General features: G+C 46.4%; 5 protein-coding genes across 5 annotated transcripts; 3 read left to right on the top strand and 2 right to left on the bottom strand.

The window, feature by feature from the left end:
- Positions 1 to 1,178: 1,178 nt before the first annotated feature.
- Positions 1,179 to 4,356, bottom strand: LOC109783680 (calmodulin-binding receptor-like cytoplasmic kinase 2). The gene is made up of 6 exons (XM_020342278.4): positions 3,964 to 4,356; positions 3,248 to 3,510; positions 2,991 to 3,159; positions 2,804 to 2,893; positions 1,942 to 2,234; positions 1,179 to 1,788 (listed from the first exon to the last, which is right to left on the bottom strand). The coding sequence occupies exons 1-6, from the start codon at positions 4,214 to 4,216 to the stop codon at positions 1,570 to 1,572; spliced, it is 1,287 nt and encodes a 428-aa protein (XP_020197867.1). The 5' UTR covers positions 4,217 to 4,356; the 3' UTR covers positions 1,179 to 1,569.
- Positions 4,357 to 14,632: 10,276 nt separating this feature from the next.
- Positions 14,633 to 27,531, top strand: LOC109783679 (mitogen-activated protein kinase kinase 1). Its single transcript, XM_020342276.4, has 9 exons — positions 14,633 to 15,064; positions 15,154 to 15,279; positions 15,630 to 15,717; positions 17,175 to 17,312; positions 17,829 to 18,053; positions 18,174 to 18,356; positions 18,466 to 18,686; positions 27,041 to 27,086; positions 27,201 to 27,531. The coding sequence occupies exons 2-9, from the start codon at positions 15,206 to 15,208 to the stop codon at positions 27,291 to 27,293; spliced, it is 1,068 nt and encodes a 355-aa protein (XP_020197865.1). The 5' UTR covers positions 14,633 to 15,064; positions 15,154 to 15,205; the 3' UTR covers positions 27,294 to 27,531.
- Positions 27,532 to 28,946: 1,415 nt separating this feature from the next.
- Positions 28,947 to 30,873, top strand: LOC109783664 (uncharacterized). Its single transcript, XM_020342258.4, has one exon. The coding sequence runs from the start codon at positions 29,089 to 29,091 to the stop codon at positions 30,514 to 30,516; it is 1,428 nt and encodes a 475-aa protein (XP_020197847.1). The 5' UTR covers positions 28,947 to 29,088; the 3' UTR covers positions 30,517 to 30,873.
- A 5,525-nt stretch (positions 30,874 to 36,398) lies between these two features.
- On the top strand, positions 36,399 to 38,227 carry LOC109783663 (protein STAR1). The gene is made up of 3 exons (XM_020342257.4): positions 36,399 to 37,043; positions 37,192 to 37,512; positions 37,656 to 38,227. Exons 1-3 carry the CDS (start codon positions 37,016 to 37,018, stop codon positions 38,093 to 38,095), a joined length of 789 nt encoding a protein of 262 aa, XP_020197846.1. The 5' UTR covers positions 36,399 to 37,015; the 3' UTR covers positions 38,096 to 38,227.
- Positions 38,228 to 41,848: 3,621 nt separating this feature from the next.
- LOC109783653 (auxin-responsive protein SAUR50-like) lies at positions 41,849 to 43,055 on the bottom strand. The gene has a single exon (XM_045227262.2). It carries the CDS (start codon positions 42,888 to 42,890, stop codon positions 42,393 to 42,395), a length of 498 nt encoding a protein of 165 aa, XP_045083197.1. The 5' UTR covers positions 42,891 to 43,055; the 3' UTR covers positions 41,849 to 42,392.
- Positions 43,056 to 71,146: the final 28,091 nt, after the last annotated feature.

Raw genomic sequence — 71,146 nt, 5'->3', positions numbered from 1 at the left:
AAGACAGACAAACGCCCCCATCACGACACCCCTACAATCCGCTTGCACATGAAATTCAACTTCACAAGTGAGCCCCCGCATATCGAAGGTAACTAGAGGAAACAACATCGGCAAAGGCCACGGACCTAAGCACACCCGTGATGACATGTCCAAACACTGAGAGCTATCCATGAAGCAATTGTCGACGCCTTTCCTATAGCGCCACTCTTCTTACTTCTACACTTGTTTGATTTCTCCTTCAAGACGACAGGACGAGAGCTAGCACCACCACTTTTCTTATCCCTGTTGGCCTTCTCCTTGAGGAGACACCCAATTGTCTTGCCGGATCCAGGGTTAGCAACGTCCAAGGTAGCGAGGGAATCACAAATCTCTTTCGCTATGAGAGCCCTAGGCACACGAGCCATCGCTCTGGGTGCGACAACCACATCACCTGCAGGAACCATGTGCCCAATGGACTCGGATGAGCAAGACATTGCAACGTCTGAATCTCCCTTCTCCTCGAAGTCGAGCATATGGCTGGGCTCAAGGGGTGGTAATGGCGGTAATGCTACAACTGAGATCTCAAGGGGGTCCACCTTCAGTTACTCGACGGACAGAGGCGGAGTCGATTCCCCACACAGCTCCAGAAGCTTGGGCATGATCTGTAGCATCGGAGCCACAACCACATCGATGCACGAACCCTCAGAGGCAGATAACGACGATCTGACCCCGGCACAAGGAGAGAAACGTCCATGAAGCCCATCTCCACTCTCGTCCTCAAGGTTGACATCAGGCACAACCAGGGGGCGCGGTGTAGGAGCGGTTTGCAACACAGGTGACACATGAGAGAGCCCGCTTAGAACAGACTCAGCTCGCTCTAGAAAGTTCCCCATCTAAAGCATCCAACCCTGCATGGAGTCAACGACATCGGCAGAGGTTGTACCGTTTCCTCGAGTCGAAAGGAAGCCATGTCGAGGAGCTCGGAGAAGGCAGAGAGATGGAGACATGGGGTTTTGCTATTTTATCTAGTGGAGCAAGATGCACCATCACACACATGAGCGAACACAAACAGATTTGAATACGAATATACATCTGTAATTTCTTCCGCGGTATTTTCCTTGCAGCTCTGTAGTTTTCTTCATCTGTAATTTTCTATACTATGTCAAACATTGACAATGACGCACACAAGCACCCAAAAAGTAAGATATACCACTGCTGTTGAATTTTGTTCATCATATACAGGAGAACGCATCTAATACATGGGAAATGCATGCTCTCCTCAGAAATCATCTTCCTTCTATAACATACAGACACCATCGTATATTCAAGTCATATTTGAAATTGCTTGTGCTTGCTATGGCGACTATTCTACGTGTACTGCTGTGTAGGAGAAACTTCAATGTAACTCTTCCTAGCTGATACCTAATAAGCACACAATTTCTAGGAAGGCCACAGGTCCCATTCACAGCTTGGCAACCCGTAGCTCAGCGGTCGGTTGATCCATGCCTCCATGCTTTGAATTGAAGTGAGGCAAACTGGGGATGTTGTTGCATTCTGTTTTCTTGGTTGCTCCATATGAGCTGCTTTGGTTCAAGAGGAGGTTGGTTGAGCCAACTCCCTGTAATCTTTACGTATACTCCACAGGATCTCTGCGCACCGCCTCATGCTCGGCCGGTTCCTCTTCTTGGGAGCTAGGCATTGCAGGGCCAGCTCGTACATCTTCTCGATCGCCAGGTTCGTCGCGTCGTTCACTTCCAGATTTGGATCCAGTGTTAATATCGCATCGCCCTTCGAGAATTTTTCCATTGCCTGTGCCGACCATAAATGGAGCAAACTTAATTAGCAAAACCAGATATACGGATCAGTTGTCGATCTTTCTGAATTATTGTACAGTACATATTTCATTTGATATTGAAAACTATTAAAGGTACAAAGATAATGATAAGAGTGGCACAAACTAACCCATTTTGCTGTGACACGTTCGACGATAGCCCTTTTAGGTTCGATCGGGCGCCTCCCAGTAACCAACTCCACTAGCAACACTCCGAAGGAGTAGACATCACTCTTCTCAGTGAGCTGGTATGTTCTGAGATACTCTGGGTCAAGGTACCCTGCTGTTCCTTTGACTTGAGTAGAGACATGGGTAGCGTCAGTCGGAGCCAGTTTCGCAAATCCAAAGTCAGCAACCTTAGCTCGGCAGTTGTTTGCGAGAAGAATGTTTGAGGATTTGATGTCCCTGTGGATGACCGGCTGATCTGCACAGGTGAAATATATGGGTCAGAATCTTAATAGTGCAACGAATCATACTTTCCCCTGTTTGAATTGAGATATTTGACATAAAAACTCTCTGGTCCTCTTCTATCACCAATTATAGCTCTAGTCTAAATTTGGTTTCGAGAGTCGAATCCCAGTTTACATATAGGCTTATTTCCTATTGATACCAGGAAGTATCCTAGGCTTGGTTGTTATGGCAGTTCCAGAAATATTCAACATGGGTTTCAGCTTATCTTCCATCTCAAGCTAAGCAAAAGCAGCCAACAGATGCAATAGTACTCTGTTTCTTTCTGAAGGATTCTCCAGCGCATCGTATCTGAACTAAAACAAGGAAGTGCTGCATTAAAATTCTTAATGCTCTTTCTCTAATTTCTTTTCCGGGGATTTTTTCTGAGCACAAACAAGTATTGGCCACCCGGTATGCCAACATCATTTGCCAAACCTTTCAGATTCAAGAACAAAAAAAACAAAATAAGAACAAAAATTGTCCAACAACCTGAGAAACTTGAAACCAAAATGCAAGGAAACATTAATAATTACTCTGCATTACCAGAGTAGGTGTGAAGATAGGTAATGGCGTGGGCCACATCGATCGCGATTTCCAACCTCACGGAGAACTCCAGAACTTTTCCATTCAGACCTGCATACGTCTAAACTCGGTAAGACGATAGAATTAGCAAAAACCATGGCACTTGTCATCCCCATAGGAGCAGCGGGCAGGACCCTATGATTGTTACCTTCAAGGTGCTCTCGAAGATTGCCATTGGGAACATACTCCACAATGATCAACTGCTCACCACCAAACTCAAGGAACCCATGGAACCTGACCAGATTCAGGTGCTCGATGCATCGCAGCGTCTCTATCTCGTTCCGGAACTCGTGGCCCATATGCTTGTCATACATATTCTGAAATGAAAAGAAGACGAACATAGCCATGTTATGTAACAGTCACCAAGTTATGAGAACCGATCATAAGAAGTAAGCCCTTGCAAACCTTCTTGGCCCGTTTGACGGCGACGAGGGTGCCATCGCTGAGCTGACCCTTGTACACTGTCCCAGAACCACCCTGCCCAATCTTGAGGTTGGGTGAGAAGTTCTTCGTTGCTTTCTGGATCTCTGGCAAGGTGAACTTCCTATCGCCGGGTACCTCCCTCTCTGAAGAGTTCCTGAGGGTGGAGCCATATAGTCCCCTAGCTGATCTCCTGCTCTCGAAAGTGCTCCCGCTGGTAGAACCTTGAGAGCTCAGCGACTGCGAGTCTGTAGATTCATAAGAAACAACCGTCATCTATGAACTTGACAAATCGAATGGAACAGATGGAAAACAATACTCAAAGTTGTACTAAGTGTGCATCAGTTAATTTGGATCAGAGGGAGTACTAGTAATTAGGAAAGTACAAGCTGAAGGAGAGTGTGTCACAGACGTCTGATTAAACTAAGGCTCAAGAGGAGAATGCATCTTGTACTGTTATTGCCGTACACACTACTGTAGTACACAAACAGTACACCTGCAAAGATCCTAGAAGACGTAGTACAAGCGAGTTATAAAAAGCAAAGTTGAAGTACAATCGTACGCGTTGACCAGGCACAGTTGACGAATAATACATATCATATCAGCAGAAGAAGAAGAAGAAGAAGAGGAATGACATCTTGGATTAGAAGAGCAAAGGGGCCACTGGAGAAAAGGTTGAGGGAAGGCGGGTGCGCACGTACGTTGGTGTGAGGCGTCGAAGTCGACGTCGGAGAGGGAGGTCTCCGGCGAGCGCGCGTCCCCGGGGGCGAAGCAGGAGCGGAAGGCGTCGAGGAAGGCGGCTGCCCCGCGGACGCTGCCGGACGAGCGCTCGGACGAGGCGGTGGTGGTGGCGACGGAGTAGCGGGAGAGGTCGTCGCTGCCGCCGATGAGGTCGCTCATCGGCCTCCTCCTGGGCGCCGAGCCGGCGCTGCCGCTGCTGCTGCTGCTCCTCATGGAGGTGGCGTGGCGAGGCGGCAGCCGCGGAGAGGAGAGGGAAGGAGCGGGACGACGCGCTGGCTTCGCTATTGCTGCGGAAAGCGGTGGCTTTGATGGACGACGATTGTTTAGTTTGGCGCGTCAAGGTGGACTAATTCAGGACTTGCGAGGGAGAGAAGACCCGTAGAGGTGGACCACGGCTGCATGTAGGACTAGTCCCTCGCCCATGTCCAGTATCTCTTTTTAGTGAAAAAGTTTTTTTTTTTACAGTCACCGCTCACCGGGAAGGGACTCCCCACCTGAATTTGATCTTAGTCCAAAGAAAAAATATCCAGTTATATCAGCAAAACCGGATTGAAAATCTGAACAAGTCGATTGCATTTATGCAGAAAGCCGGTCCGAAAACCGAACAAGTAATGACAAGGGTAATAGAAGAAGAGAAAAAAATGGGCGCCCATGCCCATGACAAAGCATGGCCTAGCTAGCATATAGTAGAAGAACACCACCACGAAAGACACAAGTAGATGGCGGGTGTCGTCGAAGGATCACAATACCAAGACTTTTGCAAACAGATGATAATAGCATCGGCGTGCGTCTCCAAACCCCAGGGCGCAACACACGAGAATTCACAATCAACAAGCGGCATAGCATGACCACATGCTCCAGAAGATTGGAGCAATGCAAGCCCAGCGAGCGGCGATGAACACAAACCTTGACTCAGAGCTCCGTCACGAGAAATCGAAACGATTAGCAAGTTGGGAAGCATCTTGCGCCATCATTCAGCAAAGATGAACCGAGACAACACCAAGAGCATGAAGCTCACCGTCTTGAGCAAGCATCAGCAGGGACAGCGCAATACACAATGGACAAAGGTGGATGGATGATAGCAAAGGGCTCGGAAACGATGTCTTCAAGAAGGTAAACGACTGCATGTACGACTAGTCCCTCGCCCATGTCCACCATCTCTTTTTTAGTAAAAAAAAGTTTATTTTAATAGTCACCGGGGAGGGACTCCCCGCCTGAATTTGATCTGGTTCAAAGAAAATTTGACCAAGTTTAGAAGGAAAACCGAACTGAAAATCTGAACAAGTCAACCGCATTTATGCGGAAAACCGGGCAAAAACCGGAAAAATAACAAGGGTAAAAGAAGAAGAGAAAAAATAATGGGTGCCCATGACAAAGCATGGTCTAGCTAGCAGATAGAAGGGACACCACCATGAGAGACACAAATAGGTGTGGGATGTAGTTGAAGGATCACAATACCAAGACTTTGTAAACAGACGAGAGTAGCATCGGCGTGTGTATCCGAACCCCGAGGTGCAACACAAAAGCATCCAGAATCAACGAGCGGCATAGCATGACCACATGCTCTAGAAGAATTGGAGCAATGCAACCCCCGACGAACATGAACCTTGGCTGGGAACTTCGTCATGGGAAATCGAAACGATTAGCAAGTTGGGAAGCATCTTGCGCCATCATTTAGTGAAGATGAACCGAGACAACACCAAGAGCATGAAGCTCGCCGTCTTGAGCAAGCATCAGCGGGGACAACACAATACACAATGGACAAAGGTGGATGGATGATAGCAAAGGGCTCGGAAACGACGTCTTCAAGAAGGTAAACGACTGCATGTACGACTAGTCCCTCGCCCATGTCCACCATCTCTTTTTTAGTAAAAAAAGTTTATTTTTAATAGTCACCGGGGAGGGACTCCCCGCCTGAATTTGATCTGGTTCAAAGAAAATTTGACCAAGTTTAGAAGGAAAATCTGAACAAGTCAACCGCATTTATGCGGAAAATCGGGCCAAAACCGGAAAAATAACAACGGTAAATGAAGAAGAGAAAAAATAATGGGTGCCCATGACAAAGCATGGTCTAGCTAGCAGATAGAAGGGACACCACCATGAGAGACACAAATAGGTGTGGGATGTAGTTGAAGGATCACAATACCAAGACTTTGTAAACAGACGACAGTAGCATCGGCGTGTGTATCCGAACCCCGAGGTGCAACACAAAAGCATCCAGAATCAACGAGCGGCATAGCATGGCCACATGCTCCAGAAGAATTGGAGCAATGCAACCCCCGACGAACATGAACCTTGGCTGGGAACTTCGCCATGGGAAACCGAAACGATTAGCAAGTTGGGAAGCATCTTGCGCCATCATTCAGTGAAGATGAACCGAGACAACACCAAGAGCATGAAGCTCGCCGTCTTGAGCAAGCATCAGCGGGGACAGCGCAATACACAATGGACAAAGGTGGATGGATGATAGCAAAGGGCTCGGAAACGACGTCTTCAAGAAGGTAAACGACTGCATGTACGACTAGTCCCTCGCCCATGTCCACCATCTCTTTTTCAGTAAAAAAAAAGTTTATTTTTAATAGTCACCGGGGAGGGACTCCCCACCTGAATTTGATCTGGTTCAAAGAAAATTTGACCAAGTTTAGAAGGAAAATCTGAACAAGTCAACCGCATTTATGCGGAAAACCGGGCCAAAACCGGAAAAATAACAAGGGTAAAAGAAGAAGAGAAAAAATAATGGGTGCCCATGACAAAGCATGGTCTAGCTAGCAGATAGAAGGGACACCATGAGAGACACAAATAGGTGTGGGATGTAGTTGAAGGATCACAATACCAAGACTTTGTAAACAGACGACAGTAGCATCGGCGTGTGTATCCGAACCCCGAGGTGCAACACAAAAGCATCTAGAATCAACGAGCGGCATAGCATGACCACATGCTCCAGAAGAATTGGAGCAATGCAACCCCCGATGAACATGAACCTTGGCTGGGAACTTCGCCATGGGAAACCGAAACGATTAGCAAGTTGGGAAACATCTTGCGCCATCATTCAGCGAAGATGAACCGAGACAACACCAAGAGCATGAAGCTCGCCGTCTTGAGCAAGCATCAGCGGGGACAGCGCAATACACAATGGACAAAGGTGGATGGATGATAGCAAAGGGCTCGGAACTGACGTCTTCAAGAAGGTAAACGACGTATGTAGACGACGCCGTCAATGGACTTTAGTTCGGAGGCCCATATCGAGCGGGTCAGGTACAGGTCAAGGACCACACCCCCAGAAAGGTGGGCGACATCCGGTTGGTGTCGTCGTGGTCATCTAACGCACAAGTCATAGGGGATTTCTCCCAAAGCAAGTGCCAGATGCAGGCCTACATCGAGGCATCAGTCAGAGCACCGCAGCCAGGGGCGGATCCAGGCTAGCACTGGGCCCCGGGCCTGCTTCACCGCTACAGTGTTCAACAGTGTGAAACAATGCAAAAAAACACTAAAATCAACGAAGGAATACATCCACACGCCCCGGGCCTAGGCCCCCCAGGGCTGGGGCCTGTCTCCGCCACTGACGCAGCGGTTGCCTCCATCCAATGGGAGTCAACGGAGCGATGAGCGTGTGTCGATGGAGAGGGCAGGGGTAGGAGGAAGCGAGGGAGGGGGAGTGACCGGAGGTGGTTGTCGATGTGGTGATGTACATGGAGAGGGTCGATGGAAGCTGAGGTGTGGATAACCGTCGAGAACGAGGCTCCGGGGAGGAGATCCGACATCGAGCCGGATACGACGAGATCCTAGTGAAGCTTAACCCTGCGGTAGATGGTGGGAGGGGTTAACGACCGCATGGAGGACCCGGGGGGGAGGGGAGGTCGGTGTGGGCATGGGATTGTTAAGTGACCAGGTGGTTGGCGCGGGCGGTTCGGTCCAAGTAAATCAAAAGAAAATTCAAAACTGAAAAAAGAACGCCTATACAGTAAAAAAAAAAAGAACACCTAAAACAAGAAAAAGAATTAGAGCATAATTGGTTTGCTGCCAAAAATTGGCATTGCCAATATTTGGCATTGTGCCAAATATTGGCAACTACTTGGTTGACTACGAGTTATTTTGCCTATCTCACATAAAATTGCCAATAGTTGGCAAGTCTTGGTATTGCCAATAGTTGGCAATGCCAACATTTGGCAAGCCAAATATTGGCAACAAACCAATTATGCTTTTAAATAGGATAATTTATGACACAAGTTAAGTGTAAAAGGCTGCTAAATGAGGTGAACGATGTCACAAACGTGAGATTAAAAGAATGAAAATCACTATAATACTGCCTTTGGTCCGAATCAATTGGCGCAGCCTCTGTATAATGTCCATTTTACATTTACGTTGTATAGAGGTTGCGTCCATTAATTGGGTCGGAGTGGAGAGAGTAGTAGAGACGAAAGCGATTGACCGGAAGACTAATTTACGGCACAGATATTAGTGGTCAGGAACCTAAAAATCGTGCTAGAGGTGCACTATGGCTCACCAGTCATGGATCAGCAGCTAGCGGGACAAGCTAGCGTTGCCGTGTGGAGCAGGAAACGTACTAGTACGTGTGAGCCCGTTCGCATCTCCTCCAGCTTCTAGCTTCGCGAGAAACGTACTAGTCAGTCCAATTTGGTTCGTCCAACGCCTCGTCTTGGTCTACACGTGCCTACGCATGCAGCATGGGGCCCGGCCGGCAGCCCACGGGAGCCGCTTACCTGGATGGAAGTCGACGGCGTGCTGGACTGCTGGTACAGCCGTAGTAAAGCGTGGCTTCGGGGCTTGGACACACACCGCATGCAGCGACCGGTGAGCGGGCGGTCAGCAATCAGCAGCAGGCTAGACTCTGGCTGTGAGCGAGTTTCAGACTCTCCGTCGGTTGCGGCGTGCGGCCAGCGCACGTCTCCATCCCGTGCGCGAAACGGCCGCGCCGGCGTCGCCACCGCGCGCTACGGCATGCGTGACAGCGTGACATGACGGTAGCGCCCGGCCGGCCGATGGCGTGCGCAGGTAAAGTCGTGCCGGCGCCGCGTGCTCCTGACGATCGCCTATTCGCCTTTGGTTTGGTTTGGTATGGTTTGGAGTTGGAGCTACACGGACGGAGGGACGGAAGCACGGAGCGAAGCATGCGTCGATCGGCACTTGACCAAGGCAAGCACTGGTGCACGAGGTTGCAACTTGCAAAGCACGCGGCCTGGCGTACGTACGCAGGCCGCAGCGCGGAGCTAAAAAGGTCGTGGCGGGGCCGAATGTGGTAACTACGGCGACCAAAAGTCAGCCAGAACCATTTTTTTATTTTTCGTTTTTTAAAGGGCAAAAGCATACACAACACAACCGTTACAAAGACGTAGCACCCGACACACAACAAGAAGATAGAGAAAGAGAACCGGAGAGGAGCTCAGTCAAACGACCAACATTTTTGTTCTTGGCATCACCGTTAGATCATACTCCCTCCTTCCCAACATACAAGGCGCCGGTTGACCTTTTCGGTCTTCATTGCACAACTTTGACAACAAAGAGCGAGTGTTGTTGAATTAGTCGAAAAGATATCCGATGTCTACAACTTGCCTTCCAGTCACTCCCCATCGCGAAGAACTAGGAAAGTCGCAGCCGCCGCAAAGGGCATCCAACCGCCAAGGGGCACGTCGAAAGTGAGCGATTGGCCGCGCCGAAGTGCAATGTTCCACCGAAACAACCCCTGCACCTCCTCTTGACCACCCACGACCACCGTAACTAAAGGAGTGGACCGGGGCACTATGCAAGGCAACGAAGCCTCAAAACGTCAATAAAAAACATTGAACGTTGAGACCTCACCACCGCCACCAACACCCTTGGGAGGAAGTCGAACATGGAACATGAAGGGGCAAAAAACTTAGTTGACCCGCTGTCATAGAGCACTTCATCCACCACCGACATACCTCCACAATGATTGCAAACAGACCAACCGTGCTCCAATCAAGACCTCGGACAACCAACAACGAACCAATGGCCACAAGACAGCCGCCCCATGAGGTAGCTGTTGGGGAACGCAGTAATTTCAAAAAAATTCCTACGCACACGCAAGATCCATCTAGGTGATGCATAGCAACGAGCGGGAGAGTGTGTCCACGTACCCTCGTAGACCGAAAGCGGAAGCATTATGACAACGCGGTTGATGTAGTCGTACGTCTTCACGATCCGACCGATCCTAGCACCGAACGTACGGCACCTCCGCGATCTGCACCACGTTCAGCTCGATGACGTCCCACGAACTCTAGATCCAGCTGAGGTCGAGGGAGAGTTTCGTCAGCACGACGGCGTGATGACAGTGTTGATGAAGTTACCGACGCAGGGCTTCGCCTAAGCACTACAACGATATGACCGAGGTGGAAATCTGTGGAGGGGGGCACCGCACACGGCTAAGACAACTGTCAACTTGTGTGTTCTAGGATGCCCCCCTGTCCCCCGTATATAAAGGAGCAAGGGGGAGGCCGGCCGACCCTCATAGGGCGCGCCCCAAGTAGGATTCCTACTAGGAATCCTATTCCTAGTAGGTTTCCAACAAGGGAAGAGAGGGGGAAGGAAGGAGAGGGAGAGAGGAAGAAGGAAAGGGGGGCCCCCCCTTCCCTAGTCCAATTCGGACCCAAGGGGGAGGGGGGCGCGGCCTGCCCTAGCCGCCCCTCTCTCTCTCTCTCCACTAAGGCCCATGTGGCCCATTAGTTCCCCCGGGGGGTTCCGCCCCCCATGCAGATGGGATCCCAGGGCCGGCGCCCCCCCAGGGGGCCTATATAAAGGGGGGGAGGGCAGCAGCACCCTAGCCCCTGGCGCCTCCCTCTCCCTCCCGTGACACCTCTCTCTCCCGCTTGCGCTTGGCGAAGCCCTGCCGGGATCCCCGCTACTTCCACCACCACGCCGTCGTGCTGCTGGATCTCCATCAACCTCTCCTTCCCCCTTGCTGGATCAAGAAGGAGGATACGTCGCTGCTCCGTACGTGTGTTGAACGCGGAGGTGCCGTCCGTTCGGCGCTCGGTCATCGGTGATTTGGATCACGACGAGTACGACTCCATCAACCCCGTTCACTTGAACGCTTCCACTCGCGATCTACAAGGGTATGTAGATGCACTACTTTCCCCTTGTTGCTAGTAAACTCCATAGATGGATCTTGGTGATGCGTAGAAAATTTTAAAATTCTGCAACGATCCCCAACACGGCCTGCCCTAGCCGCCCCTCTCTCTCTCTCTCCACTAAGGCCCATGTGGCCCATTAGTTCCCCCGGGGGGTTCCGGTAACCCTCCGGCACTCCGGTTTTATCCGAAACTTCTTCGGAACATTTCCGGTGTCCGAATATAGTCGTCCAATATATCAATCTTTATGTCTTGACCATTTCGAGACTCCTCGTCATGTCCGTGATCACATCCAGGACTCCGAACTACCTTCGGTACATCAAAACACATAAAATCATAATACCGATCGTCGTCGAACGTTAAGCGTGCGGACCCTACGGGTTCGAGAACTATGTAGACATGATCGAGACTCACTTTCGGTCAATAACCAATAGCGGAACCTGGATGCTCATATTGGTTCCTACATATTCTACGAAGATCTTTATCGGTCAAACCGCATAACAACATACGTTGTTCCCTTTGTCATCGGTATGTTACTTGCCCGAGATTCGATCATCGGTATCTCAATACCTAGTTCAATCTCGTTACCAGCAAGTCTCTTTACTCGTTCCGTAATGCATCATCCCGCAACTAACTCATTAGTCACATTGCTTGCAAGGCTTATAGTGATGTGCATTACCGAGAGGGTCCAGAGGTACCTCTTCGAAACACAGAGTGACAAATCCTAATCTCGATCTATGCCAACCCAACAAACACCATCAGAGACACCTGTAGAGCATCTTTATAATCACCCAGTTACGTTGTGACGTTTGATAGCACACTAAGTGTTCCTCCGGTATTCGGGAGTTGCATAATCTCATAGTCATAGGAACATGTATGAGTCAAGAAGAAAGCAATAGCAACAAACTAAACAATCATAGTGCTAAGCTAACGGATGGGTCATGTCAATCACATCATTCTCTAATGATGTGATCCCGTTCATCAAATGACAACTCATGTCTATGGATAGGAAACTTAACCATCTTTGATTAACGAGCTAGTCAAGTAGAGGCATACTAGTGACACTCTGTTTGTCTATGTATTCACACATGTACCAAGTTTCCGGTTAATACAATTCTAGCATGAATAATAAACATTTATCATGATATAAGGAAATATAAATAACAACTTTATTATTGCCTCTAGGGCATATTTCCTTCAGTAGCGATGTTGATGGTGCCATCGTCGCTCATTCCAAATATGGATCTAAGGCTTTCACCCGGACCGCGTTGGAGGACAAGGTGCAGAAGCTTCACGATCATGCTTGAAGAAGAAAAATGGCGACCAAAGGTGTCGCCGTCATCAACGTCAACAACACCGGCAGAAGGCATTTGCCTGAAGCATCACAACCTTGACCTTGTGTTGTTGCGCCTATGATGAGTCCCGCAAACACGTGAGGGCGGAACCCGCCAACCCTCCAACCACACCATTGCGAGCGAATTCACCAGATCCAGCTTGCGGTGACCTTTTTTTGGAAGGAGGTCTCACTCTGTGCAGAAGCAGAAGCAGAAGCACTCACTCTGTGCGTTCGGTTTATACGATTTTTCGGTTTGTACAGTATTAATACTTCGGTAAATACGGTAAGAAATTAAAATACGGTTCGGTTTCGGTATATACCAAATTATTTCGGTATGGTTTCGGTATATACCATAATAACCAAAGTTGACGTGAATTTGAAAATGACGTAATAATAATTTACAAATTTATGACTCAAAACACATACTGTTTTACACAAATAGTATATACATACTACGTGGTGTTTTGGCTCCTAGGTGCATATGCACCCATTGTCTAAATACACATTTTGAAAAGTTGAAAAATTCGGAACAAAAATCCAGCGGGTATATTCGGACATTCTATGTGCATGCACAAAGTTTCGGTGACAAACCATGTTTTTTGTGGCTTGTGTAAAAAAGATAAAGAAATGCAAAATGAATAGTTGTAATGAAGCATCAGAAATTGTCTTTTTTACACAAGCCACAAAAAACCTCGTTTTTCACCGAAAACTTTGTGCACGCATATAGAATGTCCGGATATACATGCGGGATTTTTGTTCGGAATTTTTCAACTTTTCAAAATGTGTATTTAGACAATGGGTGCATATGCACCTACGAGCCATTGCCAATTTCCGATATATATAAAAGTATATATGCATGCATTGATTCATCTGTTGTTGGTTATGGACGTGCTTAGCATTTTAAAAAGAGAAAAATGACTATGTTACAAGAAAAAATTGCGTGCTTAGTAGTGAATTTGACTCATGTATAAAAAAAATGACAACTTGTATGGTTGTTGATCACAAGAAATATAAAATTATTTTTTACTTCGGTTTATTCGGTTAACCGCTTGGTTTTTTGGTATATACCATAAAAACCAAAGTTCAAATCGGTATGAAAAGTTCATACCATACCAAAATCAGAAACCATAAAAACAATAAATTTGGTTCGGTTCGATTTATTTTCGATATGGTTGTTCGATTCGATTTTGAAATGCACATAGTGATGAAGCACCCAATCATTCTCATGAGGAACAACCACAAATGAACATCACAAGATATAAAAATAACATCTACCACTAAAGTTGATTTTTTCACATCAAAGGCTTTCGAAAAAGGGATAAACATGAACGGTCTCCCGACACCTCGTGTTCTTTCGAAAAGGAAGCATCTGGTTTGATCTTGTTTGGATTGGCTGGAGCCACGGAAGTGCGTACGAATGGAAGGGAAGCATGATCTAGATCCGGTATGACTTTTCGTACCGATGAGTTAATGATCAACGGTCGGGGAGCTTGATCCAATATAAACTAGTTGTTGGAGGAGAGGTTGTCATCAGCTCCAAAATTGATCAAGTGGTCCATTTCTTGGAGGCCAATTAATTCCTGCAACTGCAAAGACATTTCCGGGAGGCTAGAGTTGGTCGGATCGAGACAAAATCACCAGTATGCGTGTGTGCGTAGGGACACCACGTAGTACGTACTCCCTCCGTTTCTTTTTAGTCCGCATATAAGGTTTGGTCTAAGTCAAGCTTTATAGAGTTTGACTAACTTTATATTAAAAAATATAAACATTCATAATATGAAATCAATATTATCAGATGCATCATGAGATGTATTTTCATACTATATAGTTTTAGGATTGTAGATGTATAGTTTGACTTTGACCAAATTTTATATGCGGGGTAAAAGGAAATGGAGGGAGTACGTACATAGGCACGGACACACGCGAGATCGAGTCTACTGATGATGATGTAATTTATCTTTTGATCTCACAACGTGTTGCTGCAGCTTCTACACACTGAAAGTGGGGAAAGTGCACTTCTTCTTCTTGTTTTTCCTTAGAGAATTCTTCTTCTGTTTTCTGAGGAGGAATGTGCACTGGGTCTACATCGATCATGGCCCAGAAAAGCTTGACTCACATTTAGGGCTTTGAAAGCTACGATGGGCCAGGCCACACACAGCCCAGTCGGCTTCACTGAGCGCGACCACTGTCTGACTCTCTACTGAGTCTACTGACCAGGGCAGCCCCTCCCACCTCCCCTCCCCTCCGTCCGCTAGCCGCCACGTCCCCGGCCGACCCGACCACCCCTCGCCGCCGGACCGCATCTCCTCCCCTCACCTCCCACCTCCAGATCCGCGCGCCCCCTGACCCCTCCCAGCCCGCCGCCGCCGGGAACTTTCTTCCGAGCTCGATCCATCCAGTGGCCGGCGACAGCGACCGCCCGCCGCGCGGATCGATCCAGCGACCAACGTGGAGCACGGCTGCTAGCCGTGCCCTCTCAGTCAACCCAAGTCGCACCACGTGCCACCATTTTGACCAGCTCCGCCGCTGCTATTTTTCTCCCTAAATTCCTCCCCCGGCCCCGGCCTCCCCTCGCACCGACGGCGCCCCGGCCGCTCCTCCCCGTCCGCCGCGCCTCCGGTGAGCTTCCGTATCCGGCCTGGTCCAAAGTCCGTATCTTTATGCCGACTCGTCCGATCTCCATCTAACCTGCTTCCGGCTTTGTCCAGCTCCGCGTCCATCTCCCGCCCGAGAAACCCTAGCCAGAGGAAGGAGGACACCATGAGGGGCAAGAAGCCGCTCAAGGAGCTCACGCTCTCCGTGCCGGCGCAGGAGACGCCCGTCGATAAGTTCCTGTATGTCTCCCCCATTCCTTGGCCTAAATTTCATGTTTCCCCCCTCTCTTTTTCCCCCACTAAAGCTATCACAGGTTTGCGCTTTATGTCTAATAAATGAGAGATTTTTTGGGTGCCTGGGTAGATTTTTGTGGTTTATTTGTGGATTTTGATGGGGCTGGGTAGCCATTACTGGGTTGCTGAAGCATAGATTTACTTTGAAGGCATTAAGTGTAGTGCTTGATTTGAAATTATTACGGTCTGAGCTGCTGGCTGACTCAGCAGTCTGTATGTCAACGAAAGTATTTAAGTCCAATGATTAGTTTGAACTCAATACGTGTTGAGTTGCTGAGCTGCCTGTGGTATTTCAGGACTGCGAGCGGTACATTCAAGGATGGTGAACTGCGGCTTAATCAAAGAGGTTTGCAGCTTATCTCCGAGGAAAATGGAGATGAACATGTGAGTTCCCGGTTCAATAGTTTTAAATGACTACTTTTGTTTTCTCTCAATCTGTCCAATTGTGTTTGTGTTGTATTGTACTTCGATCGTTCATGTTTGATGCGTGGGCGCGCATGCGTGTTGCACTGTTGCGTGCTTCAGAGTCAGTGCACTCAGAGGGTCTACTGCATTTGATCAACCAGGTGGAACCAACAAAACATCCGATAAGATTTGAGATTGAATCGTATATACGCCACTATAAAAAAAAGCATACATGTCGCCACATGAAGTGCAATACAACACAAACACTAAATTACCGAACGAGGAACTTACATATTCATCTCTGTTTTCCTCAGAGATGCCACAAACCTCTTTGATTAAGTCTAAAGACCTCCAGCAATCAAAGACAACCATTTAATTTGCACATTACTTCGTGTTCTGAAGAAACAAGAAGTGTCTCAAAAACATTTCTAGACACAAAAAAGTAGTGCAGTAAAAGATCAAGCCTTCAATAGCTTCAACAGGAAAAGGGAGAAGGAAAAGGAAAACATATTATATAAAATGGGCAGTTTAGGCCAATGAATCAAGGAAACCTACATGAGTTTATTGAGAGGCGTCTCCTACGCCGGCAGAACGAGCTGGAGTTCCTTGAGCGGCCTCTTCCCCCTCATGGTTGTAACGCCCCGGCCACAACCATCGGTTCCTGGCCGTTATGCCTGACGGGATCTAGACTAGCCCCATAGACCAACACTAGTCTTTCCTGCGCACTTTGTCCTCACTCGTGCGCACCTCAGAAGGACTTCTCGGTCAGTCACCCATCCTCAAATTACCCCATGCGAAGCAACCTGGAGGTTCTTTGGAGATGAGCTTCTGAAAAAGAAGGCGCACCTTGTTGAAATGAGTAGTCTATCATTCCTATTAAGCCAGGATGTCACAATGGTATCTTCCTATGGTTAGTGTTTCTTCGCTAGGAGATGAATATGGAACTGGCCAAAGCCTTAAACTAGTTGGGGAGTAGGTAGGAGACCAGGTGAACTGCTATGGAGATATGGAGTTTGGATCTGCCCAGCGGAGGCATGCTGAGAGAGCGGAGCAACCTTGAGGAAGGCCTGGGCCACGATAGGGTAGATGGAAGTGAAGATGGGGCATGTTGTACTTTCATCGACCAAAGTTGCTAATTTATGGACCGCGGGGGTCAGAGGAACCCTTACAGTTTAAACTTGGTAGCCATTTCATCCATAATCATAACATATTTGCAAAATTTTCCATTATGTTTCATGATTATCTTGAGTAGATGTTAGTTTTTAATGCCTAGGATTGAAATTATGTACTCTGCTGCTCGCTATTGGTTATTAGATGCCACCAACAGAAACCACAACAAGAATATATTGTTCTTCAGTTTGTGTTTACTGGTATTTGGATAATGATCAAGTTGTTTCCGAATTCTGTTTGCATCTTGATTTGTTTCTTTTCCTCAGCAATCAACAAAAATGAAGGTGGAAGATGTGCAGTTATCAATGGATGACCTCGAAATGATTCAGGTCATTGGTAAGGGAAGTGGTGGCGTCGTCCAATTAGTGCGGCACAAGTGGGTGGGCACATTTTATGCCTTGAAGGTAACAGTACACTAAATTCACCTAGTGGGCCGCACAAATGCCTGTGATGGATTTTTTTGTTGATGTTAGAGCATTGGGGTAGACTGCTTGTTTTTTTATCGTACCTGTTTATATTTTTTCATGTTTGTTAACATGGAAATTAATATGTTTATCTGTTTGAACAGATTTGCATTCTATGCATTGTTAGACGATCTGATTATTCTACATCTGAAGACTTATTTGTTTTGTTTAGTCACTTTGTGATGGCATGGCAATATATTCAATTTGATCCGCATTTATGCACACCATTAAAATGAGTTGTAGCAAAAACATCTAGTACTGGCTGATCTTTGCCTGCAAAATCTCCATAGAACACCAATTTTAATGGAAACTGACACTAATGTATGAGAATACATCAGGTAATGATATACAGCTGATTAAACATTTTCAAGCATTATTCCTGGTCTTTGTACTGCTGTGGCATTTCGTTGTCCATATGATCTATCAATCAATTGATTATTTTCAATTTCTTCATAGGGCATTCAAATGAACATTCAGGAGTCAGTACGCAAACAAATAGTACAGGAGCTCAAAATAAATCAAGCAACACAGAGCCCCCATATCGTCCTTTGCCATCAATCTTTTTACCACAATGGTGTAATATATCTTGTTCTGGAATATATGGATCGTGGATCTCTTGCAGACATAATTAAACAAGTTAAAACCATTCTGGAGCCATACCTTGCAGTACTTTGCAAGCAGGTATGTATACGTTTGGCCTATGGTTTGACTGCATCCGGAATATTCAAATTTTGTCACATCTGATGGAAGTTGAAGCTAGAGTCTGGCACATCTAACATTAATAATGGCTTAACAAATCAGGTTTTGGAGGGTCTGTTATATCTTCATCATGAAAGGCATGTGATTCACAGGGACATAAAGCCATCTAACTTGTTAGTTAACCATAAAGGTGAAGTAAAGATTACTGATTTTGGGGTGAGTGCAGTGCTAGCAAGTTCAATCGGTCAGCGTGATACATTTGTTGGAACCTACAACTATATGGCGGTATGTAAAAAGATCTGCTTTGTCTTCTGACTGCGGCTTATGCTCATAATGGTTATCTGGGGTGCACAAAATTTGCTGTGATAGTTTTCTTCCTTTCCTTCTTGTGCAGCCTGAGCGGATTAGTGGCAGCTCCTATGACTACAAGAGTGATGTATGGAGTTTGGGCTTGGTAATACTTGAATGCGCCATTGGCCGCTTCCCCTATACTCCTCCGGAAGGAGAAGGCTGGCTAAGCTTCTATGAACTATTAGAAGCAATTGTTGACCAGCCACCACCTTCTGCACCAGCAGATCAGTTCTCTCCAGAATTCTGCTCATTTATCTCTTCCTGGTACGCTAAACATTATTCCGAGGAACTACACATGAAATTAGCTCAGTCACTGCATTTCTGTTTTGTCTTCTTGCTTAGTATGTTTGAATGAACTTCTTGCCCTGTTTTCTAAAGTTCTGATTTTCTTTTCCGTGTCTTTCACGTAAAAATATTTTAAATTGTTTGTAACGCTAACTTCTTTTAATATTTCTCAAAAAAAAAACTTCTTTTAATAGTTATCTGCTTTCTCGTCCAAAGCTCATGGACTTTGTCCACTCAAGTATTATTCCCCCATTTATGAAAATGTGTTTTGTCTATTCAAGTATTACTTTCCCCTTTGAACAAGTGTGGTCTTAATAGAACTGTTTTAGTGTGATAACTTGGACTTCATTAATTCTGGAAATAAATGTTTAAACTGCGCGGTGTTCTTCAGATTAGAATTAGTGAATTCCTCAGAAGTCCAGATTTTATAATGGTGTTTTTTGTAACAGCAAACGGCCGAATCAATGTTCTTATTATAAAAATTACATTTCAGTACAGCCCAAGAAATTCCAGCCATCCCAAAAGGATCGACTTGCGTCTCCAGACAATAGCTACTCAGGGCAACTTGCCATGAAACTATCTGTTTATCAAACCCTGTTCAAGTAGCTTGTTGGCCCTTGAAACTTCAAGCAGTTTAGCTAATTTGAAGTTTGAGTTATGAATCATGTAACAACCCTGATTTTCAGTTTAATGTTAAAATGTACTTGTTGATTTAAGTTAGCTATGTTAATATCTGATCTAATTGTTGTGTTGATTGACAAAACCTTGACTGAGGTTGTAGTATAAACCAGTTAACAATCTGGCATCTTATCTTACTGATGGATTAAGGCATGCCAAAAAAACACGGAAAATAACGCGCCTACTATGCAGGGTGTATGAACCTGACCAAATCATGTCGTGTGACCCAAAAGGAAGAGGAAGGAGTACCAAAGAACAAATAGGCACAGGAGGCATCACAAAAACTCAAACCAAAGACTCCGACGAGGAACGAGGGCTTTAGCCTTCCATCACGTCCCCATGCCCACTGCTCTTAGGTCTTCTTCCTCTTCATGTCTCACAATGGACATCTTATACCAGCTGAATATATCCACATAAATGTTCAGTTTTTCCACTAAAAGATTTGGCAAACAAAAAGGAAGAGGAAGGAGCGCTTAGGAACGATAGGAATGAGAGGCACTGGGAAATACCAAATGGCATTTCCACCTCAACACAAGATGTGAAGAACCGATAACTTAGGCTTTCCTCTATGTTCTCATACCCATTGCTCTTAGGCCCTCTGTTTCTTCCTCTTCCTAGCTCGCTTTTGAGATTTCACATCGAATATGTGCAAACATATAGTTGGTTTGTAAGCTAAAGCAACCAAGCAAGCCAAAAAAGGAAGAGGAAGGAGTGCTTTAGAACAATAGGAATGGGTGGCATTGGGAAACACCAAACTAAATTCTCACCTCCAACACTAGAGGTGAAACCGAGCAGGTTAGGCTTTCCTCCATGTTCCCATTCCCACTACTCTAAGGCCCTCTATTCTTCCTCTTCCGGGCTCGCCTTTGACGTCTCATGTTATCTAAACATGTGGACACATGTCTATGGTTTCTCCATCAGAGCTATCACATAAGCGAAAAGGAAGAGGAAGGAGTGCACAAGAACGGTAGGAATGGGAGGCATCAGGAAAGGATCCATGCCAAATATTTGCACCTCCAACACTTGAGGTGCAAACAAACATGCAGGGCTTTCCTCCATGTTCCCATTCCCAGTGCTCTTGAGTTCTCTCTTTCTTCCTCTTCCCGGCTTACTTTCAGTGCCTACAAATCTAATGAAACAAAAACTCTCAAAGAACAAGCTTGAATTGTTGGACAAAGTGATTCAGCTTTGAGGTATAAATAATGGGTGGTGCAACATATGCAGAACCTTAGAGAAGAAACTAATGAAGACACCTGATGCATGTGGGCACCATTCTACAGTCAATGATAATGGGGCCACATAATCACCGGCCCTGTCCTATTGTCCTCTACTCTTAATTTAGGGCACATGTGTAAAGATCTCTTCTCCTTACCTTTATTACCCATATCAGAAACTGGTACATGATATCCATACCAGCCTTTTTTAGAACAATATCCGCATCAGCCTGTGCATTTATGGTGTCAAAATATGTAGCAATAAGGAGTTAGAGCTGAAAGTAATATGAAATTGGACAAATTAAACCCTGTAAGTAAACTTGGAAAAATTACACAACAGTGGGGCAAAGAACCACTGAAGTGACAACTAATTGGAACATAATGTACTTCGGACCGCTGCAGTATTAGAGATGACATAATGTGATCAAAACATGATAAGAGAGATCTCATATCTGCAAAACCAAAATATCTATAGGCTATTTTATCAAGAAAAAATGTGTATAGTCGTATTGCTCTTGAAGTGTTTAGTATCCAAATTCTGCAGGCTGTACACAACTACATGGCATGTGAGAAATATAGGAAAAAACATATCTCCAAAGAAACCATCACCCTCGATCCCTAGCAGTGGCGGAGCCAGCCTATGAATGCAGCTCGGGCAATACTTAACTGTGATAGTGTGAGCTGGCACCTGCCGAAAGAAATAATCCTTCTAACCATAGATTATCACTAGTGCTTAGGAGTAATTTTCTGGACTAGCCCAGGCAGCCGCCCGGGGTTGCCGGGAGTTGGCTCTGTCACTGATCCCTAGGAGGAAAAAACTTGAAGAATAAGGTCACATATTCCGTCTAAACTAAGGTTTACGATTCGATGAGTCGACGAGTCGTCCTGAGGTTGAGACTCAATAGACTAAGCGTGAGTAGTCGACACTAAAGTTGCGACTCATAGACTAGTCGACACTGAAGTGTAGTCGGCCCTGGAGTTGAGACTCATAGACTAGTCTTGACTAGTCCTTGGACTCATAATCCATCTAAACTCACTATACATAGTATTTTAAGAACAAGGTTGGGACACAAAGGAAGAATAAGATCCCGAAGAGAGTATGGTACTTCTTCCATCCATCAAAGTACTTCCCAGTTCAACCTTGTAGCTCAGCCACCATCCCCCAAGGATTAAAACAGCTAGGTTGAGATGCAAACAGCCAGCAAGGTTCAAGAGTGGGGAAATAAGCCTTATCCCACACATCTAAACAATGTATAAAAAGACAACCATTTATGATCAAGTGTACAATTCCATTGGAGTTTACAATTTTTTTGACGCTGCAGATATATCTTGTTGCAGTCATGGCTGTTTCTTGCTAGCCTGCATATCTATCCATTAGTTTGCTATCCCATGTGTGAACTCTAGGAATTGATGGTAAAAATAATCTGCAATGCACATATCTTTACATGTTCTGTGTGCAAATTGCCATATTTCACACTCTGATTTCTGCTTGTACTCTTAGCTACAACATAAGGACTAAATCACATCAATGACACACCACCTATTGTTCCCATGCCCACTGCTCTTGGGCCCTCTTTCCTTTCTCTTCCTGTCTCACCATGGGCATCTCATATCATCTGAATATATGCATATGTATGTTTTTTTTCTAAAGCGATTTAGCAAACAAAAAGGAAGAGGAAGGAGCGCCTAAGAACGATAGGAATGAGAGGCATCGGGAAATGCCAAACTGAATTGCCACCTCAAGGCAAGAGGTGAAGAACCATTAAGTTAGGCTTTCCTCTATGTTCTCATTCCCACTGCTCTTACGCCCTCTCTTTCTTCCTCTTCCTTGCTCGCTTTTGAGATCCCACATCGAATATATGCACACATATATTTGGTTTCTAAGCTAAAGTAACCAAGCAAGCCAAAAAAGGAAGAGGAAGGAGTGCTTGAGAACAATAGGAATGGGAGGCATCGGGAAACACCAAAGCAAGTTATCACCTCCACACTAGAGGTGAAAACAAAGCAAGTTAGGCTTTCCTCCATGTTCCCATTCCCACTGCTCTTATGCCCTCTTTTCTTCCACTTCCCTGCTCGCCTTCAAGCTCTCAAGTTATCTAAATACGTGGACACATGCCTATCGTTTCTCCATCAAAGCTACTGTGCAATCCAAAAGGAAGAGGAAGGAGTGCACAACAACGGTAGGAATGGGAGGCATTGGGAAAGGATCCATGCCAAATATTTGCACCTCCAACACTAGAGGTGCAAACAGAAAAGCAGGGCTTTCCTCCATGTTCCCATTCCCAGTGCTCTTGAGCTCTCTCTTTCTTCCTCTTCCTGGCTTACTTTCAGTGCCTAGAAATTTAGCGAAACAAAGGTCTCGAAGGACAAGTTTGAATTGTTGGACCAAGTGTTTCAGCTTGGAGGTATAAATAATGGGTGGTGCACCATATGCAGAACCTTAGAGGAGAAAGCAATGAAGACACCCGGTGCATGGGGGCACCATTCTACAGTCAATGAGAATGGGGCCACATAATCACTGGCTCTGTCCTATTGTCCTCTACTCTTAATTTATGACATGTGCGTAAAGATCTCTTCTGCTTACCTTTATTAACCATATCCGAAACTGGTACATAATATCCGTACCAGCCTTTTTTTAGAACGATATCTGTATCAGCCTGTGCATTTAGTGTCAAAACACGTAGCAATAAGAAGTTATGAGCTAAAAATAATATGAATTTGGATAAATTAAACCCTCTAAGTAAACTTCGAAAAATTACAAAACTGTGGGCAAAGAACCACCAAAGTGACAATTAATTGGAACACATGGTACTTTGGACATGAGCTGCATTATTTCAGATGACAGAATGTGATTACAACATGATGAGAGGGATCTCATATCTGCGGAACCAAAATGTCTATAGGCCATTTTATCCAGAAAAAATGTGTATAGTCTTAAGTAATTTAGTATCCAAATTCTGCAGCTGTACACAACTACATGGCACGAGAGAAATATAGGAATATATCTCCAAAGTAACCATCACCCTCAATTCCTAGAGAACACATGAAGGTATAGTGATCAGTGATCACATAGTCAGTCTAAACTCATTATACACATAGTATTTGAAGAACAAGGTTCACATACAAAGGAAGAACAAGATCCCGAAGAGAGTATGGTAGCTCGTCCACCCATCGAAGTACTTTCCAGTTCAACCTTGTAGCTCGGCCACCATCCATCCAATAATTTAATCACCCAGGTTGAGATGCAAACAACCAGAAGGTTCCAGAGTGGGGAAATAAGCCTTATCCCGCACATCTAAACAACATATAAAAAACAACACCATTTTATGATCAAGGGTACAAATACCATTGGAGTTCACAATTTTCAAAGCTGCAGATATATCTTTGTTGCAGTCATGGTTGTTTCTTGCCATCCTGCGTATTTATCCATTAGTTTTGCTATCCCATATGTGAACTCTTTAGGAACTGATGATAAAAATAATCTGAATGCACAGATTGTTACATGTTTTGTGTGCCAATTACCATTTTTCGCGCTCTGATTTCTGTTCGTACTCTTAGCTACAGTGGACAGAGTGGTGTGTCATCGATGTGATTAACTAAAACAGTAAGCACTAAAACGCATTTACCATGCGACTGTCTAAACTCCACAGTTCTCACATCATTCTTGACCTGCAGCAATTGGCTCATATCTACCATTCAAATACTATTTTTTTCGAGCAACCGGCAAGAACTCCTCAGTCCTCACATCATTCTTGACCTGCAGCAATTTAGCAATTGGCTCATATCTCATATCATCTGAACATATGCATATGTATGTTTTTTCTTCCTAAAGTGATTTAGCAAACAATAAGGAAGAGGAAGGAGCGCCTAAGAACGATAGGAATGAGAGGCATCGGGAAATGCCCAACTGAATTGCCACCTCAAGACAAGAGGTGAAGAACCAGCAATTTAGGCTTTCCTCTATGTTCTCATTCCCACTGCTCTTATGCCCTCTCTTTCTTCCTCTTCCTAGCTCGCTTTTGAGATCCCACATCGAATATGTGCACACATATATTTGGTTTCTAAGCTGAAGTAACCAAGCAAGCCAAAAAAGGAAGAGGAAGGAGTGCTTGAGAACAATAGGAATGGGAGGCATCGGGAAACACCAAAGCAAGTTATCACCTCCACACTAGAGGTGAAAACAAAGCAAGTTAGGCTTTCCTCCATGTTCCCATTCCCACTGCTCTTATGCCCTCTTTTCTTCCACTTCCCTGCTCGCCTTCAAGCTCTCAAGTTATCTAAATATGTGGACACATGCCTATCGTTTCTCCATCAAAGCTACTGTGCAATCCAAAAGGAAGAGGAAGGAGTGCTTGAGAACAATAGGAATGGGAGGCATCGGGAAACACCAAAGCAAGTTATCACCTCCACACTAGAGGTGAAAACAAAGCAAGTTAGGCTTTCCTCCATGTTCCCATTCCCACTGCTCTTATGCCCTCTTTTCTTCCACTTCCCTGCTCGCCTTCAAGCTCTCAAGTTATCTAAATACGTGGACACATGCCTATCGTTTCTCCATCAAAGCTACTGTGCAATCCAAAAGGAAGAGGAAGGAGTGCACAACAACGGTAGGAATGGGAGGCATCAGGAAAGGACCCATGCCTAATATTTGCACCTCCAACACTCGAGGTGCAAACAAACAAGCAGGGCTTTCCTCCATGTTCCCATTCCCAGTGCTCTTGAGCTCTCTCATTCTTCCTCTTCCTGGCTTACTTTCAGTGCCTACAAATCTAGAGAAGCAAAAGCTCTCGGAAGGACAAGCTTGAATTGTTGGACAAAGTGTTTCAGCTTTGAGGTATAAATAATGGGTGGTGCGCCATATGCAGAACCTTAGAGGGCAAAGCAATGAAGACACCCGGTGCATGAGGGCACCATTTTACAGTGAGTGATAATGGGGCCACATAATCACCGGCGGTGTCCTGTTGTCCTATACTCTTAATTTAGGGCATGTGCGTAAAGATCTCTTCTGGTTACCTTTATTACCTATATCCGAAACTGGTACATAATATCTGTACCAGCCTTTTTTCTAGAACAATATCTGTGTCGGCCTGTGCATTTATGGTGTCAAAATATGTAGCAATAAGAAGTTATGAGCTAAAAGAATATGAAATTGGATAAATCAAACCCTGTAAGTAAACTTGGAAAAAATACAAAACAGTGGGGGCAAAGAACCACCAAAGTGACAAGTAATTGGAACACAAGGTACTTTGGGCATAAGCTGCATTATTATAGATGACAAAATGGGATTACAACATGATAAGAGAGATCTCATATCTGCAAACCAAAATGTCTATAGTCCATTTTATTAAGAAAAGTGTGTATAGTCCTATTGTTTTTTAAGTAATTGTAGTATCCAAATTCTGCAGGCTGTACACAACTACATGGCATGAGAAATTATAGGGAAAAACATATCTCCAAAGAAAACATCAAACACATGATGGTATCACATATTCAGTCTAAACTCATTAATACGCACAGTATTTTAAGAACATGGTTCGGACACAACGGAAGAACATGATCCCGAAGAGAGTATGGTAGTTCTTCCACCCATCAAAGTACTTCCCAGTTCAACCGTAGCTCGGCCACCATCCCTCCAAGATTAAATCACCCAGGTTGGGATGCAAATAGCCAGCAGGGTTCCAGAGTGGGGAAATAAGCCTTATCCCGCACATCTAAACAAATATGTGAAAAACAACACCAATTTATGATCAAGTGTACAAATTCCATTGAAGTTGACAATTCTCGAAGTTGCAGATATATCTCGTTGCAGTCATGGTTGTTTCTTGCTAGCCTGCGTATTTATCCATTAGTTTGCTATCCCATGTGTGAACTCTTTAGGAACTGATGATAAAAACAATCTGAACGCACATATTATTACATGTTTTGTTTGTCAATTACCATTTTTCGCACTCCGATTTCTGCTGGTAGTCTTAGCTATATGGTGGTCAGAGTGGTGTGTCATTGATGTGATTAACTAATACAGTAATACACTTACATGCATTTACCATGTGACTCTGTCTAAACTCCTCAGTCCTCACATCATGCTTGACCTGCAGCGATTGGCTCAATCTACCATTCAAATTCTACTTTTTTTTTCGAGCAACTGGCAAGAGCTCTGCCTTTTCACATAGAAGAGAATTGACCAATTTATAAGGAAACCCGGCCGAAAACAGACCATTCAAATACTATTTAGTTTAGAACTTACAGTCAACTCCGTTTATTGGATATATGTGTTATTGGTCTATATTTTAGTTAGTGATTATTCTTAATGAAATTTGCACATCTTGAAGGCAACGGATGGTTCCTGCTAGCTTTGCTTTATAGATTTGTGCCGTCTGTGTAGTATATACAAGCAGGAGCATATCATATTGCAGTGTTATCTCATATTACTATATTGCTTTACAGCATACAGAAGGACCCCGCCGAACGGATGTCTGCTTCAGAACTCTTGGTGAGCATTCCCTTCCACTTTACAAGTTGTTGTAGCGTGTTCAACTAACCGTGGTACCGTTGATTCTGTCGACTAGTGTGTGTGCTGAATCGTCGTTCGATGTTGTTGTCGCAGAACCATGCCTTCATCAAGAAGTTCGAGGACAAGGACCTAGACCTGCGGATCCTCGTCGAGAGCCTCGAGCAGCCCATGAACGTGCCCGAGTGAGGCCGTCGCTCGGAGAGGTGAGGCCTTGCGACGAGTTTCTTCCAGGGCTGCCCTCATGACGGCAATTGTGTATTGCTGTGAACCTGATGAATGAGTGACCGACCCCCCACCCCTGTATGTGATGATGTTTATGTTGGAAAAATTCCTAGAGGATTGGAATGGATTATTAATGTATGGTAATGACTTGAGGCCCTTTTGTTGCGCGTCTTGTTATGAATGAATCTGGTGTGGTTAGTAATTTGTGGTGCATGAGAGTGGAACGAACCGTGATGTTGCATTGTCATGCGTCTGTGTCGCGGTCCGGTTTATGTGGTTCGTACTGGGAGTGCAACCTTGGTTGTGCCCTGGGAATGACCCTATGTTTTGCACCCTAACTGTTGCCATAGTTGCTAGGCAGTAATAAAAAAAAATCAAGCTGCCTGGGAAGTCTATGATCAGGCAGTTCAGTTTTTGTTTTGCACTGGAGCAACGAAGGGTCCGCACAACAAAGGAATCACTAGAAGCAACAGTCCAGTAGTGTATGTTGTGCTGTTGGGATAGCAAGTGCAATTAGTCATATCGTGATGTCAAGAACTAGAATCCTTGCTTCTTATTATGACAGTCCTTGACTGAATATTTTTCTTATAGTTATGTTTTGCCGTTGTTTCATATCATGATGTCGAAGGAAGGACCCGAATATGTACCGAAGGTCAGTTTTTTAGACATGGCGCATCAAATCACGTTTTTTCACGGCAAACTATGTCCGTTGAAGGATGCAAGTTTTCTTGCAAATACTAGAAAAAAAAAGGTTGGAAGTTTAGTGGGCGAGCATGGCAAATCCGGTTAGCTCGTGTATTTTTGCCAGGGAATTGCTGTGTTCTGTAAACTAAATAAATTTGCCATCATTGCGGTAATATAAATAGACATGGGAAACGTTGGTATCGTTTCCTTTCCTTTTTTTTTGGTGGAGAAGCACCACCGACGGCGTAGCGAGCAGTGAGTGAGTAGTACTCGTCCGCTGGCGTTGAGGAGGGCGTGTAGTGCGGTGCGGTCGCTGGCTGGCTGGCAGGCAGGACGGCGGCAGCCGGGATCCGGGACAGGCGCACGCTCGCCGCGGCCGGTGACGGCCGTACCGGAGGTGCTGCCGGGAGCCAGCCCGGGCGGTCGGTGGTGACGGACGGACATAAATCCGGCGCCGCGAGTCCTGTGATCCTCCGGGCGAGCGAGCCCCCACCGCCTGCCACTGCCGCTGGCACGTACCGTACCACGCACGGGTCCCACCCCGCCCGCCCGCTCCACGCGTTAACGTCTGTCCGTGGCCGTGCGCCCGCGCACCGGAGCCGGGATCGGCCGCCGGCTCCGTTTGCGGTGCGCGACCGGCCCGCCCGGCCGTTCCCCGCCCCCGCTCCGGCCGTCCCCCCACTCCTCGGCCGCGACAAACTCGCATCTCCGGCCCGATACCTCGTCTCGATCCATCCCGTCCGCCTGCATTCCGCCCCACTCCCAGCCAGTTGGTTCGGCCTTTTCCTACCGTTTGCGTTCGTTTCCTTTCCCCACACCGCACGCGCCGGAAGGAACCCGGCCGCGAAAGTCGCTTTTCGAGACTTTCCCACTCACCAGGCCAGGCCAGGCTAGGGTTTTTCTTTCTTTCTTTTCGCTTTTCCGGCTGGCCATGTCAATGTCGTCGCACCCGCTTGTGCTCGTGCTTGTCCCCCCACCCTGACTGACCCACTCGCTGACTCACTCACTCACTCGCCGCCCTCTCTTCCTTCCTTCCTTCCGGAGCTTCCACTCCCGGCCCGACGACCCCGACCCAATGGAGGGCCCGCACCCGCTGCCGCTGCCGGAGCCGGAGCCGGAGGCGGGGACAGAGGAGGCAACAACCGGCCGGCGGTGCGGCCGCCACCCGGACCAGCCCCTCACCGGGGTCTGCTCCGCCTGCCTCGTCGAGCGCCTCTCCTCCGTCCGCAGCCCCGCCCACCCCGAGATCCTCGAGGTCGCATCCTCCTCCTCCCTCCACCCCGACGCCCCCTCCGCCCCCGTCCCCGGCCACGGCGACCAAGAAGACCAGGGCAAGCTGCGCAAGACGCTCATGCTGCTCTTCCAGATGGACGACTCCGGCGCCGCCGCCGACGGCCAGGGCGCCACGCGGCCGCCCGACGCCAAAGATCCCGGAGCGTCGGAGGCGGACCACCCCGGAGGAGGCGGCGGCGGCGGCAGGAAGTGGAAGGGCGCCTCCTGGCTCAGGGCGATCCTGCCCAGGCGGGGGACGCGGCGGCGCGGGACCAAGGAGGAGGAGGAGGAGGAGGAGCCCTCGCGCCCGTCCGGGGCGGTGGATCCCCATCCCGGCGATGCCGGCGGCGGGCCGTCGCCGTCGCCGCCACTGGTGGAGCGGAGGGCCAGCTTCCGCCGCTCCTGCGAGTGGATGATCTGCCGGGAGCCGCCGCCCGGCGGCAGGGGAGGCTCCTCCATGGACCCGCCCCGCCACTCCTGGGACGGGTCCATGGTCGGCAGGGCCTTCGCCTGCTCCTTCGCGTGCCTGGACGAGCCGCCTGATGGCGTCACCAGGGTCAGGCAGGGCAATGCAGAGGAATCGGCCAGGGAGCGCCCTGCTGCCGGGGTTGCGGAGAGCAGGAACGGGGAGCATTCTGCCGAGATTGCAGCAGAGAGCAGGAATGGGGGGCATTCCGCCGATGTGGGCGGCGAGGGGCCGAGGTTCAGAGGAAGGAGAAGCTGCAGTGACGCCAGCCCGGAGATAACTGTGGCGGCCTCAGGTGTCCGGCGCCGGAGGTCCAACAGGTGGAGCAGGGTGTGGGATCGCAGCATCACGAGTCCACTCAAGGAGTTTGTGAGGAAGGGGGAGCACGCTCTTGATCGGTCCTTCTCGGAGTCAAGGAGGGAAACCCGGAGGTGTAAAAATGGGGAGACGACAGACATCGAAAATGGCGAAATTCAGCATGGCCGCAATGGGTCGGCAATTCCAGGCAGAGCAAGCCAGAGCGCAAGCAGAAGATCGCAAGCTGCCGCGGCTAACGGGGACGAGCAGAATTTCCGCACCGACTGGCTCAAGAACAAGGAATGCAGGATCGGCAGGAGCAGGAGCGTGCATTACACCTCTCCTGGGAACTTTGATAATGGGATGCTACGGTTTTATCTGACGCCGATGAGGAGCAACAGAGCCGCAAACAGGGGGAGGAGGAGAAGCTCTCGCTTGTTTACGAGAGGACTTTTTGGTTTTGTTTGAGTGGCTCAAGCTGAATTCTAGCAGCCCATGCCATGCGTTTTAGAAGATGGCAGCAGCACAAGCAACTTTTTCTTCAGAATCTACTTGGTCTCTTAGAACTGGCTAACTCTGTAAGTTGTTCAGCAGCTACATTCTTTCTGCAGTACATTATTAAGCCCAACGTAGAGTCAGGAAGATTTAGCTTAAGTTGCAGATTTGCTGCTCTGTTCTTTTAAGATAAGTATTGCTTATAGATGGAATCTGGACTGTGGTGTGCAGATTAGTGTATCAGGTGTAATTATTTACATTGATAATAATATTCGTATCAATTCTTCCAATCAGTAAAGGTATATGGTATATACTGTTCTAAACATGTTACATGTTGCTGCCTCCAAAACATATGCCATATGCCTATCTATGGACAAGATCACAAGCAAGAGAACTTTCAGCTGCTGTGTCTTATTATTGGAAATAGCCACATATGGCCCATATGCTAGACAACTTACAGAAATAAGGGAATAAGCTGTGTATGAACTTTCCTGCTCTGCAACTCTTGCACTTCTTTTGTTAGTTTCTGTTTCCTATGTTTTGAAGACTGACCGTTAACCCCTGGTCCATGCTGTTCATTGCTCTATAAATGACATTGAGGCTGCACTGGTGTGGTCCTTACCAAAGACATGAGAGTTCTCAATGGTGGGGTCCTTGTGCCAAATGATTCCATATGTATCCCCAACTTCAGTCAGTGTATTCACATCTTTTAACTTGTCTAGATAAGGATAAAGTATAAACCGATTGTCACTCCTGTATTTTGTTTTAGTCTAGGAAGCAGGCATTTGAAGGTCTTGCCTGTATATGTTTGCTCTTGCTAGATCGGCTAGCTATGTAGGGCCACCCCTTGTGGACATTTATCTGTTGTTTTCTTAGTGCAACGCCTGAATTATGATCCTTGAGAGTCCAGACTGTTCAATTCTTAAACAGGCTGAATATTTGCGATGGTACTTCATCCCTATCCATCATCGCCAATGTAAAATACTGTTCTAAACTTGTAACATGTTGCTGAAACATGTAAGCATATATCTATCTTTGGGCAAGTTCACGGAGCATTTTAAGCTATAGTTTTAGGTAGCATTAGGAAATAGACAAACATACAGCCCATATGCTACAATTTACTCAAAAGAAGGCAATGATAAGCTGTGTATGGACGTTCATGTTTTGCAACTCTTCCTCTTTGTTAGTTTTTCGGTTTCCTATATTTGAAGACCGTTAACACATTGCAGCCACTGGTGCATGCCCTTGGTTGCTCTATAAATGGCATTGAGGCTGCACTGATGTGGTCCTTACCAAAGGCATGAGAGTTCTCAATGGTGGGTCTCCTCTCCTTGTGGTAAATGATTCCATATGTGCCCCAACTTGAGTGCATTCCCATCTTTTACTTGTCCAGATAAGGTTAAAGTGTGAACCACATCTGCACTCCTGTTTTATTTTTCGTAGGAAACGGAAATTTCAAAGGCCGGGTTGCATATGTTGGTTCACTCTGGCTAGACCAGCTATGGCCATCAGTTGCGGACTTTTAGTATCTGTTGAAGTTCCTTGTTTCATACAAAGATTTCAGACTGCTGTGTTCTTAAACAGGATGGATGGATGGATACTGTAATATCACAGATCTGTTGCTCCCCGTTTAATGATTTGTGATTGTGATGATACCTTGTTGCCTTCTCTTTCATCGTATAGATATATAAAGTGTGTACAACTTTGTACTAAGACATTTATTTTGGGATGGATGGAGTAATCTGGTAAGTTGTCTACCAAGGTTTTAAATAGTTCCGGCAGCAGAGAAGTAGCATATGAATGTAATGGAGCTGGATGAATCAACAGCTCGAGGTTTTGATGGATCAAATCAAAGGTGCGCTTTGTTCTGACAGAATTGTTCGCTTCTTGGTACGTACTCCCTCCGTCCGTCCCAAAATTAGTGTCGCGGTTTTAGTTCAATTTTGTACTAAAGCCACGACACTAATTTTGGAACGGAGGAAGTAAGTTCTAAGCCTCTAAGGCTTGTTCTTGCATGGTCAACATGGAAGATTCAGACATCGTTTGCCTTTGGATCTGAATAAAAAGAAGTTTGCTACTGGTACTAGTCGTTCTCGTCAACAAATGCGGGTCATCTTTTTCTTTGCCGCTACGCCCTCCGTTCCAAAATAGATGACCCAACTTTGTACTAACTTTAAAGTTGGGTCATCTATTTTGGAACGGAGGGAAGTGTCAGTGAACGTGTGCAACATGCAATTTTGCATCTTCCACTCGCCCTTGGACTATAGGAGTGGGTTTGCAGACTGGAGAAGCATCCCTCTGATCTGCAGTGGCCTCCGGCTCACAGTGTTCCATTTCGTTGCTCGGACGGAATCTGGACGAAGCTGTGCAGATTAGTGTGCATCAAGTGTAATCATTATTTACATTGATAATAATAGTTGTCTTAACTCTTCTGCTAGTCTGAACATAATTACTGTTCTAAACTTGTAACATGTTGCATATATCTGTCTTTGGACAAGATCACAGTCCAGAGAGCTTTCAGCTGTTGTGTCTTATTATTAGAAATAACCACCCACATATGGCCCATATGCTGCAGTCTGCACAAAGAAGGCAATAATAAGCTGCGCATGAACTTTCCTGCTCTGAAACTCTTGCCTTTTGTTGTTGGTTTTGTGTTTACTACTATTTGAAGACTGACCGTTAACCACTGGTCCATGTCGTTCGTTTCTCTATAGAAATGGCACTGAGGCTGCACTGATGTGATGTGGTCCCCGACTTCAGTTCAGTCAGTGTACTCCCACTTTTTTCACTTGTTAGATAAGATATCGTATTCTGTTTTTCTGTCTAGGAAACAGAAATTGCATATCTATATGTTGGTCCACTCTTGCTAGACTTTGAGTATCTTTTGAAGCTCCTTGTTTTCATACTAGTGCAACACCTATGAAATTATGATCCATCGGAGTTCAGACCGCTGGAGATTGTTTTTTACAGCGATCCAGGTTTTACTACGCAATATTGGATTGCACTCCACTCGCCCCCCCCCCCCCCCCTTCCAGGCCCTTTTTTATCGCCGGCTCGAAAAAATCGGCCCAGTCGCCACTAGAAGCCCAAATTTCGCTAGTTAGGGCCGAAATTGGTGACGGCGAACCCAGGCCGAACCCGTGCGCGCGCGCGCGGGGGGGGGGGGGGGGGGGGGGGGGGTGGGGGGGGGGTGGGGGTGGGGGGGTGCCCGCGGGCGCCGGGGAAAAACGTTTTTGGCGCGAAAACTGGTGGACCCGCCGAGTCAGCGACTGAGCGACGCCGAGAATCTTCGTCGTCCTCATCGCCTCGGTTTCCCGCGGGAATCAATGCGAAGGCTGCAGCCGGTCAGCCTTCCATTGATTCACGGGCGGCGCAGTGAAGGCGCGCCGCCGCGCGTCCCGCCCCCTCCCGCCACACGTCCACACTACTGCCACCCTCCCTCGCCGCTGGCCGCACACTTGCCTCGCCACAACCTCTCTCTCGCCGCCGACGCCCCTCTCTCCTTCGCTGCCGACACCCTCTCTCTCTCTCTCCCCGTCCCAAGCCGCGACCGATGGTCGAGTGTTTCCCCGGCGACGGAGCGGCGGCCAACGGCTTCGGCCGCCGCCACCTTCACGAGTGGGAGGCGCGCCTCCTCCACGAGGCGAACTACCCGGCGTTGCCGGACATGCGTGTGTCGGGCTCGTGGAGGCTCAGGTCCCTGTCCCCCCGCTGCCGACCGGCGCCGAACGCCGCGACGAGATCGCGCGCATTCAAGCATCCCTGCCGGAGGAGGTGCGGCACCTTCCGAAGTACGCCGCCGACAACCACGTTTTGTGGACGACGTACTTCGAGCACCGTCACGCCGAGCAACTCGCCTCCACCAACAACGTGGCGGCGCCAAGGGGGCGCCACAACGCCGTCGGCCGCCGCCTGTGGTGGGGTGTCCCCGGGCGCACGCTCCACGCCGTCCTCGAGCACCTCGAGGGCGGCAACGAGCCGCCGTTCGAGCACCCGGCGGCCACGTTCTCCCGCCGGAGTGGCAGCTCTTGGCTGCCGAGGCGCATGGCGGGCGCTTCCTCCTCCTCCTCCTCCTCCCGCTCCTCCGGCACGGCGCCGCTCGACACCGTCAAGGCCGAGCCCCTGGAGACGCTGGAGCGTCGGCGCAGCCGCGGCGGCGGCCTCGTCATAAACGAGGGGCGCCGCCAGCCTTCCCCTTCTCCCCGCGGCCACCTTCGCATGGTCAGGCCGAAGAAGGAGCCGGCGACCCCCCCCCCCCCCCCCCCGTCGTTGTGAAGCAGGAGCAGGCCGACATGGCCACCGACCTCAAGACGGGCCTCAAATGGGCGCGGGATGACTACGTCCGGAAGGAGATGGAGCGCCAGCGCCGCGCCCTCGAGGAGATCGCCGCTTGGCGCCGCGGCCGCGACGAGGGGGGCGTCATCGTCCTCAAGGACAGCGATGAGGAGGCGCCGCCACCCACCAACCCCGTCCGCCAAGGTGACCCAGGACAGGGCTGCAACAAGGACGGCGGCGGCGACTACACCGCCTTCTACAAGCTCCTCGGCATGCAGTAGGCTGGGGGCGGCATAGTTTTATTTTTCTAAGTTTGTTTTATGTCTTTAATTTTGTAAAATATCAATGAAAACCGCCTGAATTTCGTCCAAATCTAGCCGAATTTGTATTTGAAAAAAACGACGTCTTGGCCCATTTTGAGGCGGTGATTGGGAACCCGAGCCCCCGCCCCACCCCCACGCTGAAATTTTCGCCGGTTCGCCCCCAAGCAGCGATATTTCGAATCCGTGGGGGACCGAACGAGTGGAGATGCTCTAAGAGCCACCGAATTTCGTTCGTGCCGGATGTAGAGAAGCTTGAAGGAGCAAGACACCTTATTCAGTCCATTCAGGATATGAACGCCAGAGACCAAGGGTGTTGGCACAGTCTGTTTCCTGAAGGCCTTTAGCAGAAGCTTGTTCCAGAGATGATCGATGATGGGTTCTTAAACAGGATGGATATAATTAACATCACACATCCGTTGCTCCCCATTTCATAATTTGTGACTGTTCTTGAAAAAGGTTTGACTTAGGACAAACCCAGAAGCTCAAGTACTTTGGAACAGAGGAAGTGCTTCGCAGGTTTATTGTTTACATAATAGTATAAACCAAGAACCTTTGTAAATTTGATTTTTCATTATTTGTTTTTGTTGTTTTTAAGCACCCATTTATGGGTTTGTTTTGGCACGGTTTCCGCAGCAACGCGGGTTGGGCATTATGCGCTGATACTCAAAAGAAGTGAAGTGATCTGGAGTCGAAATTGATGCACCATATCCGACTGCATACTGACACTACAAAATCTCTACCTGTCATTCACAATGAATTTTTTTGTTCTTCAAAATGATATTGTTGAAGTATATACTATTTATGTTCCACAATAAAATGAAAACAATTTAGTGATTTTTTTTAGAATCACCGGGGGAGGAGTCCTTCACCTGAATATATTGCTCAAAGTGGCCATAATGCCAGGAGAGTGATCCAGTTTATGAGGAAAACCGGATCGAAAACCTTAACACATTGACCCCGTTTATGAGGAAAACCGAAGTGAATTTATTATAGCACCTGAAAAATATATTTCGGAGAAAGTTCATGAAAATCTAAATCTAATTGTACGTCTTTCATCAAGGATGCTAGGTATATGGATTCATATGTTTCACTTAAACATAATACACGTTTTATAGTGGTTGAGAAAAATAAGAGCCATTCATCGAGAATAATTGAATGACATATAAACATTTTTTTTTGAACCAAAGGGGTTTCCCCTCTGCCCTAACTTTTACTAAAGCCAAGGCAAAACCACAACACAACCGTTTCACAGCTCTCGTCTACAAGCATCAGTAGCCGCAACAGATTATTACAACATTCATAGAGTCTGCAAAGTAGATAGGCATGTAACAGGAATACACTGACCAGCAAATAGACCTATCAAACACCACTACGGATAACCAGGCCAAGCAATCCTAAGGAGCTCCCCTCAAGATGATCGGGGAAGCAGCGCAACTTGAGCATCGAACACAAAATCTTGCATTGCGAGATCGTAGCAAATCCAGAAGAGATGTACCGCAAGCTTCGTCATTTTCGGCTCTTAAATTATAAGCTACTCCCTCCGCCCCACAATATAATATGTTTTTGCAAGCTGTTTCAGCTTGAAGCTTGGAAAAACGTCTTATATTACGAGACGAAGAGAGTATTTTTTGTGATGGGCATGTATAGTAAACTAGATACAGAAGGCCTCTCTCTGTATTCTAGTTTAAGCGGAGACTGCAGTGCAGCGCCGGAGCGGAGTCGCGCACGCAAGAAAAGCCACCGTACCCACCTCAGTTGGAGCCACGAATTCTTTGGGAGAAGATCATAATAAAAGGAAGGCGACTCCCACCCAGCACGCACCGTCCCTCTCTCGCTGTCGGCCTTCTCCGATCGAGCACTCCACGCACGATCCGATGCCAATGGGCTCGTCTCCAGCTCCAGGTAATTCCATTCACCAGCGCAAACTTGAGATGCATTGTGTGATTGGTTGAGGTTCCTTCCTGCATCGATCCAATCGTGAGACCTTTTTGTTCTCTCTGTATACATGGTTGATCCATCCATGTTGTGCCAAACGGACCACGGCGTACAGACGATGCCATCAGGCAGCATCTGCTGGACGTGGACGCCGACGGGCCCAAGATACGGGTGCGCGGGCTGACGCTGCGGCCGCCGGGGCCCAACGGCGAGCAGACCGTGCCCGGGTCGGACCTGGACGTGCCGCGCGGGGTGGTGATGGGCGTCATCGGCCCCAGCGGCAGCGGCAAGTCCACCCTGCTCCGCGCGCTCAACCGGCTCTGGGAGCCCGCCCCCGGCGCCGTCACCCTCGACGGCGCCGACATCTGCGGCCTCGACGTCCTCGCGCTCCGCCGCAGGGTCGGCATGCTCTTCCAGCTCCCCGCCATGTTCCACGGTACGTACCTACGTACGCATCTGCCATTGAAATTACATGTGGGGATCAAGAGACCGTTGACTTTACATGCTCGATCTGTGGCTCTGTCTGATTACTCCAAGAAAGAAAGAGACCTCTGATCTGAACGATCTGCGCTGCTGCAGGAACGGTGGCGGACAACGTGCGGTACGGGCCGCGGCTGCGCGGCGAGACGCTCACCGACGCGCAGGTGCAGGAGCTGCTGGGCCTGTCGGACCTGGACCCGGCCCTGGCGTCCCGGCCGGCGTCGGAGCTGTCGGTCGGCCAGGCGCAGCGCGTCGCGCTGGCCCGCACCCTCGCCAACGAGCCCGAGGTGCTGCTGCTGGACGAGCCGACGAGCGCGCTGGACCCGATCTCCACGCAGAACATCGAGGAGGCGATCGTCCGCCTGAAGAAGACGAGGGGGATCACGGCGGTGATCGTCTCGCACAGCGTGAGGCAGATCCAGCGGATCGCCGACCTGGTGTGCCTCGTCGTCGACGGCGTGGTCGTGGAGGTGCTCGCGCCGTCCGACCTGTCCCAGGCCAAGCACCCCATGGCGCGCCGCTTCCTGGAGCTCAGCTAGCTGAATGTTTGTTCGTTTGACTTTGGTCGCCGACTACATTGTTCAGGTGTCTCGACCTTGCTTAATTTGGACATGTCGCTTCAAATCTTGCTACCACACTTGCATAAATTTACTTCGCTATCCTGCTGTCAATTTTTTTTTACTTCACTATCCCGCAAAAAAAAATTTACTTTTCTTTTTGAGATGGCATAAATGTATTTTTGGTGTGTTCTGAAGACTGGTGGAGCGAGAGAGGATATTCTAGCCGCACCGGTTTCTATCGGTGTCCGGCTAGCCAATCAAAATGCGTCAAATACTCACGTACCCTTTACCATAAGAAGTAAGTATTTGATTTATTTTTGTTATTATCTCTGATTTTTTTCTAGGACCCATCCACTATTTAGGGGTTAGAACTTTATTTTTGTACTATTAAAAGTTAAATACACTACAGGTGCCCTAACTTGTCCCACATGGCCAGTTTGGTGCCTAAACTTGAAAAATACACAAAAATGGTGTCGTAACTTGTCTAAACGTTCAAATACGGTGCCTCTAGACTATGCCGCCGTATCAACTGCCCTTGAGGCATGCCTGCGTGTCGCTGGGCCACATGTCAGTGGCTGCGGGCGCGTTGTGAGTTGTGCATGTAGTTTTTTTTAAATGCCCCTGGACTTTAGTTAATTCTTACAAAAAATCATTACAGGTGCTGCACGCACACTGTTTTTTTATGGGAACGCGCCTGTACTTTAATTAATTCTGACAAAAATATAAACACAAGTTGGCATGAAGGGAATTCGAACTACGGACCTGCTGGTTGCCTAACAAAACAAGCGGACCAAGAGGCAACACTTTGGTTTACATTTAACTGCTAGCTAGCAACTTATATGCACGGTTCCACGTATCGCTTTGCACATGTTTTCTACAGCTTTTTTGAAGTACTGCTTCACTTTTTTTCCGAGTGAAGTTCCTGTTTAATTTTCATGATACATAAATTTTCCCATATGAAAATAAAATAATTATCAATATGCAATTATTGTTGATTTTATATCTTTATTCTATTTTCATTATTGTGTACCTTGAAGAGATAAACATGATTTTTTTCTAAAATTTATGTGGACATAAAAAGTTGAACGTATATTAAAAATTATTCTGTAAATTTATGTATCCTCATTGAGCACCATAAGCACGGACAATTATTGTGTATCTTCATTCTATTTTTAAAATGCACAATTATTTAAAATTGACAATATTGTATTTTAAAACTGTTCAACATGTATTAAATATTATTGTGTGACAATAATAAATTCTAGAAACGTACTAACATGTTAAGCGTGTTTGTAGAAATTTAAGAATAATATTACACAATATTATTTTAATAGGCATTCAACATTATCAAAAAACATGGTGAGCATTTTCTAAAATAATGTGAAAATAAAAAATGAACTTGAACGTGAACGTGTATTTCAAAAACTGCTCACTTTGTTTTTAATATACGTTCAACTTTTAATTCCACATCAATTTTAGAAAAAGTTCATGTTTATCTCTTCAAAGTACACAATAATGGAAATAAAATAGAGATATAAAATAAACAAAATTTCATATTGATAATTATTTTATTTTTTCACATGGAAAAATGTATGTATCATGAAAACTAAACAGAAACTTCACTCGAAGAAAAACAAGACAGTAACTTGGAAATAAATAAAAATAAAATCACTCCAGTAAAAGCATATGCAGAGCGATACGTGCAATCATCTATATAAACTGCTTGCTGATAATTAAGCGCAAACCAGACTGTGGCCACCTGGTCCGCTCGATTGTCAGGCGACGAGGATGTCACATGTTCGAATTCCCTGCACGCTCGCTTCCTGGTATTTTTTGCGAGTATTACTTAAAATCAAGGGGTATTTTTGCGAGAATTGATTAAAATCCAGGGGCATTCCTGTAAAAAACACGCATAGCTCACAGCGCGCATCCAGCGCCTGCAACCACTGACATATGGCCCAGCGACATGCCAGCATGCCACGCGGGCACTCGATACGGCGGCATACATACAGAGGTACCGTATTTGAACGCCCAGACAAGTTATGACACCACTTTTGTGTATTTTTTAAGTTTAGGCACCAAACAGACCGTGCCGGACAAGTTAGGGCACCTGTGGTGTATTTAACTCTACTATTAACATATTTTATTTTTTTCATTCACGATCCATCCACGCATATTTCTAGTTTGACTCTAAAATTTGTGCGACTTTTAACTTTGGAACAATGATTTGATTTACAATGTTCATGACATTTAAATCTTTAAACAAGATCAATCTTGGACATATTTTGAAAAGGTGTAACTTCAATTTTTGAAAAGGTAATGAAATTTATGTGAAATCTGAGATAAAACATTAATGAAGCCGGAATGAACGAAGAATGAAAGCATGCAAAGGAAATGAAACGAAACCATAATGAAACTTAAATGACCAAGATGAAACTTTAATGCAATGTGAAATGCAAAAGCGAATGTAATGAAACATGAGAACATGTAAAATTGTGATGACCCATATCAAACCGTGATGAAAATATGTTAGCATGCAACTTAATGTGCTCTTGGCACAAAGGTAATAGAATGCTAGTATGACGCCACGGGGACTCAGGATCTCCTGCCTGGGCAAGAAAAAAAAACACGTTCCTAAACCATGAAAGATAATTTAACGAAATGATACGAAAACTTATTTGAACACTCTTAACACTGAAATAAAACCTGAATGAAGTAAGTAACACGTGATAAATTAGTAGAACATAAATAAAATTCGAATGAAACAAGTAAAAAAATGATAGATTAGTTTCATTATAGTTTCACAATTCAAATTTCAAATTATTTCAAAATGTGTCCAAGACTGATCTTATTTTGAAGGTTTAAATACCATGGACACTAATATCCAAACGGATGACAGATTGGATCTTTGTTCATATAAATGATACAAACTTGAAAATCAAACTAAAAAGCATAGGTGAGTAGTAGCAAAATTATTTTCTCGCTCCAAACATACTCACTAGTCACTTACTATCTGACCACCAAGTTAGGTGTCCCACACGCATAGAGTCGGTGAAACAAGGTAGATGAATAGCAGAGAGAAGATGGCATTTTGTATATGTGTATAGTATTACATTAAAGGGTATAGCAATTCACAGATTATTACAGATACGGATCCAAAAAAAGGATGGATGGTGGGATTGTATCCGGAAGAAACCGACACCATTAGAATTTCATTTCACTGGGTGGAAACCCTTTTCTACTTTCGGGCTTTTTTTTTCTACTCTCGTCCTCTAGTCGTCGCTGTGAGGCCTGATGGCCCCTCTTGCTTTGGCTCCTGTTATTCCTACTTTCCATGTTCGTCGGTGGTGGGAGGTGTGGGCCTTTGGTTGGCTTCGGCCCGTGATGTGTCTACTTCCCTTGATCGTGTCGTGGTGGGCCTCATCCGGGATGCTCGCGTGTGTCCTCTAGCTTTTTTTTTGAGACAATCTAGCTTCCTTCGGGTTGGTGCTCATCGCCCCTCATGGCCCTCCCTCCACGGCTTGGGTGACTCCCGGTCCGACGGTGTTGCTCGACGACGTTGCATCTAGTCTGCTGCATGTGGTGTCATCTCATGGCTGATGGTGGTTTTGTCTCCTCGGTGTTTGTGCTTCAGCTGCTATCACCGTTGTTGTCATGGTATTGGAGTTAGGATTGTTTCGTAGCTTATTGGTGCTTGGGCTCTTATTACGGCGGATGTTTCTTGCTTTCATGCCTTGCCATGCACTCCCTCCGTTTCGAAATAACTGTCTCAAGCTTAATACAATTTTGTACTAAAGCTAGTACAAAGTTGAGACACTTATTTTAGGATGGAGAGAGTACTACTGTTTCAACACGATGGGTTTTGTTTGGTCGTCTCTGGGGCCCGTGTTTGTTCAATTGAAATTTTATGTTTGCGGTTGTTCAATTGAAATTTAACAAGGAAGCGAGCGCATGTAAGTGATAAATAAGCAATTTTTCTTCAAAGTGTAGTTTAGATGATAGAACCATGCCATATAAAAGTCAATAATTTACATCATGAACTATGTGTTACAAACTTACTATTTTCTTCGATCCATATTACTTGTCACTCGAACTTATATTGGTCAAGGTCAACATGTGGATATTTATAGGGAATATATATAGAACGCAGACTTCCGTATACAATACGTATGCGAATCTCCAACTAATCAGGAAAAACGCAGAGCTTGGTGTGGTATGACTATGAGTCTACGACCAAATGAGGGTCACTAAGTTTATTAGTTAAGCACCTGCGTCCTTAATTTCCTTCTGCCAAGTGTGAACCGTGGGAGAAGCTGCTCCCAGTGGCCAACGACGTCTTCGCCCGGCTGAGCATCCGGCGGTACCCAGCGGCCCGGCACTTGCCGCGGCTAGCCAGCAGCAAGCCGCATATGGGCGACGCCGCCTTTGGGATCTCGTCCCCGCCGGCACTGCCGTCGTGGTGGTGGTGGTGGTGGTGTCCGTGGTCCATCTGCCACAGGATGTCGAGGAACGTGCCGACGTCGCACGGCAGCGCGAGCGGGCCCTGCGACGCGTACCCGTACTCGCGCTCGGCGTCGTCGAGGAGCCGCCGGAACAGCGGGTGGTTGGCGCAGTCCGTGCGCACCACGAACCGCTCACGCTCCGGCCCGACGTACACCGAGAAGCACCCAGCCACAGACGACGACGCTGCGCCGCCGCTCCGGCCTGTCGCCGACTTGCACCGCTCCAGGGTCCTCAATACGAGGCTCCTCCTCACCCCCTTGGGTGTTGCCATGCGTGCCTCCTTTGGTCACCGTGCACAGAGCGGTCGGCCTCTATACTACTCAACTGAATGAAGATCGAGCGCTCGCCGCTTTGCAAGAGGCTCGGCCTACGCACTAGGCATTTATAGGTAGGTATTGAGGGTATTGCAAAGGTTAGGACATACTTGTTCCTCAGTTCAAGGAAAACAAATGCCGTGACATGCATATTTTATCCCAAATGATAAGTGCCACACGGATGACACGAAGCAAACCACCCTGACGTATTTTACAACTGAAGTTAGTATACAAAAAAACTGAAACTTGACATCCGAAAAGAAATTTATCATTCTTACAACTAAAATTGTCATACTCGCGTCACTAAACTTGTCATAAAAAACGTTTGGAGTTGCCATGTGTTTATGCCATACGTGTGGCGCTAATCATAATCATTTTTTATTCGATCGTCAAAGATTTTATCACATCACGGGACAACTGTAGCAGAAAGTTTATGGTCCTTCTCGTTAGCGGTATTCTAGAAACAAAAAAATAGGAAAAAGTAGGATTAAGATCTCATGGCCTATTGAATCCTAGAAAAATGAGAACACAATAATGTTTAACTAAATTTGTTTGGGCACCAATGCAAAACACTAGACCTTTTCGAAATGACTAAGGGCATGCCATCATAGTTGTCAAAGGAAGTAGAGAAATCTGCCATTTGTTTAGACCGGATGGGGGGATTTATCCTTTGGCATTGCATGTAATGTAAATCATAAGAAAAATGATATGGTTTCCAATCCTACAGACTGAATAAGCCATGTCAGAAAATTGGAATCCTCCGAAATGCTTATATAATTTGTTATGTTGTGATCCAAATTGAAGTATGAAGATACATGCTAACTTTTGACGAGCGAGCGGAGTGAGGCTTGTCGCCAGTAGGCTTGGGCCGAAGCGGGGCGTAGCGGTATTGACCGAGGTCACCTGTGTTATATATATCTTTGTAAACCACCGCACGAGATACGTTGATCAGTTGTAAATCCTCGATGTTTGTAACCTTCCCCGATATAGTGAAGATTTGTTGGTTGGCGTCCGTGGTTTTCCCCCTTCATGTTGGAGGGGCTTTCCACATTAGAATCTCGTGTTTCCTATGTTGATTTCGTTCTTCGTCGTTTGATTAGCCTGTTGTTTCTCTAACATAATTACATTGAATCAACAAGATCCCCAACTTGCGGGCTATATGCATAATAAGATGTACACAACCCAAACATACAAGCTCGACACACAGATGACACATGGCTCAGGAGGTATCATGCTGAGTTTTGGATCGTCACGACCTCATCGGAGCGAATATCTTTGCATAGGTGGGAACTTCCGCCTGGTTATGTCTTTGTCTTCCGGTGACAACATGGATTAGGACTTGCGATCCATATTCACATGATCACTTCTCAAAGGAGTGTTAGTCATTGTCCCTTCCTCCTATTAGTAGTGGAATGTGCGGTTGCGCCAGTAAGCTAAGAACAAGGGTGAAGCTAGAGTAGAAGCCCATTAGGTTCAGCTCCGTTGGTTATCCGTGAATTCTTTCGGTAATTGTCAATGTTAGAGACTAACTCAGCAGGCATTTGATGGGCTTAGGGTTTTTTGAACCATGCATGACGCCTGCATGTGCAATATTAAAGTGAGAGGAGTGAAGGTTTACAAGCCCAGAAGCAGTCCAAAAAGCTTACAAGAACACTACATATTAGAGAGGAAAAGGAAACGGACCATGAAAATGACCTGAAACATCAAAACTACAGGGGAGGGGGGGGGGGGGGGCGATGCCCTGAACACGACCTAGACATCAACTAAAAAACAAACTACTGGAAGAAGAAACACCCTGAACTTGCAACAGCCCACTGCTCTGCCTCAGAACCCAGCACTTCGTTGGGTTCAGCTAAACCCGACACTTCTATACCAGTTCTGCAGGAATCACCACGGGCGGAGGGGGGGAGGAGTTCCCCCACCTAAATATATTACTCGGTAGACCGCCATTTAGGTGGGTCGGGTTTTACAAATACAACAAGGGGACCACTGTCTGCCCCTAGGGTGTATTATCATGTTGTTTGTAGCGGTTGGCCTTTATTTATTTTATTCATCTCGATGCGGTAGTAAAGTTGGCATTTTACCCGAAAAAAATACAACAGGGGCAAACAATATTTTGTATGTGGAATACAAACACAACACATTGACATTGCATTAGAAAACTATGCTCAAGTCAAGTGTGTACATGTGTACCAAATTGTCATCGCTGCATGCTTAATGCCAGTCGTCCCCATATTTTTATTAGTTAAAGCATGCTGACGAACTCAATCAAACTCAGTTGCTAGACACGCGGCGGAGCATACAGTCTACAAGAGTCCTTTGTAATTTGGCTAATCAGTCACACAGCACATCGGCGTAAGCGTCGTTGTCTGATGTATCATAATGTGAAAGGTGTTAATCATTGTTATCTGAGACCATAATAATTGCATAAACTTGTTTCTCCGATAGTTCAAATGGAAGTACGTATGACTACTGCATCTGTTTAATTTAACGTTTCCCGCTCCACATATTTTAGTTAATTAAGCGCATCTTTGCTGATGCATGGGACGACCCCGCCTCATTCTGAGTATTATCTTACTTCTTCCCTTTGAGAATGTCAAGACATATTTTTAGTTCAGGGAGCAAAGAGGTTGTGAGAGTGAGATAATAGTTGAGCGAAATGATCACGCCAGCTTGCGTCACTATCTTCAGCACAGGAAGATGTAAGTTAGTGCAGTTGTTTACTCACAAATGTAATTAACAAAATTGAACTAACTGCCTTAGAGAAGCTCCCAGCGAATGGGAAAAACACAAGCAAGCTTACATCACATGATTTGGAATATGATTGAATTACAGAAATATATGGTTGATTGGAATAAGACGGATACCATGCTGAGGGATATTCGTATCTTCCTAACCCAACAGCATAACGAGACTTGGTTAACATTAACTGAATGATCACAAGTATCTGTGAAGATCCTCTACAATCTATTTTTCTGAACACTGATTGGAGTGGAACAGAGTGACAGCACTGTACTTAATCAGTTTGAAAAGATGGGTGATTCATCCCTGAGAACTCTAGTTTACTCTGACCTCAATTTGTTTCCTTACTTAATAGTGTCAAAGTTTCACTACATCAATCCTTAGTTGCATCTTCACCAGATGCAACCTACACTGGGACACTAGGGCATCTCAAACAATGATATGTCGTCGTTGGTTAGCTCTTGCCACATCACCTAATTCTTACATAGAGGACTAATATTTAGGAGAGATGGTTCATTATTGGTAAAACTTTATGACATAGTCTGCAAACCAATAAACAAAGAGAGAGGCAAAGAACAAATGAGAGAGAAAATAAAAATATATAATTATAGACTAGTGTCACATTCAACTTATTGGAATCGATGCATGTAATAGTGTTGATTGATGACGTGGTTGACTATAGAGACATACTTACATACAAATTACTGAAGATGCCCTAAAAAGGTGAGGGTTCATGCGTACATGTAACTCAAAGCGGCTCCTAAGCATTACCGCTCATGGTACAAATTAAAGACGTTCACATCACCAGCATCACCCATGAACCACGCTTTCACACGCCCCACAAGGCTAGGGATTTGTAGCATGCAGGGGCGGAGGCATGCATCCCCCATTTTCTTTTGGCTTTCGATTTTCATTTTTTCATATCTTTTGAACTAAAGTCCAAATTAAATTTCATTTGCATATTCATATTTCTGGTAACCAGGACTTTCAAATGAGATCCATTTTGAATACGTTTTGACGAGTTTTTAAAACTTCGTTAAGTTTCAACTTTTGAAACTTGGTACGAGCGACCGACAAGTTTTAGAAACTAAAACTTTTTAAACTTATTATGCCCACGCGCAAGATCCAATAAATTTGTGGATCGTGAGGAAATCGGGCAGCCAACACGACTAAGCAGCTGCGTGCCCCTGCGAGTTCCCGCCACACGAAAACCCTCAATCACGTGTTAGTATTGATAGAGACGGGGATAAATCATGAATCTGATCGACAACATACTTTTTTTTTAGAAAAGGAGGATGTACCCCCGTCCTCTGCATCTGGACGATGCATGCAACCAATTTATTAATTATTCACAAAGACCATACAAGGTGATACATCAATAAGCCTGAAGCAACCATCTTGGCAATGCCTGTTGCTACTCCTATCCCCTTGATGAAGATGTGTCGAATGTCCGTCCCTAATACCAAACAAACATTGCATCAAAACCTAACATCTAAAGCCGGATGCCCAAGACACTACCTGGACTGGGTCACACACCGGTCCGGCACACTCCCAATGAGCACCGCACGCTGCAAGGGCCGTCACCTCCATCTTCCATCGATCCATCCTCAGAGCAGAACTGATGGACAAACCTTGCCATGCCTCTCTGCCATCGACGCCAGATAGCGTCGTCTTCCTGCGTGAGTCCGCCAACCCGCATCGGACGCCGGGACTCCACTGCGCCACGCTGCCGAGATCCGTCGGCGTCGATGCATATGATGAAACACCGCTCCACCTCCTAATCCAGATCGCCGCCAATGCCCACCCAACGGTGTCCATAGTCACACAGCTCCCAAGGCGGCGCCTTCAAGAAGGGAACGGCGCTGAAGGCGCCGTCGCCACCCACCGCAGTTAGGGCTTTCACCCGGGAGACAAATGACGCGGTGGAAGTAGAGGCAGATCTGACGAGCGTCTCCATGGAGAACAAAGCGGCGCCCTCGGGCATCGCCTCCGCCGCGGCCGAAAGGTCGACTAGGGATTTCTCCCGATCTGAATCCCCACCTCCAGCTCCGTCCGCATCGAGGATCGGCAAGTCTTGCGACCCAGATCCGTACTGAGAAGCACACCTAGCAGGGGACGAAGGCTACAAGGCGTCCCGATCCAGATCAGGCATCTCCGGGCGAGCCCAACCGCCGGTGTCCCGAACGGCCGGAAGGATCAGACGGAACAGCCAGGTCCGATCCATGGGCTTACCCCGGATCGCCGCACCGGCTGACCACGCAGAGGCAAGCTCCTCCGAACGGCAACATACTTGTGTGTAAATTTGGGTAGCAAGTTTTGTACACTGTGGAGAGGAGTCATGTCCCTGATGGTCTACAATCTATTTTTCAAAACATTGATAGGAGTGGAACAATGATAGTAATGTATTTAATCCGTTTGAAAAGATGAGTGATTCATCCCCGAGAACTCTAATTTACTTTGATCTCCATTGGTTTCCTTATTTATTCGTGTCAAAGTCTCACTACATCAATCCTTAGTTGCATCTTCGCCAGATGCAACCTACACTGGGACACTAGGGCATCTCAAACATTTATACGTCATCGGCGGTTAGCTCTTGCCACATCACCTAAATCTAATGTAGAGGGTTAATATTCCGCAGAGAGATGGCCCATCATTGGTAAAACTTTATGCCATAGCCTGCAAACCAAGAAAAAAAAACAGAGAGACAAAAAACAAATGAGAGAAAAAACAACAATATATAATTATAGACTAGTGTTACATACAACTTATTGGAATAGATGCATACAATAGCGTTGGTTCATGATGTTGTTGTCTATACAAGACATAGTTACACCAAACCATTGAAGATGCCCTAGAAAAGAGGGTTCGCACTCTTACTTGTACACGAAACTCACAGTGGCTCCCAAGCATTACCGCTCAAGGTACAAAGACGTTCACGTCACCAGCACTACAACGCACCACGCACTACATAGCTCTTCAATTCGTACATTCAAGCAGAGCCTAACAGAAAATAGAGCATGTGCGCATATTTGACCGGCGAGGACGGGATGGCGGGCGACATACGCGACAGATCTCCTCGCCGCTCGATCCATCACGTTCGACGTCGGCGAGATAGTTCTCCGGCACGACGCACTTCGCCTTGTCCTTTTCAACGGGGAGGGGAGCATGGTGGATGCACGTTTCCTACGGGAGGGCGAGATTATTGACATCGGCCATATTGTGCCGTTCCCGTGTTTTTTTGCCAGGGTTTGGGACAGGATTCCTGTGACCTTGGCGGCGCCGGTGTTCGAGCCCGGCGGCCCATCACGTCATGATGCACCGGGGGGGGGGGGGGGGGTGCGGTACACGGTCGCGTCGCACCGAGGAGGTCAAACGACCCGGGGCTGTTGGGTGCGGGGCCAAGGGGCGGTACCCCACCACCCATGGTGGATGTTTCCCACGTGGACGGAGATCCGGGCCGCCATGAGAGGAGCGACACGGGCACTACAGGTATAAAATCCCAAACCCTATCGTCCTCTTGACCCGGCGCCAAAAAACCCTAGATCCAGTCCTCCTTCCTCCTTCCACTTGTGGCGTGGCAAGGTTGGAGGCGACGACTAATCATTCGTGGAGGTTGCGGCTTCCTCGGCGCGGACTCCAGCGATGGCTGGTGGCGGGGGGCGTGCCTACCGTGGCGACAGCGTCGGTGCCGGGCGGGCTGACTGGGGTGCAGGGCGCTTCGACCGCGGGCGCAACAAGTTCTCCTGGAGGAGAAACGGCGACGAGGATGACCACTCCTCCTCCAACACCGTCCAAGCTGCCGGTGTTGTTGATCGGTGGGAGGCGGCAGCGACGGGTCGCCAGGACCCCAAATCTAGCGGGGTGCAGGGCGCTTTGACCGCGGGCGCAACAAGTTCTCCTGGAGGAGAAACGACGGCGAGGCTGACCACTCCTCCTCCCACACCGTCCAAGCTGCCGGTGTTGTTGATCGGTGGGAGGCGGCAGCGATGGGTCGCCAGGACCCCAAATCTGGCGGGGTTTGGGTGGATGTGACGCCCTCGATTCAATCATACACTAATCACGCAAATGTGTACGATCAAGATCGAGGACTCACGGGAAGATTTCACAACACAACTCTAGACACAAATAAAATAATACAAACTCTATATTACAAGCTAGTGGCCGCGAGGGCTCGAATACATCAGCTCGAAAGCACAAGAGTCAGTGGAAGCAACAATATGTGAGTACAGACATAAGTTAAACAAGATCTGCCTTAAGAAGGCTAGCACAAACATCAACGATCGAAAAGGCAAGGCCTCCTGCCTAGGAGCCTCCTAAACTACTCCTGGTCGTCGGCGGTCTCCACGTAGTAGTAGGCTCCATTGGGGTAGTAGTAGTCGTCGACGGTAGCATCTGGCTCCTGGATTCCACCATCTGGTTGCAGCATCCGAGAAGAATGAAAAGAGGTGGAAAAAGGGGAGCAAAGCAACCGTGAGTACTCATCCAAAGTACTCGCAAGCAAGGATCTACACTACATATGCATCGGTATCAAAGAAATGGGTAGTATCTGTGGACTGAACTGCAGAATGCCAGAAGAGAAGGGGAAAGCCTAGCCTATCGAAGACTAGCATATTCAAGCATCTCCAAGCATCTTGCAGTAGCAGAAGAGATAAGAGTGGCATATTATAATATTAGTAAGTATGTTGTATCATCGCCCAGAGATCACTTCCTCGACTCCCTGCGAGAAAGCAATCCCGGAGCCACATATCCATAACTTGCCTCAGCATTCAGTATCTAGTTCTAGTTGTATCGATCGGGATACAAATCCGAGCGTCCATTACCATGGACCCGGCTATTCGAATAGATCAATCTTCCCTGCAGGGGTGCACCAACTTACCCAGCACGCTCGATCAACTCCGGCCGGACACACCATCAGGTCATGACCGGCCTCGGCCGATCAACACACCGCAGTCCTACCTAGGCTCAACAGAGAGGCCAGCACGCCGGTCTAAATCCTAAGCGCGCAGGGGTCTTGGGCCCATCGCCCTTTGCACTCCTGCATGATGCGTGGGCGGCCGGTGAGCAGACCTGGCAACCTCCTTAAATAAGGCAGGTGCTTACGCAGTCCAACCTGGTGCGCGTCGCTCCATCGCTGATGTCCATTGAGCTTCCGGCTGATACATACGACGCAGAGTGCCCATACTTATTCCCGCGTGGTGGTTAGTGCGAAAAAGGCCAGAGGCCTACTCAGATCAAATATCCAAACTGTTAGTGTCTTGTAGTGCGCAGTAACGAGCAGAGACTCACGATCATGTCGCCCCGTCGCCCCGTCTCATGGACTTACGGCAAGGGCTAAGAATGCCCGGCCGTGCCACATAATTATCTCTCGGGTACCCTCCAGGTCAACCCGACTTCACATCACTCGCGGGTACCCCTCGGGGCCGACCCTATGTCATCATGGTTCTGTGGTAAGTCAAAGTAACCGTGTGTCCGAAACAGCAAGGGGGAAACCCGAGGAATCACCCTCAATGGATTCCCACTCAATGTAACCGTCAAGGTGGACTTGGAGGAATCACCCTCAGTGGTCCACACTTGAGGGGTTGCACGACAGAGTCGTTATCGGGAGTGGTGAAGGAGGAATCACCCTCGATGACCACGACTGAATAGCTACAGTACAAGGGTTAACATCAGAAGTGCTGACGAGGTATCACCCTCGACACTCGATAATAACTCTGCAGAGTCGTACAACTAATGGGGGGTGATGTGTGGTGTCGGGGCCTGGACGTCTGATATGTCTCCAACGTATCTATAATTTTTGATTGTTCCATACTATTATATTATCTGTTTTGGATGTTTTATATGCATTAATATGCTATTTTATATGATTTTTGGGACTAACCTATTAACCTAGAGCCCAGTGCCAGTTCCTGTTTTTTTTCCTTGTTTTAGAGTTTCGCAGAAAAGGAATACCAAACGGAGTCCAAACGGAATGAAACTTTCGCGATGATTTTTCTTGGACCAGAAGACATCCAGAGGGCTTGGAGTGCATGTCAGGAAAGCCACGAGGAGGCCACAAGGTCGGGAGGCGCGCCCAGGGGCGTAGGGCGCGCTCCCCACCCTTGTGGGCCCCTCGTGACTCCACCGACCTATTTCTTCCGCCTATATATTCTCAAATATCCCAAAACCTTCCAGGGAGCCAAGAAACCACTTTCCACCACCGCAACCTTCTGTACCCGTGAGATCCCATCTAGGGGCCTTTTCCGGCGTCCTGCCGGAGGGGGATTCGATCATGGAGGGCTTCTACATCAACACCATTGCCTGTCCGATGAAGCGTGAGTAGTTTACCACAGACCTACGGGTCCATAGCTAGTAGCTAGATGTCTTCTTCTCTCTCTTTGATTCTCAATACAAAGTTCTCCTCGATGTTCTTGGAGATCTATTCGATGTAATACTCTTTTGCGGTGTGTTTGCCGAGATCCGATGAATTGTGGTTTTATGATCAGCTTATCTATGAATATTATTTGAATCTCCTCTGGATTCTTATATGAATGATTTGATATCTTTGCAAGTCTCTTCGAACTGTCGATTTGGTTTGGCCAACTAGATTGGTTTTTCTTGCAATGGGAGAAGTGCTTAGCTTTGGGTTCAATCTTGTGGTGCTCGATCCTAGTGACAGAAGGGGAACCGACACGTATTGTATTGTTGCCATCGAGGATAAAAAGATGGGGTTTTCATCATATTGCTTGAGTTAATTCCTCTACATCATGTCATCTTTCTTAATGCGTTACTCTGTTCTTATGAACTTAATACTCTAGATGCATGCTGGATAGCGGTCGATGTGTGGAGTATTAGTAGTAGATGCAGGCAGGAGTCGGTCTACTTGATACGGACGTGATGCCTATATTCATGATCATTGCCTTAGATATCGTTATAACTTTGCGCTTTTCTATCAATTGCTCGGCAGTAATTTGTTTACCCACCGTAATATTTTCTATCTTGAGAGAAGCCTCTAGTGAAACCTATGTGAAGGAAATATGCCCTAGAGGCAATAATAAAGTTGTTATTTTATATTTCCTTATTCATGATAAAGGTTATTATTCATGCTAGAATTGTATTGATCGGAAACCTTGATACATGTGTGAATACATAAACAAACACCGTGTCCCTAGTGAGCCTCTAGTAGACTAGCTCGTTGATCAAAGATGGTTAAGGTTTCCTAACCATGGACATGAGTTGTCATTTGATAACGGGATCACATCATTAGGAGAATGATGTGATGGACAAGACCCAACCGTTAGCATAGCATACAATCGTTCAGTTTAGTGCTACTGCTTTCTTAATGTCAAATACATGTTCCTTCGACCATGAGATCATGCAACTCTCGGATACCGGAGGAATACCTTGTGTGCTATCAAACGTCACAATGTAACTGGGTGATCATAAAGATGCTCTACAGGTATCTCCGAAGGTGTCTGTTGAGTTGGTATGAATCGAGATTGGGATTTGTCACTCCGTGTATCGGAGAGGTATCTCTGGGCCCTCTCGGTAATACACATCACAAGAAGCTTGCAAGCAAAGTGACTAAGGAGTTAGTTGCAAGATGATGTATTATGGAACGAGTAAAGAGACTTGCCGGTAACGAGATTGAACTAGGTATAGAGATACCGACGATCGAATCTCGGGCAAGTAACATACCGACAGACAAAGGGAATTACGTATGTTGTCATAAAGTTTTGATCGATAAAGATCTTCGTAGAATATGTAGGAACCAATATGAGCATCCAGGTTCCGCTATTGGTTATTGACCAGAGATGTGTCTCGGTCATGTCTACATAGTTCTCGAACCCGTAGGGTCCGCACGCTTAACGTTCGATGAAGATTTGTATTATGAGTTATGTGTTTTGGTGACCGAAGATTGTTCGGAGTCCCGGATGAGATATGGACATGACGAGGAGTCTCAAAATGGTCGAGAGGTAAAGATTGATATATTGGACGATAGTATTCGGACATCAGAAGTGTTTCGAAATGTATCGGGTACATATCGGAGTACCGGGGGGATTACCGGAACCCCCGGGGGAAAGATATGGGCCATAGGAGGGAGGCAAGGCAGCCCACAACGGGGTGGCGCCCCCCCATGGGGAGTCCGAATTGGACAAGGGGAGGGACGCGGCCCCCCTTTCCTTCTCCTCCCCCCTCTCCTTCCCCCTTTCCCCTTCCGGTAAAAGGAAAGGGGGGATTGGACTAGGGGTCCAAGTGGGACTCCTCCCACTTGGCGCGCCCTAGGCCGGCCTCTTCCCCTCTCCCTCCTTTATATACTGGTGCAGGGGGGCACCTCTAAGCACATCAATTTTTCTTAGCCGTGTGCGGTGCCCCCCTCCACCGTTTACTCCTCCGGTCATATTGTCGTAGTGCTTAGGCGAAGCCCTGCGCGGATCACTCATACGTCTCCGTCGTATCTACTTTTCCAAACACTTTTGCCCTTGTTTTGGACTCTAACTTGCATAATTTGAATGAAACTAACCCGGACTGACGCTGTTTTCAGTAGACTTTCCATGGTGTTATTTATGTGCAGAAACAAAAGTTCTCGGAATGACCTGAAACTCCACGGAACATCTTTTTTGGAAAATATTAAAAATACTGGAAGAAAAATCCACGTCAGGGGGCCCACACCCTATCCACGAGGGTGGGGGGCGCCCCCTGCCTCGTGGGCCCCCTGACGCTCCACCGACCTCAACTCCAACTCCATATATTCACTTTCGGGGAGAGAAAAATTAGAGAGAAGGATTCATCGCGTTTTACGATACGGAGCCGCCGCCAAACCCTAAAACCTCTCGGGAGGGCTGATCTGGAGTCCGTTCGGGGCTCCGGAGAGGGGGATCCGTCGCCGTCGTCATCATCAACCATCCTCCATCACCAATTTCATGATGCTCACCGCCGTGCGTGAGTAATTCCATCGTAGGCTTGCTGGACGGTGATGGGTTGGATGAGATCTATCATGTAATCGAGTTAGTTTTGTTAGGGTTTGATCCCTAGTATCCACTATGTTCTGAGATTGATGTTGCTATGACTTTGCTATGCTTAATGCTTGTCACTAGGGCCCGAGTGCCATGATTTCAGATCTGAACCTATTATGTTTTCATGAATATATGTGAGTTCTTGATCCTATCTTGCAAGTCTATAGTCACCTACTATGTGTTATGATCCGGCAACCCCGAAGTGACAATAATCGGGACCACTCCTGACCTTAGTTTGAGGAGTTCATGTATTCACTATGTGTTAATGCTTTGGTCCGGTACTCTATTAAAAGGAGGCCTTAATATCCCTTAGTTTCCATTAGGACCCCGCTGCCACGGGAGGGTAGGACAAAAGATGTCATGCAAGTTCTTTTCCATAAGCACGTATGACTATATTCGGAATACATGCCTACATTACATTGATGAATTGGAGCTAGTTCCGTGTCACCCTATGTTATGATTGTTACATGATGAACCGCATCCGGCATAATTCTCCATCATCGATCCAATGCCTACGAGCTTTTCACATATTGTTCTTCGCTTATTTACTTTTCCGTTGCTACTGCTACAATCACTACAAAACCCAAAAATATTACTTTTTCTACTGTTACTGTTACTTCCATATTACTTTGCTACTAAATACTTTGCTGCAGATACTAAGTTATCCAGGTGTGGTTGAATTAACAACTCAACTGCTAATACTTGAGAATATTCTTTGGCTCCCCTTGTGTCGAATCAATAAATTTCGGTTGAATACTCTACCCACGAAAACTGTTGCGATCCCCTGTACTTGTGGGTTATTAAGACTATTTTCTGGCGCCGTTGCCGGGGAGCATAGCTCTATTCTTTGAGTCACTTGGGATTTATATCTGCTGGTCACTATGAAGAACTTGAAAGACGCTAAGACAACAATTTATCCCTCAACTACGAGGGGAGGTAAGGAACTGCCATCTAGCTCTGCACTTGATTCACCTTCTGTTTTGAGTAAGCTTGCGACACCTAAACCTGCTTATGCTATTCGTTCTGATATGTCGCATGTTATTGATGATGCCACTTCTGCTATGCATGATAATTATGATGAAACTAGTACTATGCTTGATACTACTGTGCCACTTGGTGAATTTCTTGATGAACAACTTTCTAGGGTTAGAGAGAATGAAATTATTGAAACTGATAACATTGATGAAAGTGATGATGAAGAATCTCCCCCTAATAAATATGAATCACCTGTTATTCCTGAGGGTTATGTTCTTGAAAAAGAAGCTGCTTTAGCTATTTTAGCTTGCAAAGATAGGTACGAGCTCAAGAGGTTATTAGCTAAATGGAAGCAGCAATCTCTTAATGCTAGAATGAAACCTGACCCTGCTTTTGCTACTCCACCTATATGTGTTACTGATAAGGATTATGAATTCTCTGTTGATCCTGATATATTACTTTGGTTGAATCTGATCCTTTTCATGGCTATGAATCTGAAACTGTTGTGGCACATCTTACTAGATTAAATGATATAGCCACCCTATCCACTAATGATGAGAGAACTCGCTACCTTTATATCCTTAAAATATTTTCGTTCTCATTAAAGGGTGATGCTAAGATATGGTTTAATTCTCTTCATCCTGGTTGTGTGCATAGTCCCCAGGATATGATTTATTACTTCTTTGCTAAATATTTCCCCGCTCATAAGAAACAAGCTGCTTTAAGGGACATATATAATTTTGTGCAAATTGAAGAAGAGAGTCTCCCACAAGCTTGGGGGAGGCTTCTCCGATTACTTAATGCTTTGCCTGATCATCCTCTTAAGAAAAATGAAATACTTGATATCTTTTATAATGGACTAACCGATGCTTCCAGAGATTACCTGGATAGTTGTGCTGGTTCTGTTTTCAGGGAAAGAACACCGGATGAAGCTGAAATTCTATTGAATAATATGTTGACAAATGAAAATAATTGGACACTTCTTGAGCCAACTCCTGAGCCTATTCCTAAACCAACCCCGAAGAAAAGAGGTGTTCTATTTCTCAGTCCTGAAGATATGCAAGAGGCAAAGAAATCTATGAAAGAAAAAAGTATTAAGGCTGAAGATGTTAAGAATTTACCTCCTATTGAAGAAATACATGGTCTTAATTTACCGCCTGTTGAAGAAACATATGATCTTAATTTATCTCCTATTGAAGAAACTCATGGTCTTGATAACCCGACACAGGTAGTAAAGGTAAATTCTCTCTATAGATTTGATGAAGGTGATATTCCTCACTATAAGTCTGCTAGACAATGCTTAGAAGAGTTTGATAATTTTATTGTCAAACAAGAAAACTTCAATGCTTATTTTGGTAGACAATTGAAATATAATTCCGATACGCTTGAACACTTGGGTGATTATATGTCTAGAGTTAAAGGTGAACTTAAACTCATTAGTAAACATGCTTCTATGGTCACCACTCAAGTAGAACAAGTACTTAAAGCTCAGAATGATTTGCTCAATGAATTGAATAGTAAGAATAATTACTATGCTATTAGAGTGGCTACTAGAACTGGTAAAATGACCCAGGAACCTTTGTATCCTGAAGGCCACCCTAAGAGAATCGAGCAGGATTCTCAGAGAAATAATATAGATGCACCTAGTCCTTCTAAAAAGAAGAAAAAGAAAAATGATAGGACTTTGCATACTTCTAGTGAACCTATTGCTGAAACACCTGAGAATCCAAATGATATTTCTATCTCTGATGCTGAAACATAATCTGGTAATGAACATGAACCTAGTGATAATATTAATGATGATGTTCATGTTGATGCTCAACCTAGCAATGACAATGATGTAGAAATTGAACCTATTGTTGATCTTGATAACCCACAATCAAAGAATCAACGTTATGATAAGAGAGACTTTGTTGCTAGGAAGCACGGTAAAGAAAGGGAACCTTGGGTTCAGAAATTCATGCCTTTTCCTCCCAAACCATCCAAGAAAAAGGATGATGAGGATTTTGAGCGCTTTGCTGAAATGATTAGACCTATCTTTTTGCGTATGCGTTTGACTGATATGCTCAAAATGAATCCTTATGCTAAGTATATGAAAGAAATTGTCACTAATAAAAGAAAGATACCGGAAGCTGAAATTTCCACCATGCTTGCTAATTACACTTTTAAGGGTGGAATACCTAAGAAACTAGGAGATCCAGGAGTACCAACTATACCATGCTCCATTAAAAGAAATTATGTTAAAACTGCCTTATGTGATCTTGGAGCCGGTGTTAGTGTTATGCCTCTCTCTTTATATCGTAGACTTGATTTGAATAAGTTGACACCTACTGAAATATCTTTGCAAATGACTGATAAATCAACTGCTATACCTGTCGGTATTTGTGAGGACGTGCCTGTTGTGGTTGCAAACGTTACTATTTTAACGGACTTTGTTATTCTTGATATTCCCGAGGACGATAGTATGTCTATTATTCTTGGAATACCTTTTTTGAATACTGCAGGGGCTGTTATTGATTGCAACAAAGGCAATGTCACTTTTCATGTTAATGGTAATGAGCATACGGTACACTTTCCGAGGAAACAACCTCAAGTCCACAGTATCAATTCTATTGGAAAAATTCCATCGATTATTTTTGGAGGTTTTGAATTTCCTCTTCCTACTGCCAAGAAAAAATATGATATTCTTATTATTGGGGATGTGCATATCCCCGTTGAGGTAACATAGTGTTATTCGAAATTTCTCCGGTTCCATGTTATTCGGAATGAGTTTGTTAACAAGACTTGATCAACCTTGTTAGTGGATTCCTTTTGATGAGCATGAGATGGATGAAACTAGAAGAACAACCTTCTGTACCCTCTCTTTACTTTCTGTTATTTAGTTCAAATAAAGCAAAAATAGTATTTTTCTGTCTGTTTTCTGATTTATCCGTGCAATATAAAAATACCCCGAAAATAAAAGTTCTCCAAATGCCCTGAAAATGGAATATGATTTTTTCTGGAATATTTGAGAATATCTGGCACTGAGAACACATCAGGGAGAGCAAGCACCTGGCCACGAGGGTCCAGGGCGCGCCCTACCCCCCTGGGCGCGCCCCCTGCCTCGTGGGCCCACGGTGGCTCCCCTCCACTTATTCCTGCACCCACACACTTCTTCTTCCTCCCAAAAAAAATCACCATCCAGCTCAAGCACGAGTTCTAGCTCATTTTGCTGCGATTTTCTATCTCCTTGCTCAAAGCACCTCTCACAAAACTGCTTGGGGAGATTGTTCCTTGGTATGTGACTCCTCCATTGGTCCAATTAGTTTTTGTTCTAGTGCTTTATTCATTGCAAATTTGTGCTACCTAGGTGACCATGTTCTTGAGCTTGCATGTCAAATTTATATGGTTCCAAGTAGTTCTAATGCTTGATATAGGCTCTAGGCACTTGTAGGAGTAGTTGCTATCAATTTTGTTGAGCTTGGTTTACTTTTATTTGAAGTTACTAAAAATTTCAGAAATTTTTCAGAGGAAGAAATATGCTTAGGAAAATGTTCCAAGGTGGTTCTTCAAGGAAGCAAGGACCCAGGCTTGCAATGCGTGATGCTGACAATGAGCCACCAAGGGACGCTCTAGTGCGACCTTGTGAATGGCCTTCAGAAAACTTTATGGATCGAGCGGGAATTAAGGAAGAATTTAACGCGTATTTGCGCAACGCTGATCTCGTGAGCTCCGAGGAGGAAAAGTGCCGCCAGTACCACCATCTCACTAGTTCCTTTGTGAGGAGGTTTGAATTTTCATCTTCACGTAATTCTCCAACTGTCCTGTTTGATCTCTATGAAAAATCTTATATTATGGACTTAGAGGATTTTACCACTGCTTGCAAACTTCCACAATGGGGTAGTGCTAGTGAATCTCGCAAATCTGAATTTAGAAATTTTCTTGCTAGTATAACTGTGGGGGAATCTATAGATATAGCACAAGCTACCATAGGGAGCATTCATCTTCCTGCTATACATTATTTTGCTCTCTTCATAGGTAGGTGCATAAATGGTAAGGATGAAGCATGTCACATGTGTGTCCCTGACCTTAGTATTCTTAGGAGTGCTGTGTTAGGAGACAAATCTTATAATTTGGGAGCCATTGTTGCACATAGGTTGCATCATAATAGATTTAATGGAGATTTCTTTGGAGGAATTTATGCAACCCGCTTAGCTAATTTTCTTGGTGTGGACATACGTGAGGATGATATTGAGTTGCCTCCTACTTATTTAGACTTTAATGCTATGGTTCACCATCAGTTTGTCGAGAGGAATGAATCACCTCTCCGGTATCGCTTAATCTTTGACAGACGTCGTGCTGTCCGTATTACTCTCCCTGCTCCTGCCTTCTTTGATTATCAGGCAAAAGGAAGACATTTTATTACCAGAGAGGAGGCAGATGAGTACGAGAGGAGGGCGGAGGCAGCTCGCCGCCACGCTGCAGCTCAGGAGGCAATAACTGTCGTAGCTCAGTACGACCCCAGCTATAACTATGGGTACCCGCCAGGCCATCCGTGGCAATAAACCAACTTAGGACAAAAGCCTAAGCTTGGGGGAGTACGTATTTCCCACCGACATTACATTTATGTTCACACACTCATTGCTAGATGTCGGTGCTCATACTTTTTCACTCTAATATCCATGCTAGTTTATTTTCCTTTTTCTTGCTTTCTTCTTGTGTGTTTAATAAACTTAAAAAAAACAAAAAAATTTAGTGTAGCTTTTAGTTAGTTTATTTTTCTTGCTGTAGTAGTAATAATTAAAAAGAAACCCAAAAAGATTTCCCGTTCTTCTTTTGCTTGTTGGGAGCTTTCCCGTGTAAATAGTTTATTTCTTTTCTTTGGGGGTCGATAGGAGAAGACCATAATTAAATTGTTGAAGTGGCTCTTATATGCATTATTGTTGAATTAACCAAGAGCCCATATTGCCTTGTCTTCTCCTGTTTATTGAATGCTCGCAGATTCCAGCTTAGTCCAATGCACGTGCACTCTTATTATTATTCACATCGTTCGGTCGTGCAAGTGAAAGGCAATTATGACGATATATGATGGACTGGCTGAGATGAGAGAAGCTGCTATGAACTCGACCTCTCTTGTTTTTGTAAATATGATGAGTTCATCATTCCTGATTCAGCCTATTATGAATAAACATGTTTGCAATGACAATTAGAGATCATAGTTGCTTATGCCATGCTTGATTAGCTATGAGTTATAATGGTTTACCTTGCGTGCCAACATGATATTAAAATGGTTATGATGTGGTATAGTGGGGTGGTACCCTCCTTTGAATGATTTAAGTGACTCGACTTGGCACATGTTCACACATGTAGTTGAAACAAATCAACATAGCCTTCACGATATTTATGTTCATGGTGGATTATATCCTACTCATGCTCGTACTCAATGTCTATTAATTTTAATGCATGTTCATGACCGTTGTCGCTCTCTAGTTGGTCGCTTCCCAGTCTTTTGCTAGCCTTCACTTGTACTAAGCGGCAATACTGCTTGTGCATCCAATCCCTTAAACCCCAAAGTTATTCCATATGAGTCCACTATACCTTCCTATATGCGGTATCTACCTGCCGTTCCAAGTAAATTTGTATGTGCCAAACTCTAAACCTTCAAATGAAATTCTATTTTGTATGCTCGAATAGCTCATGTATCAACTAGGGCTGTCCGTATCTTCCATGCTAGGCGGGTTATTCTCAAGAGGAGTGGACTCCGCTCCTCACTCACGAGAAAATGGCTGGTCGCCGGGATGCCCAGTCCCATGCTTTATGCAAACTAAATCAAAATAATTGCAAACAAAACTCCCCCTGGGACTGTTGCTAGTTGGAGGCACTCGTTGTTTCGAGCAAGCCATGGATTGATGCTTGTTGGTGGAGGGGGAGTATAAACTTTACCATTCTGTTTGGGAACCGCCTATAATGTGTGTATCATGGAAGATATCGCCATCTCTTGGTTGTTATGTTGACAATGAAAGTATGCCGCTCAAAATATTATTTATCTCTATTTCAAAATCGAGCTCTGGCACCTCTACAAATCCCTGCTTCCCTCTGCGAAGGGCCTATCTATTTACTTTTATGTTGAGTCATCACCCTCTTATCATAAGCACTAGCTGGAGAGCACTGCTGTCATTTGCATCCATTACTATTAATTTATATTGGGTATGACTATGACTGGACCTCTTTTACCATGAATTACAATGTCTAGTCAGTCCTTGATCTTTAAAGGTGCTCTGCATTTATGTTTTGCGGTCTCAGAAAGGGCTAGTGTCAGGACCCCGATTCTAAGTCACACCGATCTAGCCTGTAACACCTCATATCACTTTGCGGCCTCACGCACGGTATTCCCACGGGTGTCGCCTTACCATGGCCCGGGACCGTTTGCGCCTTTTGGCTCACGTATATGATAGTGTCGCTAGCATCCATATGACAGAGAACCCGGGCCGACATGGCTAGTCGTGAACCCAAAGTGGCACTAACTTACGGGGACAGGCATACGTGAATCAACATCGAGCATGTCGGTCAGCAGCGTGCGAATCCGGGTTGTAGCACTAGGCTAATAGGACTCCGGGAACCCGGGCTGTAGCAGGCTAGGCAGGACTCCGGATGTCACCGCGTGACATTTCCCCAAAGGGACAGACACAGGAACGAAGTGAATCACATGCCGGCCAGTCAGGTGTCCGGAGCAGTAGTGCTGGGCTAGCAGGACTCCGGTGAACCGGGCTGTAGCGGACTACTATGGCTCATGGAAGCACAAGACTACATTTCCCCATAAGAGAGGCTACCAAGGACAAACAACTAGGTTGTCGGATCCCACACATACCAAGCATTTCAATCATACACGCAATATGCTCGATATGTGTAAATACAACATGGCATCACAACATAACTCTACGACTCAAGTACTCATTCATTAGGCTCCGAGGAGCGAGATATTACAAACATAGGTCTCATGACCCAACATTCAGAGCATACAAGTCAAACACATGCGGAAGCTTAACATGTCTGAGTACAGACAACTATAAATGAAAAAGGCTGAGAAGCCTGACTATTTACTAGATCCTGCCGAGGGCACAAGATCGTAGCTGAGGTATCAAGCTAAACGTCGAAGTCCACACGGAACTACTAGCGAGACTGACGTCTCTCTGCAAAACATAAAATAAGCAAACGTGAGTACAAATGTACCCAGCAAGACTTACATCAGAACTATCTACATATGCATCGGTATCAACAAAGGGGGTGGTGGAGTTTAACTGCAGCAAGCCAGCTTTGACTCGGTGGCTATCCTAACTACGACTGCAAGTAACTCTTTTGAGGTGGCGCACACGAGTCCACATATTCACCATATCAATACTCCACTATGGATCCGCTCCCGTCTCCCTACGAGAACGCCATCCATATCACTCACGCTTATCTTGCGCATTTTAGAGTATCCACTTTCACTTGTCTATGAACTGTTATAGGCAACCCAGAAGTCCTTTACCGCGGACACGGCTATTCGAATATATCATATTAACCCTGCAGGGGTGTACTTCGTCACACACGCTCTCACCACTTACCGCCGTTTACACAGCATGTACTCGACAACCTTCAAGCGGAGGCCCAGCGAGGGTGTCGGCCACAGCCTACCTAAACACTCAAGTCTCTAGTCCAGGTTTATCGCCTATTCAGGTTCCATCCGCAGGGAGTCCGGCCGAGGTTTCCACATACGGCCCCGAACGATGTGTGCAGGGTTCCCGAGACACCAAACGGGCGACTCGGTACACTGGCCACGAGCCTACCGCATCACAGCCCACCCCTCGGGTCAGAGCTGTCCACGGCCTCCAGCTTACTACAAACACCAGAAACTACGTGCAACTCCTGGACAGAGGACAAGGGTGATTAAGAAGCCGAGAGGGTCCATTGGTTTCGGGCCCAATGCGTGGTAGTAACTGTATCATGGATCACAAACACAGAACTCAGTTCCTGAGGACGACTTCAATGAGACAACCCACCATGTACTCCTACATGGCCTGTCACCGCTACCTTTACCAAATTGTGTTCATACACTTAGCTCACACACAGTAGGACATGTTCACACAACTCCAATTCATCCCCGACGAATCAGACCCGACTCAACTCTAAGCAGTAGCAGGCATGACAAACAAGCATGAATGAGTAGGCACATCAGGGCTCAAACAACTCCTACTCATGCTAGTGGGTTTCATCTATTTACTATGGCAATGACAGGTCATGCAGAGGATAAGGGGTTCAACTACCGCAACAAGTAACAGATGAATCATTGTTGTCCTAATGCAGTAAAAGAGAGCAGGAGCGAGAGAGTGGGATTGTATCGGAATGAACAAGGGGGTTTGCTTGCCTGGCACTTCCGAAGATAATATAGCTCTTCATCAGTGTCATCGAACTCATCGTCGGAACCACGTCTATCGAGAGGGGGGCAAACACCGGCAAACAAGGAAGAACACAAGCAATGCAATGCGCAATATGATGCATGATCATGACATGACAATATGCTGTGGTTTGAGCTAATGCAACTAGCAGCAAGTTAGATGGAGTTGGTTTGAATCTAAGATTAAAATTCAAACTCCATATATGACATTTCAAATGCCATTAATTCAAATTGTTGTATACAGCAGCTTTAAGTTGTTCAAACATGCATGATAATGCCATAAAAAGATTCTTTGGATTTTTCTGATCATATTTCATATATAATTTATCTTATTTGGAGTTACAGATAATTTTCTATGAATTTTAGAAGTTTTGGGCATTTTCTGGAATTTCCTGTATAAGAATAATTCCAGTAATTAAATTACTGTGTCAGCACTACGTCAGGATGACGTCAGCAAGTCAACAGCGGCTGGTCCAGGTCAAACCTGACCAGTGGGTCCCACTGGTCAGTGTCACGGTGCTAGTTAGGGTCACTGACATGTGGAGCCAGTCAATGGCCACGTCAGCATGGTCAACGCTGACGCGTGGGGCCACTGTGATTAGTTAAAATTAAATAGAAACTAATCTAAGTTTAATTAGTCAGTGGGGCCCTGCTGTCAGTGTCGCTAGGTGTTGACTAAGTGCGTCATTAGCCCTAACTAATCTGCCACGTCACCCTCGCCGGAGTTACGCCAGCGGCGACCAAAACGCGGCGGAGGCGCACTGGAGTGACTCGGGTTTTGCCTACAGGCCACCGTTTGACGCGCGAAAGGGCGCGTTTGAAAGAGGGAAGCGAGGCGCATCTGTGGGTGGCCGTGGTTCGAGTGGGGGTGGACGGAGTCAACGGCGGCGAGCTCTTTTGCGGCCGCCGGAGTTCGGGCGTGCACCGAACCGGGGCTACGGAGCACGGCGTGAAGATCTGGTGGGTGTGCTCGGACCCTGGGAGTGCTCTGAGTGCAGCGGTGGGCTCGGATGCGTGCTTACACGGCAGTAGTCGCGGTGGCGACATGACCGGTGGCGAGGAGCTGTCGGCTCCGATGGCCACAGTGGCTAGAAGGCGCGGACGATTACAGGGAGAGAGGGGAAAGAGGCAGGGGCTCACGGCGAATCCAGTAGAGGCAACGGCGAGGCCGGGGAGGGACTGGAGCTCGCGAATCCCCGAAGAGTTCGCCGGCGGCTAGAGGTTGAAGACGATGTCGGGGACGACGCTGCAGGGCTTCCAGCGGGGCGCGGCTCGGTGGAGATGAAGAGGGGGTCGAGGCGGAGCCTCTGGGCCGGTCAGAGAAGCGAGGGGGAGGCGATGGCTTCAGCTACGGCGAACAACAGCGTCGGCTGTGCTCGATGAGGTGGGGATCAACGAGGGAGAGAGCAGGGGGAGAGTGAAAGGGGTCGAGCGGTTCGGGACAACGCTGGGGCATTCACCCACGAGTCTAGAGGCTCGGCGGCAAGCAGGAGGAGGCGTGGTGCCTCGCGCGCGCGTGCGCTGTCCCGCCTCTGCCTACTGGCAGAGGTTAGGGATGACTGGCACCAGGCCAGTGGGCTGGGCTGTCCATTGGGCCGGCCAGGTAAGCCCAGGTAAATCTCTCTCTCTCTTCTCTGTTTTCTATTTTTCTTTTTATTTGTTTCTGTTTTGTGTTTTGAAATAGTAGAAATTCTATTCCATTTAGGAAAAACCTGAAAATATTCAGAGGCACATTTGAAAATGTTCTCAACAGCCTAAAAATACCTTCAAGAATATTTGGGCATTTTAAAATATTTATAGGATTTAAATTGCCCAAATGCAAATACTTATGGCTTGGTGCAAAAATCCAGAATAGCCTCCAAAAATACGAAACCAATTTTGGCAGAGGGTTTAGCCAGGACCAAAGATGGTGAACATTTATGAAGGGCATTTTGGGTTCATTGAAATTCCAATTGTTGGAACCTAGTATTTCAAAGGGGGTGTTGGGGTTTGTTAGTCCCCATTTCAAGTTTAAGAAAAAATTAGAGATGATGCACACATGAAGGGCTAGCCTAGTGCAAACCAGATCTAGGGATGTGACAGCTAGCGAGATACCATCCTGTTATATCATATTATGATTGTTTTGAGAAAGTGTTGTCATCCGAGATTTATTATTATCGCTCGCTAGTTGATTATGCTATTGATATGAGTAAACATGAGACCTAAGAGTTATTGTGAATGTGGTTAGTCATAATCTTTGCTGAAAACTTGAATGCTGGCTTTACATATTTACAACAACAAGAGCAAACAGAGTTTGTAAAAGTTTTTCTTTATCACTTTCAGTTTATCAACTGAATTGCTTGAGGACAAGCAAAGGTTTAAGCTTGGGGGAGTTGATACGTCTCCGTCGTATCTACTTTTCCAAACACTTTTGCCCTTGTTTTGGACTCTAACTTGCATGATTTGAATGGAACTAACCCGGACTGACGCTGTTTTCAGCAGACTTTCCATGGTGTTATTTATGTGCAGAAACAAAAGTTCTCGGAATGACCTGAAACTCCACGGAACATCTTTTTGGAAAATATTAAAAATACTGGCAGAAAAATCCACGTCAGGGGGCCCACACCCTGTCCACGAGGGTGGGGGGCGCGCCCCCTGCCTCGTGGGCCCCCTGACGCTCCACCGACCTCAACTCCAACTCCATATATTCACTTTCGGGGAGAAAAAAATCAGAGAGAAGGATTCATCGCGTTTTACGATACGGAGCCGCCGCCAAGCCCTAAAACCTCTCGGGAGGGCTGATCTGGAGTCCGTTCGGGGCTCCGGAGAGGGGGATCCATCGCCGTCGTCATCATCAACCATCCTCCATCACCAATTTCATGATGCTCACCGCCGTGCGTGAGTAATTCCATCGTAGGCTTGCTGGACAGTGATGGGTTGGATGAGATCTATCATGTAATCGAGTTAGTTTTGTTAGGGTTTGATCCCTAGTATCCACTATGTTCTGAGATTGATGTTGCTATGACTTTGCTATGCTTAATGCTTGTCACTAGGGCCCGAGTGCCATGATTTCAGATCTGAACCTATTATGTTTTCATGAATATATGTGAGTTCTTGATCCTATCTTGCAAGTCTATAGTCACCTACTATGTGTTATGATCCGGCAACCCCGAAGTGACAATAATCGGGACCACTCCTGACCTTAGTTTGAGGAGTTCATGTATTCACTATGTGTTAATGCTTTGGTCCGGTACTCTATTAAAAGGAGGCCTTAATATCCCTTAGTTTCCATTAGGACCCCGCTGCCACGGGAGGGTAGGACAAAAGATGTCATGCAAGTTCTTTTCCATAAGCACGTATGACTATATTCGGAATACATGCCTACATTACATTGATGAATTGGAGCTAGTTCTGTGTCACCCTATGTTATGATTGTTACATGATGAACCGCATCCGGCATAATTCTGTGACACCCAAGTTTTTATTTGGATTTTTTTTCAAAAAGATTTTTATTTGACTTGAGGGGAGTGATTTAAATTTTTCTTCAAGAGAACTCTCCCTCTCATATATTTTCTTTATGGCAAAAGTTTTGTTTGGATTCACCCAAGATCTGCCTTTGGTCTTGGAGGTTCTTGCTTTTCACTTGGACTCAAGACAAAATATTTTCACTTGGGAAATGACTTTTGAAAATCTCCTTGAAAATTTGCACTATGGCTTTTGGAAAGTCCTTTGCCACTTTCAACAATCCCTTCTTGCCATGGCATTAGTGCAAATCCTCTCTCCTAACCATTTCCTCACCTTTGGATCATGATTTGCATCAAATCCAGCAAGTTGAACCTCCCCATATGATTATTTCCATTCAAATTCTATTCAAATAAATTTCTGCCTTCTTTTCTAGCACTTGGAGATTTACAAAGGAACTCCACTTTCTGTCTTGATTTTTGCCCCCAAACCTTTTTTCCTTCCTAGTCCTTTGAACCCTCAACCTAGAACCATGAAGATCCACTGGTCTTCAGTTCAAAATTTTCAAACTACACCTGGTGCAAGTTTGGACCAGATTTGACAAATTTGGTGAAATTCATTCAAAACCTTCTCCAAAAATTCCAAGTAAAATCAGGCAGCCCCTGGGTGCTTTGAGTGGTCATCTCACCAAGTTACAGCTCCAGAAAAATTTATCTCATAGCCAAAACCTTCTGTCGAACACCTGTAGTGCATGGTCATGTCAAGTTCAGAAAGTTCAGAGTTTCAGTCAGTGGCCCGCTGTCGTTTTCTTCAGAGAAGGACGTCGATCTCGCCAGTGGCTCTGCGTCGCCTTGCTCCTCGTCCCCGCCCTCTTGTTCCTGCACCGCACGAACGCCTGGCGCCTTGCGTGCATCGGCGACGAGCAGCAGAAGGTGCGCCTCCCCGTGACCGACGCCGGCGGCGGCTTTGCGGACGCCAGCGGGAGACACGGCGCCGACGACGCCACCCAGCACCGCCCAAACCACCGGAGCTCGCCGCGTGGCCTTCCACTCCCCCGAACGCGCTGACCACCCTCGTCATGAACCGCAGGGCGCGGAGCGCGCTCTCTGCCGCCGTCGAGCCCGTGCGGTCGCCACACCGTGGACCGACGCCATTACGCCAAGACCATCTCCGTTTAGCTGTAAAACGGCTCCCGTAACCTCCACTGATGCTGCCTGGCCGCTCAAACCCCCTGCCAATCCACTGCTCCGCCGTAATCGCTCGCCGGAGATTCTCCATTCACGGCCACCCCGTCGATCTGCCTATAAATAGAGGCCCCGAGCTTCAACTCGAGCACCCACCAGCCCTGCACTCCCCCTAGAGCACGCCTAGCCACTGGAAGAGCCCCGAGGAGGTCTCCTTCCTCGACTCCGGCCGCCGCGACCCGCCACGGGATCCAGCCCGATTCACCCCCGTGTGTGCTCCTCCGCCTCCATTCTCTTACCAGTAGCTTCACCATGCATCCCTCTTTCTGACCCGCACTTCAATTTGAAGCTTGCAGCCCTCCACCGGAGTTCCCCATCCTCAACCGAGCCGCCGTCCGCCGGAGAAAGTGTCGCCGTCGACGTGGTGCTCCCCGTTGGACGAGTCCACCACCCACCGACGCGGAAGAAGACGCTGAAGCTCTTGGTACCCTCCGTTTCTCCTAACTCGCCGTGGTTCGACGCCGGCGTCCACCGCAGTCTTCGGGCGCCGGCGAGCTTTTCAAACCTGACATGTGGACCCCGCGTGTCAGCCTCTGTTCTTTTATTCGCGAACCGGTTTCTGTTGGCGCCTTCGGGCAAAATACGTTTTCCCCTTTGCGCTTGCGCATTCCCAACCGAAGCGTTTTCTGTTTTCTCAGTTAAAACCCTGGAACTTTTCTGTTTCATTACAGATAAGTCCCTGGACAGAAACCTTTATAACTTTTTAATAAAAAGGAATTTTTGAGTGATTCTTTTTCTGACAATCTTCAAATTTTGTCTAGTTTTTTATGGGATTTAATTGAAAAATATTTAGAAAAGTTTCTGTGCACCCATTGGTTTTCACGTTAGTACCCGTTTCGTGATTGCCGTAGGTTCCGGAAGAGGTGACGGAGCCGCGAACTTCGCCGAGCTAGACTCCGACTTCTCCGAACCAGGCAAGCATGTTTTGAACATTTGATATGACATGTGTTATGCATGTTTGCGCGAGAGTTTGTGCGTGGCATATGAGTGTCGGTAAATACCTCGTTGCTTGTAAGGCAACGACCCGGTTGTTCCAAAGTTGCGATGACCTCTGATGAGAGGTGGCTGAATCATGTGGTGACATGAAGGGCAGCAAGGTGGTACTGTTGTAGCATACCAGCCTTGCGTCATCCGACTTTCTCCGACGTTAACGTGGTTGGAGCCACGTTATCGTTCTTTTCCCGCATGTTCCAAAGTTGCGATGATCTCTGATGAGAGATGGCCTAATCATGTGGTGACATGAAGGGCAGCAAGGTGGTACTGTTGTAGCATACCAGCCTTGCGTCATCCGACTTTCTTCGACGTTAACATGGTTGGAGCCACGTTATCGTTCTTTTCCCCTTCCGTGCTACCACATGTCTCATTGCCAGGATGCGGTTTAGTAAGTTGGTAACCTCTTTCCGTGTACACACCAAACAGAGAGGCCGGGATGATGGTACCTTGGCCCAGGATTAAAGCCAGTCATCCGGTCAGGGGGCATGGGTGTTTCCGGTTGGGACCGAGAGGGGGGGCACCCCCTTAGAGCGCGCGTATAGAAATTTGATCCCATGCTACGCGAGGTTGTAGCCTCCCCGTCTCAAGGTTTTTCTTGAACGTTGCCGAGGGTGATCCCTGGCTTCGGATGGTTGAATTGGGTGTGTACTGGTTAGACGTGTTTCTTCCAAAACACCGTAGACGGAACTAGTCCCCGTGACTACTGAAATCCGTTGGCTGTGGTTAAGTGCAAACTCTGCAGAGTCAATTCTTTCCAAATCATCGTATCCATGACCAAGTAATGAAAACATTATATCCATATCTATCCGCGAAAAAAAAACTTGTCCCCGGTGAACAATCTCAGGTGGTAAATCCAGATTTATTGTTATTCCTGTGGATGGACTAACTTTATTTTTGTCTCATGCTTGTAATAATTTATGTTCCCGAACTGTTGTATTATTGAGTTGTGATATAAGCCCTTTATGTGACGTCGCGCAGACGTCCGACTGTGGCGTGTTCTTGTTCCTTACTTTAAATATAAGCCCTTTTTGTGATGTCGCTCAGACGTCCGACTGTGGCATGCACTGTATTTATATTCTGTTATAAGCCCTTTATGTGGTGTCGCCCCGACGCCCGACTGTGGCATTATTATTCCGCATTTTCCGCTCGAGGAGTCTTTCAGACACTCGTTTGGCACCAGTATTACTATTATGAATTTTCCGCTCGAGGAGTCTTTCAGACACTCGTTTGGCACCAGTATTACTACTTTGCATTTTCCGCTCGAGGAGTCTTTCAGACACTCGTTTGGCACCAGTATTACTATTCTGCAGTTTCCGCTCGAGGCGTCATTCAGACCCTCGCTTGGCACCCAGTATTTATTACCTCTATGTCTGATCGCACCGGTTAACTTGTTCATGTGCTTCATGTTTACA

This window comes from Aegilops tauschii, chromosome 4 (assembly GCF_002575655.3).
Source record: "Aegilops tauschii subsp. strangulata cultivar AL8/78 chromosome 4, Aet v6.0, whole genome shotgun sequence".
NCBI classification, from domain to species: Eukaryota; Viridiplantae; Streptophyta; class Magnoliopsida; order Poales; family Poaceae; genus Aegilops; species Aegilops tauschii.
Note: the sequence above shows the minus strand (reverse complement) of the source record. Positions and strands in the feature narration are given on the sequence as shown.

Coding starts and splice junctions, on each gene's coding strand:
- LOC109783680 (XM_020342278.4), bottom strand. CDS start 4,216: ATGAGGAGCAGCAGCAGCAGCGGCAGCGCCGGCTCGGCGCCCAGGAGG. Junction 3,160..3,247: donor CCGTCAAACGGGCCAAGAAG/GTTTGCAAGGGC, acceptor TTTTCATTTCAG/AATATGTATGACAAGCATAT. Junction 1,789..1,941: donor AACGTGTCACAGCAAAATGG/GTTAGTTTGTGC, acceptor TGGTCGGCACAG/GCAATGGAAAAATTCTCGAA.
- LOC109783679 (XM_020342276.4), top strand. CDS start 15,206: ATGAGGGGCAAGAAGCCGCTCAAGGAGCTCACGCTCTCCGTGCCGGCG. Junction 18,054..18,173: donor TTGCAGTACTTTGCAAGCAG/GTATGTATACGT, acceptor TTAACAAATCAG/GTTTTGGAGGGTCTGTTATA. Junction 18,687..27,040: donor TGCTCATTTATCTCTTCCTG/GTACGCTAAACA, acceptor ATTGCTTTACAG/CATACAGAAGGACCCCGCCG.
- LOC109783664 (XM_020342258.4), top strand. CDS start 29,089: ATGGAGGGCCCGCACCCGCTGCCGCTGCCGGAGCCGGAGCCGGAGGCG.
- LOC109783663 (XM_020342257.4), top strand. CDS start 37,016: ATGCCAATGGGCTCGTCTCCAGCTCCAG. Junction 37,044..37,191: donor GGGCTCGTCTCCAGCTCCAG/GTAATTCCATTC, acceptor CACGGCGTACAG/ACGATGCCATCAGGCAGCAT. Junction 37,513..37,655: donor GCTCCCCGCCATGTTCCACG/GTACGTACCTAC, acceptor GCGCTGCTGCAG/GAACGGTGGCGGACAACGTG.
- LOC109783653 (XM_045227262.2), bottom strand. CDS start 42,890: ATGGCAACACCCAAGGGGGTGAGGAGGAGCCTCGTATTGAGGACCCTG.